The sequence below is a fragment of the Apium graveolens genome, chromosome 3, assembly GCF_009905375.1.
Source record: "Apium graveolens cultivar Ventura chromosome 3, ASM990537v1, whole genome shotgun sequence".
Taxonomy (NCBI): domain Eukaryota; kingdom Viridiplantae; phylum Streptophyta; class Magnoliopsida; order Apiales; family Apiaceae; genus Apium; species Apium graveolens.
In genome coordinates, this window is record NC_133649.1 from 225,739,306 (window position 1) to 225,811,394 (window position 72,089).

Below are 72,089 nucleotides of genomic sequence, written 5' to 3' on the forward strand. Positions count from 1 at the left end.
GTTATCTTCTTTTCAGTTACTGGAAAATCTTGAAAAAATTGTTGGATAGTGGATTTTTGTGAGAAATGGACAAGGCCATGATGATGCTTGTAAAGAGGCCAGCCTCTGGTGCTGTTGATAAGCCTAGGGTCGATGAGAAATCTTCACCACAATCGGTTTCTATCAAGTTGTTAGATGAGTTTGGGAATAGAGTTGAAGGGGGTTTTGAAAGAATTGTTGGAAATCGCCCTCGAAAGAGGTCGAGGGTTGATACTTCTCAGCCCACCAATACCGTTTGTAAGAAGATTTAAGAAGATATCGCAGGGAGTGGTGTAAACAGGACACTAACTATTGTCGGGAATTAAGGTATAATGCTCCCTATTTTCGACATCGAGGTCAGTAAAGAAGTGGTTCATGTTGAGATTCTCCCTTCGGAGCAATGGACCGGGGGTTCCATCGTTCCTCTCCGAGCCTTTCGTGTCTTTAACCTTCCTCAAGACTTAAGCGTTTATGCGAAGAGGACACGAAGTGAGCTTGTGGATCGGTTTTTGGGGCGCGCTGGACGGGTATTTATTTATTTACATTTTTATTGTTTTATTTTCTTTGAAAACTTATTGGCTAAAATTATCCTTTTTGTTAGTGTTAGTATTTATCTGATGTTATGTATATTCTGGAAGAGTACAAAGCTGATGAAGATAAGAGTCCTCCGTCGAAGCTTGAGGAGGAGTATGATTTTTTGAGGCGTGAAATGAAAAGAATCACCAGTTTACTAGGTGAGGTGAAGGGTCGGGTTGTTGAGCATACTAAGGCCAACTCCAGTTTCCGAGCAAAGGTATGTTATGTATTTGTGCTCTTATTTCTTTTCCTTATATTGTTATATTTCAATGGGTTTAATTGTAATTCCAGAATATTATCTGTATGCTTATATGTATAATTCCCTTTTTGTGTTTTTTGTTTGTTTCGATCTAGATAAGTTAACTTGAGGTTGCTAATGCTAATCTTGGAAAAGACGCGGAGAATTTTGGAGCTAAGTTGAAAAGTTTGGAGACTTCGCTAGGCGATGAGAGGAAATGGAGAGAAGTTTCGGATGCAGAATTGGCCACTCTTCTTGTGAAATATGAAGCACTGGAGAAAGAGAATGCTGCTTTGAAGTTGGAAATAGAGAAGGGAGTTGAGGATATTGCTGGAGCACTTCGAGATGGGTATACTCGTTGTTATAAGAGAATGGATTCTGCAGTCTCGACGTATAGGAGCATTGTTTCGAGAATTATCTTCGAGACTATGCTGCTGCCAATAAGGAAAAGAAGAAAATCCCTGACGGCCCCATCGACTCTTGAAGGCGAGGAATGCCTCGTTAGTCGATGTATTTTGAATTATGAATTTTATAAGCTTTATTGTGGTTTTTCCTTAAAGACTATGAATTATGTCTTTTATGGCTTTTGTTCGGACATCGTTTGGTATTCCCGATGGGATGTTGCTTATCGTTTATCGAATATTTCCTTGCTTATTTAGTAAAATTGTTCTTATTTTATTTTATCTTTCTTGACGTCTTTTCTCACTATTTTTTGTTTATACTTGGTTCTCTTCCCCCTTTTAAAGTAAGAACGAATCTGTTGTTAGGACTTAACATCCGTAATTTTTCTGGTTTCTGTTGTATAAAACATCCATAAGTTGGAATCCTTATTGTTCTGAGACATATTATTGTTGTGGCTAATGTTGTAACAAATATTGTAACAAATGTTGTAACACATATTGTAACAAATATCGTAAGTTGGAATCCGCAAATGTTGTAAATATTGTAATAAATGTTGATTTCTCATAACGGAACGTTATTTAAAGGGAAATGTATTGTGAAGTTATTCCACGTAGAATTTCCTGTTAATTATGTTTATTTTGCTTGAATAATTTTGCGTACATACACACTATAAAACGCTTTTAATTCAAAATGATGGAGAATGAAGTTTTATTAATAACATAATGGAATCTTAACGGGAGTCTCATATCAACCCCTTTTCGTTAAGGCAAATTTTATAGGCGGAGAAGTAATATTTATTCATCCAATTCAAACTAAAAAATCACTGATAAAATTTCTTCAAGTGGATACCATTCCAAGTATTTTTGACCGGTGTACCGTCAAGCTGAGACAACCGGTAGGTTCCCGGTTCCACGATCCCCATTACTTGATAAGGGCCTTCCCACGGGCTTTAAATTTTCCGGTGATAGCGGGTTGTGATGCTGCCGACTCTCGAAGCAGTACTCCGATCAAAAATTGTCTAACCTTTACTTTCTTGTTGAAATAAGCTGTTGTTCGTTCTTGATGTTGGAGAACTTTCGCCGCTGCCTCGTCTCTTACCTCCTCCATGAGGACATTGTGAAATTGAAGACCTTTTTGTGAAGTATCGGCATCAAAGTACTCGACCCTTGGGGATTTAAGGAAGACCTCGACAGGTGAAACAACCTCCAAGCCAAAGGCCATCTTGAAAGCAGAAACTCCCATCGCGGACCTGGGGGTTGTCCTATAAGACCAAAGTATATTTGGAAGTTCATCGACCCATGGTCTTGGCAACTCATCAACTCTTTTCTTCAGCCCTTGTAAGATTGTGCGGTTAGACACTTCAACTTGTCCATTAGCTTGAGGGTAAGCTATCGAAGACTTAATGTGTTTAATCTTGAGTTTTGACAGAGTGTGTGTGAACTTTTCTCCCACAAATTGGATTCCATTGTCAGTTACTATAATTCTTGGTACACCAATCCTAAACACAATGTACTCTATTAGAAACTCAGTCATTTCTTTCTCGCGAATTTTTACCAGGGGTCGAGCTTTGATCCACTTTGTCGCATAGTCGACGGCAACGATAATATATTGTGCTTGATTTTTAGACTTCTAAAAGGGCCCTACAATATCTATACCCCATTGGAAAAAGGGACACGGGTTGATGACCAAAATCATTTCAACCGAGGGTCGGTGAGACACTGTACCATGTACTTGACATTACTTACATTTTTGAACAAATTTTTCACAATCGCTTTGCATTATTAGCCCAAATAGGCCTTGTCTAATTATTTTCAGTGCTAAGTTCTTGCCTCCTAGGTGGTCCCCAAAAATACCTGTATGAACTTCAACGATCGAGATGTGGGGTTCTTCAGGTCCTAGGCATCGAAGGAGAGGTTCCATGAGGCCTCGTCGATAGAGTTTGTTATCCAATACACAGTAGTTTCTTGCCTTGTATGATATGGCTCTTGCCGCATTCTTTTCTTGTGGTAACTTGTCTTGCAAGATGTACTCCAAAATGGGTTGACGCCAATCAAGGGTTATGGAAACCTCATTAACTTTTGACACCTCGATAGACAGGGTATTCCTTTCTTCGACATAAATTGCTTTAAATGTCGTGATCACGGACGATGCTAATTTTGACAGAGCGTCGGCCCACTGATTCTCTTCTTAGCAAACATTCTTAATTGTCCAAAAATGAATCTTCTCTAGTAAAGATATAGAGAGATCTAAGTATGCCACCATTCGAAAGTCATGAGCTTTAAATTTGCCTTACAGCTGTTTGACGATGAGTTGAGAGTCGCCAAATATTTCTAGGATCTTCACTCGCTCAATTGCTAGTCGTATTCCTGCTAGCAGGGCCTCGTACTCAGCTATATTGTTTGTCATCGGGAATGAAAATTGAGAGCTTGTTGTATCTTAAAGCCTTCCGGGCAGATTAAAATAACACCTGCGCCCCCCACTGAGGTTGTGGAAGATCCATCAACAAAAAGGGTCCAGGTTTTTTGAGGAAATGGGTGTCTTTCATCTTTTGATATGTCGAACATATCAAATGGGTGTCTTTCATCTTTTGATATGTCGAACGATCCATCTTTTGAATTCTATAACAATGTCTGACAGGGCTTGTGCTTTCATCGCATTCCGAGAAAGATATTCAATATGGAATTGACTAAGCTCAATTTTCTATGTTGCAAGATGTCCCGTCATGTCGGGCATGTGCAAGATACGCTTCAACGGTTGACTGGTCATGACCTTAATGGGTCGTTCTTTAAAATAATGGCGTAGTTTCTACTTGTTATAACAAGAGCATATACCAGTTTTTCCCCTTGAGGATAACGGGTTTTAGCATCTTTCAAGGTATGACTAACATAATAAACTAGGAATTCACGTCCCTCTAGATCTTTGACTAAGACAACAACAACCGGCCCTTCAGAAGCTGATATATATACTTTTAACGATTCACGAGGAAATGCTCTAGCTAGGATGGGGGTACTTGTCAAAAATATTTTCAGAGCTTTAAAGCTATCTTTGCACGTATCATCCCACACGAGTTTTTTATTTTTTGAAGCTTCTTTGATGACCTTGAACAATGGATTATATTTTTTGGGGGCTTGTGGGATAAATCTGCGAAAAGCTGCGATATAATCAGTTAGATGTTGAACGTTCTTAACCGTCGAAGGATCTTTCATTTCAGTTATAACTTTTATTTGGAATGGGTCAGCTTCGTTGCCCCGCTGTGAGAAAAGGAAGCCCAAAAATTTACCCGACGTCAGACCAAATGAGCATTTTGATGGATTTAATCGCATGTTATGGTGACGAACGTTCTCAAATATTTTTCGTAAATCGAGGATGTGGCTACCAGAGAGTTGTGGTTTTGCGATCATGTCATCAACATACTGAAGGGTTTCTAGCACATAAACATAACGAAAAACGTAAATTTAAATCTTTAAAATCGAAACCCTCCGCAGGATCCACGCAAAAAACAATATTTAATTTGTAGTTCAGTATGTTTACCTTAAGAAGCTTCACGTTAATGGAAAGATGGAGGTTTTCAATGATCACCACGTAGCCCGTCGCTGGAACGATCTACGCCTTGAAGGTATCCACACGAATGATCGCCCGGAGGATGGGTGTGTACTAACACATTCTTGAGGCCGCCTTCTTGCTCTCTCTATCTCTCTTCAAGCTGCTAGGGTTTATATTTTATCAAATAAAACGTGTAACCCTAATTCTATTAGAAAAAGATATTATATAGCCAAGAGCTATTGGGCCTCCAACCCTAAACTGAATTTTAGAGTTATTATTATTAAATTTGAAATTCTAATTATTGTATTATTAAGTCTCACTTAATTATCGAATAACTTAATTTAGGATTTAATATTAAATTCGAATTTCCTATTTATTTATTTAATTAAGTCACACTTAATTAATAATAAATAATTCAAATTACTTACATTTAATTTAAATCCGAATTTAAATTAAATAATCCTCCAATCATTCTTTGTGCGACCCTTTAGGTTATTAATACGTTGGCAACAATTTTAAATCTAGTTTAAAATCATAAACAATGAGCGACATCTAGTAATACATCATTGTTACCCAAGTAATAATAATTAAATCGATGATCAATTAAACCTTTCATGAATAATGTACAATGTAATATAATCCCTTTAGCCTTATATTATAGATCAAACTCGATTCATGTATTGTGTCATCCTCTGTTAACGTTCAATCCTTCTTTCCTTGATCAATGAGTAAACTATTAAACAAATCATTATTTGAGTACGACCATGCATTTTATAGTCTTACTCAATCAAGAGGCCAATAATATCACTCTTTTAACAAAGGAGGGCTAAATCCCATCTAGATCATTCATATTTCTCATACGATTCATAATGTACCCAATGTCTACTTTTATTATTACCCGGTCAAGGATAACTTTTAATAGTATCAAAGTATATTAATTCTTGTATAGAAATATAATAATTTCAGGTCAAAGGACCAATACATCATTATCACTGTGAGATTAACTTATGACACTATAAACATGTAGTATCTCACAACGGGTCAATCCAGCACCATGTATTTAATACATGTGCCTATGTTTTGACTTTAGTATCACCATACCTATGATCAATGAAATGTGATCATCAGCCAACAAACACACTAATCTCAATGTATTTATTATCGTCCCTTAACAATAATACTTGACTAGGGACCTTTAGGAATATCAATACTATTCTCATAATCTCATTTCTAAGTCACATACTTAGAGATATAGATTTACATATCATATTTCAAGGACATTTATTAATCTAACATCTTATCGCAGAAAATAAAGATATAATAAATTACTAAAGAATAATCCATATAATCATAAATAATAATCCAAATATTTCATAATATAAACATAATAGTGTAGTCTCTAGGGCACAATCACTAACAATCTCCCACTTGCACTGGAGCCAATCACCCATGTATTTAATACACATGGAACTAGTACCTTCGTGCTTTTACTGCGACAAAGCCTTAGTCAGTAGGTCTGCAACATTATCATCAGTATGCACTTTACATATATGTATATCTCCTCTATTATTAATCTCTTGAAGGAGGTGATATCTCCTAAGTATATGCTTTTCCCGGGAATGGGACCTTGGTTCTTTAGCCTGCGCGATGGCTCCATTATTATTACAGTAAAGATAAACTAGATATGTGATCGATGGAACCACACCAAGTCCCGTTATGAATTTCCGTATCTAAACAGCCTCTTTTGCTGCTTCACTGGCAGCAATATACTCAGCTTCCATTGTAGAATCAGCTACTGTCTCTTGCTTTAAACTCTTACAGCACCTCCATTAAGGCAAAACACAAAACCTGACTGAGATACTGAATCATCTCTGTCTGTCTGAAAGCTGGCCACAGTGTAACCCTTTATAACAACCGTCTCATCTCCTCCATACACCAAGAATGAATCTTTAGTCCTTTTCAAGTACTTAAGAATATTCTTGACAGCTGTCCAATGACCCTCACCAGGATTAGACTGGTATCTGCTCATCATGCTCAAGGCATACGAAACATCAGGACGAGTACATATCATCGCATACATTATAGATCCAATTGCCGAAGCATATAGAACTTTGCTCATACGACCCTTATCATCTAATGATTTAGGGCAGTTGTCTTTTGAGATCAATATCCCATGAGACATTGGGACATATCCTCTTTTTGCCTCTTGCATCCCGAAATGATGCAATACTTTGTCAATGTATGTACTCTAACTTAGGCCGATTAATTTCCTTCATCTGTCTCTATAGATCTTGATCCCTAATATATAGGTAGCATCACCCAAGTCCTTTATCGAGAAACTATTTCCTAACCAAGTCTTAACAGCCTATAGAGAAGGTATGTCATTCCCTATTAGTAATATGTCATCTACATATAGTACTAGGAATGCCACATGGCTCCCACTAACCTTCTTGTAAACACATGGTTCATCTTCATTTTGAATAAAGCCAAATTCTTTGACTGTTTCATCAAAACGACCATTCCATCTCCTTGAGGCTTGCTTCAATCCATAAATAGATCGAAGCAACTTACAGACCATCTTAGCAAACTTGAGATCGACAAAACCCTCAGGTTGTATCATGTATACATCCTCTTCAAGGCTCCCATTTAAGAAAGAGGTTTTGACATCCATTTTCCAAATCTCATAGTCGTAGTAAGCAGCTATTGCTAGCAAAATCCTGATGGACTTGACCATAACAACTGGTGAAAAGGTCTCATCATAGTCTATACCATGAACTTGTTTGAAACCTTTTGCCACTAGTTGCGCTTTATAGGTCTGTACTTTACCATCCATGTCAGTTTTCTTCTTGAAAACCCACTTGCATCTTATAGGTTTTACCGCTTCAGGTGGATCAACTAAAGTCCATACTTTATTTTGATATATGGATTCCATTTCGGATTTCATGGCCTCTAGCCATCTCCCGGAGTCTGGATCGTTTATAGCATCTTGGCAGGTAAGACGCTCATCATTATCTATGAGCATTACATCATCATCTTGAGTCAAGAGAAATCCATAATATCTCTCTGGCTCATGACGAGCCCTACTAGATCTACGAACAACCTGTGTTTTCGGAGCAGGAACATCTTGATTTACTTCCTGCCCATTTTCCAACTCTGGTTCAATATTATTTTGTACAACTCGATCTTCATCGAGATCTATAGTCCTCCCTCTAATTTTCTTTGAAAGTAACTCTCTTTCAAGAAATACAGCGGTTCGAGCAACAAACACTTTGTTCTCGGTAGGATTATAGAAACTATACCCTTTAGTGTATTAATATTAAATTCGAATTTCCTATTTATTTAATTAATTAAGTCACACTTAATTAATAACAAATAATTCGAATTACTTACATTTAATTTAAATCCGAATTTAAATTAAATAATCCTCTAAACATTCTTTGTGCGACCCTTTAGGTTATTATTACGTTGGCAACAATTTTAAATCTAATTTAAAATCATAAACAGTGAGCGGCATCTAGTAATACATCGTTGTTACCCAAGTAATAATAATTAAGTCGGTGATTAATTAAACCTTTCGTGAATAATGTACAATGCAATATAATCCCTTTATCATTATATTATAGATCAAACTCGAGGCATGCATTGTGTCATCCTCTGTTAACGTTCAATCCTTCTTTCCTTGATCAATGAGTAAACTATTAAACAAATCAGTATTTGAGCACGACCATGCATTTTATAGTCTTACTCAATCAAGAGGCCAATAATATCACTCCTTTAATAAAGAAGGGCTAAATCCCATCTAGATCATTCATATTTCTCATACGATTCATGATGTACCCAATGTCTACTTTTATTATTACCCGGTCAAGGATAACTTTTAATAGTATCAAAGTATATTAATTCTCGTATAGAAATATAATAATTTCAGGTCAAAAGACCAATACATCATTATCACTGTGAGATTAACTTATGACACTATAAACATGTAGTATCTCACAACGGGTCAATCCAGCACCATGTATTTAATACATGTGCCTGTGTTTTGACTTTAGTATCACCATACCTATGATCAATGAAATGTGAACATCAGCTAACAAACACACTAATCTCAATGTATTTATTATCATCCCTTAACAATAATACTTGACTAGGGACCTTTAGGAATATCAATATTATTCTCATAATCTCATTTCTAAGTCACGTACTTAGAGATATAGATTTACATATCATATTCCAAGGACATTTATTAATCTAATATCTTATCACAGAAAATAAAGATATAATAAATTACTAAAGAATAATCCATATAATCATAATTAATAATCCAAATATTTCATAATATAAACATAATAGTGTTGTCTCTAGGGCACAAACACTAACACATACACCTCGATGTTCCGACCCAGTTGATTTTTAAAGTTGTATTCCATCATACACTAAAATATTGCACCGACATTTATGAGGCCAAAAGGCATATGTCGATAGGCAAAATCCCCTCAGTGCATGATGAATGCTGTTTGCTTCTAATCTTGATCATCCATCTTGATTTGGTTATATCCTGAGAATGCATTCATGAACAAAAGCAACTCATGGCCTGCCGTTGCGTCGATTAACTGGTCTATGTTCAGTAGAGGGTAATAGTCCTTAGGACATGCTCAGTTAAGGTCAGAGTAGTCAATACACATCCTCCACTTGCCACTTCTCTTCCTTACTAGAAGGACATTCATAATCCATGTGGAGAATTTTATAGGTTCGATGAACCTTGCCCCTAGGAGTCGATCAAGTTCTTCATTGATAGCTTGGCATTTCTCTTCAGAGAAGATACGTTTCTTTTACGAATTGGGTTTTTCAGACGGTCGACATGCAATGAATGCCTTGCAACATCGGGAGGGATTCCCGACATATCAGATGGTGACCACGCAAATATGCCAGAAAATTCACAAATTAGCATCGTTAGCTCGATCTGTAGGTGGGGGCTTAAATATTTTCCAATCTTTGTTATTTTTTCTGGGGAACCCTCAACAACTTTAATTGGATTGTTTCACCGATAGGTGAGAATGCGGGATCCCTTGGGACATCGAGAATAGTTTTGGGATCCATTTCAACAAATTGATTCACCGACTGATCTTCATTTTCATGTTTCTTATGAACAACTGTCGTGAAATAACATTGTCGTGACACTGCCTGGTCTCTACACATCTCTACTACTCCAAACTCAGTGGGCAATTTCATTTTCAAATGAGGAATTGATGTAATGGCTTGTAGTGCCGCGATCGTCATTCGCCCGAGTATAGCATTATGGATCGAAGTTGCACTCACAACGTGGAACTTAACAATTTTCCATACTTGGCAAGGAATGGTGCCAAAAAGAAATGGTAAATCAATTGTACCAACCACTTTGACTTAATTTCCCGTGAAGCCATACAGGGGAGAATGAGTGTTGTCTAGCTTTCTATCTCTTATGTCCATTCGAGCTAAAGCATGGTGATATAAGACATCGACAGAACTGCCATTGTCGACAAGGATTTTTTTACTGTGTTTGTGCCTATTTTGGCAGTGATGACTAATGCATCTTGGTGGCCTCGAATAATTCCTGAAGTATAATCTTCATCGGAGAAAGATATAACGAGAGATGGGGATGTCTTGTATCTTTTAGGACATTCGGGGTTGATATTGAATACTTCTCGGGCGTACGATTTCCTAAAGTTGTTCGACATACCTCCGACTGCATATCCTCCAAATATTACATCGACTACCTTGTCATCTTGACATTGATGAACATGATCTTGTCCTTAGATGTAATAGAAATAATGACCTTTCCTTATCTTGGCTTCGATTAAATTGCTTAGTTGATAATATTATTTTTTGGTATGTCCGGTATCCTCATGATAATCACAATAACGAGAGCTTGGAGGACGACCAGGTTTCATCGGCCTTGGAGGTCGAAAATCAGGTTATGTCTTCAAGATGGCCAGAATTGTGGCCTTATCCACACTGAGTTTAGCGAACTCCTTTTCTTTTCGATCGCGATTTTGCCATTTTTGATCAGAGAATGTTCGACGTTGACGGTCACGGTCTCGTGGGGAGTACCTTTCTTCTCTTCGAGGTTCTCTCCTTTCCGGAGAGCGTCGAGGGTATTTGGAGTTATATCCTCGTGTTTTCGGGGTACGGAGACTATAAGTCCTTGTCCTGTCATGTCTTTGACTAGAACATCTTGGAGATCATATGCTGCCCACCGCATCTTAAAGTGTCAAACAATGCTCGACTATTTGAAAAGCTGTATGGAGATGTTGAGGATGTTTTTCGATAAGTTCCTCCAACAATATAGCATGGCGACTTCCATCAATGCCTTCTTCTAGATAATTCACTGCCAAAGGCTCTTCCAAGTCCGTTATTTCGAAAATAGCTTGACAAAAATGACCCAAATAACTTCGTAAAGATTCATTGGGGAGTTGTCGCATTGTGATCAAAGATGCTGTAATCTTTCCTCCTTTATAATTGCTTAAAAATCTTGTTTGGAATTTAGTTTTCAAAGTAGTCCAAGAGTCGATATATCTAGACAGGAGATTATTATACCAGCGTAGAGCTGTGCCTTGCAAGCATGTAGAGAAGAATTGATATCGGGAGACCTCCGAGTGTCCATAGAATGCCATTCGACCGTCAAAAGTGTTCAGAAACCCTGATGGGTCGGAAGATCCATCAAATTAGTCGAGAGCTGGGGTTTTTAACGTCCTGTCAATCTTTGTTTTCTCAATACTCCGAGAAAGAGGGCTTTCCGCCGGGGTATCAAACCTCGGCCGAATACAGACTAAATATCGCAATTAAGCCATATCCTCTTGCATTTTTAGAAATTCTTCTTATGAAATGGTTTTTATCGATTCTGATCTTTGTGAGGTGCCCCCTGATGAGGTCGTCTTTGGACGGCAGGGCCTTGAATATATAGATTCTGTAGAAACTTCATCTTTATCATTGTAATAGTCCTCGTCCTCCGACACCTCTAAATCCTTTTGATCCTTATTATTCCCTCTATTGATCGATGCTTGTTGTAATTCTTGTTGCAGATGGTGAATCTCCCTAATTTTCTTCAGTTTCGCCTCCAATTATTGAGTATCATCTTCCAACATCTTGAGCTCTTCATCCGAACCTTCTATACCTTTTACTTCTTGTTCTCGCAGGAGTTTTCTCTGCTGCAGCTTCTGTAAATGTAATCTAGCATCATTCGGGAGGACTTGCTTACCTTTTCCTGTGAGAATACGAGTACGAGTATTTCTGAGTATTTTCCTCCTGCGTTTGACTGGTTGTTTCAGTGCATGAGAACCTTCAGGTGGGGGGTCTTCCTCCACCGGGAATAACCTTCAGGCTTGATGATATTTTACCAAAACACCTTGGTAGATTTAATTAAGTGTAATTGTAGCTTTTAACGAATAATCTTACTCTTTCATCCGCTGGAAGAGTAGCTTATATTTAAATAAGTTTTTGTAGCACATTCTTGTGTACTGTAATGTCTTAGAGAATTAGAAGTTGTAGGATATTCTAAGTAATGTTGGATACTAGAATGATATGCAAAATAGGTTGGCTAATTGTAAATATTTGATGCCTTGTAATTTTGCATAAATGAAATTGAGTCAACTGCTACGGAAATACTTTCAACGGATGTTTCTACAAGGCTTCGACAGATGACCCAAGTCCCAATCAACGGATGATCTAATAGAGTCTCGACGGATAATCAACAGAGTCTCAATGAATAATAAATTCAAATAGGAGTTGATAGTGACTTGATAGTCACATGGGTTGATTGTATGCAAAAGGAATGTGGCAGCCTATTAACAGATTTTGAGAACAAAGTAGCATGTTCATTTCCATGCTTACTTGAAGAAATACAAAGATGTTGGATAGAGAAGTGAAGAACCATGTGATTAGACTTAAACATTTTTGTTTTATTAGTTTGTCTTTTTCACATGTAACTTGGTGATATATAAACCAAGAGTAGCAAGTAGAAAAATACTGAGAAATAGATAAGGCATAATCTGTTAAGAATTTCTTAGTTCTTACTTTGTAAATTTACTTGTAAGCAGTTGTGTGCATTCTTGCATCACAGAGTTCTCAATCAATATATATCTCTGGTGGAAAGATCAATCCACCAGAAAGTTTTTAAATCTTTGTGTTTAATTACTTTGTGTTTTGAATACATTCATATTTCATTCCGCACACTTGCATATTCAAACATTGATATACTTTAATAAAGTAGTTTCTTTAATTTTGAAAAGTAACTTAGATTTACATTCAACCCCCCTTCTGTAATTCTATTGTTAGATTGTTTGGGAATAACAATTGATATCAGAGCAAGTTCTTGACACACTAAGAGTTCAAAGATCGAAAAAATTAACAATATGAGCAGGACGAATGTTGGAGTGAAGATCCCCTTTCTAGATAAAGACAAGTATCACTACTGGAAGGTGAAAATGCATCTGCATCTTCTCTCTCAAGATGAAAGATATGTTGATTGCATTGAGAAAGGCCCTCATATTCCTCGAAGAGCTGCTACAGATACTGAAGGAGCTGTAGCCAATGAGAAAAGTATTCCAAAGCCTCAATCAGAATGGACAGATGAAGACATTGAGCAAGTGCACAAAGAAAAAAAGGCTATGAACATTATGTTCAATGGTCTTGATGGAGATATGTTTGACAATGTCATCAACTGCAAATTTGGTAAAGATATTTGGGATACAATTCAAATCATATGTGATGGAACTGAACAAGTGAGGGAAAACAAGATACAACTTCTAATCCAGCAGTATGAGCACTTTCATTGTGAATGCAGTGAATCTTTGAGTGACATCTTTAGTAGATTTCAAAAACTACTAAATACACTGAAACTGCATGGAAAAGTCTTTCAGACAAAAGATTCAAACCTGAAATTCCTTAGATCTCTACTAAAAGAATAGAAGCCTATGACTTTCTCTCTCAAAAATTCTCAAGATAACTAGGAATTTACTTTGGAGAGACTGTATGGCATTCTAAAAACTTATGAGCTTGAGTTAGAACAAGATGAGCAGATAGAGAAAGGAAGGAAGAAGTGAGGATATATAACTTTGGTAGCTGAATAAGAGAGAGTAAAAGAGATGAAGTTTGAAGCTGTGGAATCTGCACCAAACTCCAGGGTTTGTGAAGGCAAAGGAAAAGGGCTAGTGGTTGAGCATGAAGATCATCTCATTCAAGATGAAATAGAGGACATAGATGAACATCTAGCTTTCCTATCAAGAAGGTTTGCCAAGCTCAAATCTAAAAAGAATTTTGGAGCATCCGAAGCAAATAGAAACATGGTGGATAAATCCAAATTCAAATGTTTCAAATGTGGCTTGAGTGGTCATTTTTCAAGTGAATGCAGAAATCCTGATTCTGAGAAAAAGAAGTTTGAGCTTGTAGATTAAAAAGAGAAGTACTTTGAACTGCTCAAACAAAAGGAAATGGCTTTCCTGACTCAAGAAAATAACTGGGCAGCTGATGGGGTAGATGAAGATGAAGAAACAAGCTATGTCAATCTAGATTTAATGGCCAAATCAGATGAAACAGAGGTCAGTTCTTTAAGCAATCAGGTAATCACTACTAATCTAGCACACCTTTCTAAAGATGAGTGTAATGATGCTATACATGACATGTCAATAGAATTATATCACTTACGTGTTACACTTAAATCACTCACTAAAGAAAACACAAAAATTAAAGAAAACAATATGTTTTTAAGTGAAAGAAATACTGTGCTAGAAACTCAATTTGTTGAGTTTGAGAAACTAAAGATAGAGTGTAGAATTGATAAGGAGGAAATGACTGAATCTTTGAAGAAAGAAGATATTTTTAGAAAGCAACTTGAACGAGATCAAGAGGTAATCAAGGAATCCTGCTTTGGCGGAAGGATTTTCAATGGATGTGGATTCAACGGATAATGAAGATTATCCTTCGAAAGACAAGGAACCACATCCATCGAATGAAAGAAAACCAATTAGCAAAGCCAAGCTATCTAAACTCAATGAGAAATATGGATCAGTCTCCAAGAACTTTGTTACAGGAGATTCAAGTCAATTCAAGGAGAATAAAAGAGTTAATATGGGGCATCTGTCAATGAAGCAACTGCATGACAGATTGGAGAAAATTGAGGTTATGGCAGAGTTCAAAAAGAAAAATAACACGAATGAGAAAGTAGGAATTAACAAACATAACAACTACACATCTAATAAATATTCTCCTAGAAAAATCTGTATTAAGTGTGGTAGTGTCAATCATTTGTCTGTTAATTGCAAATCTGTTGTGCCTGCACCCATGTCTGCACCTCCTTCAATTCCCAGCATGCCCATAATGCCTATGAATGTTATTCCTGCACAAAATATGAATGCACAATTTTCTAATATGCCATTTGCACAAAATCCTTACTATGCTGCATTCAGTATGCCTCAAATGCCATTTAGCATCACATACTAGAATAACATGCTTGTACATAATATGCCCTTTTCATGTTAACCAACCTGTGCATGATAATTCTACAATTATGAATGGTTTTCAAAGCCCTACTCTAATGACCAAGGTTGAATCTCAATCACGTAAGTCAAATGAGGACAAGCCTAAAAAACCTAAAAAGAAGGCTAACAAGGCAAGACCCAAGGAAACTTGGATACCAAAATCAACTTGAGTTGATTTTGATGTGTGCAGAGAAACAGAAGGAATCTTTGGTATCTGTATAGTGGTTGCTTAAGGCACATGACTGGAGATTCCACCCTACTCACTGATTTTAAGAAGAGAGCTAGCCCAAGTATTACTTTTGGAGATGACATCAAAGGGTATACTGTGGGATATGGCTTGATTTCTAAAGACAATGTCATCATTGAAGAAGTTACTCTAGTGGATGGACTCAAACACAATCTTTTGAGTGTCAGCCAGCTATGTGATAAGGGCAACTCAGTAACATTCAATTCAGAAACCTGTGTTGTTACAAACAAAAATAACAATAAAGTGGTTCTCACTGGAGTGAGAAAAGGAATTGTGTATCTAGCTGACTTCAACTCATTAAGTGCAAATTTTATTACTTGTCTTTTCAGCAAAGCAAGTCAAGATGAAAGTTGGTTGTCGCACAAGAAATTGTCCCATCTGAACTTCAAGACTATGAATAAATTAGTAGGAAAGATCTTGTAAAAGGCATTCCTCAAGTTGAGTTTTCAAAGGATGGACTGTGTGATGCCTGTCCAGAAAGGAAAACAAATCAAGGCATTATTCAAAAAGAAGCTTGAATCTATAATTGAAGAACCACTGCAACTATTGCACATGGACTTGTTTGGACCAGTAAATATGTTATCAATCTCAAAGAAAATATATTGCCTAGTGATTGTGGATGATCTCTCAAAGTTCACATGGACATATTTCCTAAAATCTAAAGATGAAGCTAGTGAAATCATTATCAATCATATAAGGCAAGTCAACAATCATCCTGATCTCAAAGTAAGAAAAATCAGGAGTGACAATGGAACTGAGTCTAGAATTTTGTAATGAGGTTGCTTTGTGAAGAATAGATCTCTTATTGAAGTGTAAGGACAATGCTAGAAGAATCAAAGTTACCAACTTATTTTGGGCAGAAGCTGTAAATACTGCATGCTACACTCAGAATATTTCTTTGGTCAATTAAGCAAAATGCATGACTCCCTATCAATTGGTCAAGAACAAGAAGCCAACACTAAACTTTCTTCATGAATTTGGCTGCAAATGCTATATTCTAAGGAATCAAACTGAGCAGCATGGAAAGTTCGATGCCAAAATAGATGAAGGTATTTTTGTCGGGTATGCAGTTGGAAAAGCATATAGAGTCTACAATATCAGAACCAACATTATTATGGAATCTATATATATTGTGTTTGATGATAAGAAGATTGACGGACTGCAAGAGGAAGATTTCCATGAAAGCCTCAAATTTGACAATATTGAGATGAACTGTGATGATAGTGATGATGAGAGTGATCAAGAAATAATATCTAAGGAAAATACAGAAAGGTCAGCAACAAATGAAGCACATAATTCTAAATTCGTCGAAAGACAAACTGCATCATCCGTCTAAAGGAAAAATTCAACATCCGTTGAGCCATCAATACGAGTTGAAAGTCAATATATATCACACACGGAAATGACCCCAACTTCAAGTCAAAGATCTACAAACTCAAGGGGAGTTTCTTCTAATCAAAACTCAGTCACACATCAATACAACTTTGAGGTCTCTTCATCTAGAGTAATCTACCACAACAAAGAAAATGGAGTAGAGATCACCCATTTGAACTAATTATCGGTGATGCATCTTCAAGAGTGCAAATAAGGAAAGCAACTCAAGAAGAATGTCTATATAGCAGATTCCTGCCTCAGGAAGAGCCAAAGAAGGTAGAAGAAGTTTTGTTGGATGCTGATTAGGTTTAACTATGCAGAAAGAGCTAAACCAATTTGAGAGAAATAAAGTATGGAAGCTAGTACCTAAACCTAAAGGCAAGAATCCTATTAACACCAAATGTGTATTCATAAACAAGATGGATGAAAATGACATATTAGTCAGGAACAAAGCTACATTGGTTGCTAAGGGCTATTTTCAATAAAAAGGAATAGATTTTAATGAGACCTTTGCTCCTGTTGCAAGACTTGAAGCCATCAGAATTTTTCTAGCCTATGCATCCAATGCCAATTTCAAGGTCTATCAAATGGATGTTAAGAGTGCATTTCTGAATGGAGATTTGGAGGAGGAAGTCTATGTTAGTTAGCCATCTGGTTTTAAAGACCCTAACTTTCCAGATTATGTCTACTATCTTTTGAAAGCACTTTATGGATTGAAGCAAGCACCTAGAGCCTGGTATGACAGTTTATCAAAGTTTCTTTTAGAAAATCATTTCACAAGAGGTACTGTTGACAAAACTCTTTTCTTTAGAAATATTAATGGCTCTAGTATACTTGTTCAGATTTACGTATATGATATTATATTTGGCTCTACAGATGAGAAACTTTGCAAAACATTTGCCAAATTGATGCAAAGTAAGTATAAAATGAGCATGATGGGAGAACTAACTTACTTTCTTGGTTTACAAGTTAAGCAAGTTAGTGATGGAATATTCATCAGTCAAACCAAACATATTTATGATCTTTTAAAGAAGTTTGACTTGATGGATTACACATCTGCAAAAACTCCCATGACCACTGCCACTAAACTTGAATTGAACAAAACTGAAAAGTCTGTGGACATTTCAAGTTATAGAGGCATGGTTGGTTCACTTTTATATTTAATATCCAGTAGGCCAGATATAATGTTTGCTACTTGTCTTTGTCTAGATTTCAAGCTGATCCTAGAGAATCTCACTTAGTAGCTATTAAGAAAATTTTTAGATATCTCAAAGGAACACCAAAACGCATTTGGTATCCTATAGATTTTGGTTTTGATCTAATTGGTTATTCAGATGCAGATTATGCAGATTGTAAAATAGACAGCAAAAGTACAACAGGAACCTGTCAATTTCTAGGAAACAAGCTAGTGTCCTAGTTTCGTAAGAAACAAAATTCAGTTTCTACTTCTAAAGCTGAGGCTGAATACATTGCTGCTGGTAGTTGTAGTGCATAGATTCTATGGATGAAAAATCATTTATTATATTATGTTCTACATGTGAACAAGATTCCAATTTTCTGTGACAACACAAGTGCCATTTCCATAACTGAAAATCTTGTGCAACATTCAAGGAAAAAGCACATTGACATCAAGTACCACTTCATTCGAGAACATGTCATGAATGGTATTGTGGAACTTCATTTTGTTCCAAGTGAGCAGCAACTTGCAGACATCTTTACCAAGCCACTTGATGAGTCAACTTTCACTAGGTTGGTAAGTGAGTTAGGTATGCTTAATTATTCCTAAGTTCCTTTGATGTCTCAGCAACTTGTAATGCAGCTATAATCAAAATTGATTTTTCCTAAAAAGGTGAAATTTTGGATAAGTCAAAATTTACATCTCAACGGATGTTCATTATCCGTTGAAAGTGAACATCCATTGAATTTCATTATCTGTTGAAAATCAAATATTTTTCTAGGTACTTTATATCTCAACGGATGTCTGTTTAATCTATATCTGTTAAATTTCTTTAATCATATCCATTAATTTTATACCTTATCCGTCGAATTTACTTATAGTATGTAAGTATATGTTGATGGATAATCTCTAGAATTTCTACAGTTTATTTCATTTTTAAACGGCTATTTTGGGCAATTTTAATTGGGTACTTTATTATACTTTTCAATTTTTACTTGTTTATTTCTGAGAAAGTATAAAAGCCCCCTTTCATTTTTCATTTTACTTTTATCTTTCTCAAAACAATTTTACTCTCTTCGTCTCCAAAACAAAAAAAACTTTTCTCTTTAACTGCTTTCAATTACAATAATAGCACCAGTAGTCAAAATCATGTCTCAATCTAGATTCCTTTATGAGAAGAAGAACTTCGTGGCACCGGTGAACAAAGATATTGCTGCTTCTAGGGACTATGACAAGATGATTGACTTTATTCGAAGTTGCAAACTAAGCCATGCAATGCTTGAATCTCCAATTATTTACTGTAAAGTTGTGGAGGAGATTTGGAATATTGTTGTGTACAACTCTAAAGATAAGACCACTTTCTTCTCTCTGAAAGGTAATGATTATTGCATTAATTATGATGAAATACAAGCATGCTTTCATTTTCCTGAAAACAACACAAATGTTCCACACACAGACACATATGTGAGCATGTTAGGACGAAAATACGCGCTAATATTTTACGTAAGTATACGCGATCGCAAGTAATATAGAATCAATTCTAGTTCGTTCCCACAAAGACCGGTTTAGGTTAATTTCAATCAATGCACTTATGCAACAATGGTATGGTTATTATTCAATGCTAAGATGATCACAAATTGAGATTGTTATACCACTGATTAACTACAGATTATACTAAAGAACAATAACTAAGAGATTGAAAGGAGTGATTAAATATATGACACAAACATGGGATTCTAACTTCATTACTACTTCATTCAATAGCCTTTTTGTTCTTAACCTTAGCATGTAATGGTGATGACACTAATCAGATAACACGAAACTAGTAAACACCAACTTTTGTTGTACGAATACCCTACTATCAGACATCCACAAAAGAGATAGAAGCTGAATATACACCAATTATATTAAGACCCTATGTGTCTATAGAATTTGACAACATAATGGTTTAATGGACAAGTTATCTATCATGATTACATAGGGCAAGTAAGATGGTTAAAATTACCTACGAATCATGCATATCAAATACATGAACCTATGCTAGCATGGTAAGTTCTAAACCTCTAAATTTACTGTCACTTCAATAGAGATTAACACACTATCTTGTAAGTTCGCGACTCTCATAAGATGAATAAGCACAACCAATACTAGGTTATCATACAATCACCACACACTAATGTATTAAAACAAGATTAACTAAAGAAATCCATAAGTAAATCTGTTGGAACCCCACGATAACGAATAGCCCATAATCGGACTCATCATCAACGTGGGTTCCGATGATAGCATGGTATAATAAACGTAGTCTTTATACTGTATAAATAATAAACCAATTACGTAACAAGAGTATAGGTTCAACAAACAAGAAACGAGCATCCAAGATTACAACTTAAAACAAAGAATCACAAGAATAAACTAGGTCTTCTTCGTCTTCGTTAAATTATGCTATAGGTCTTCTCGTCGATCTCTCCTTAAGCTCTGTTATGTCTTCTTTTTGAAAAACGATCTTAAGTTGTCATTATATAGCAGCCCATGCAGATTAGGAGCCCGAAAATCATAATTGTAAGAGAATCAGGATTCTTTCATCCTGACCTGGCACGGCTGCGCGCTTCACCAGCGCGGGCGCGCTGACCTTCTGTACTTCTGGTGCAGCCGGGCGCTAGCCCAGCGCGGGCGCGCCGTCCTTCTGGAAAAACTTCTGATTTTGCTTCTCTTAAATTGTTGGTTCTTGACGGTCTTTGCACAAGCGATATTCATGACATCTTCTTAACACCATTTTAGCATCAAAGCAATGCTAAATCACCTATATCCCTGATATACGACTAAAATGTAAAAACACTACAAAACACATCAAAAACATAAATAACTTGAGTACAAAACACCAATTCAAACCTTTGTAGGACGTTCTAAGCGGACATAAATGTCACTTAACACACCCCCAAACTTGAACCGATGCTTGTCCTCAAGCATAAACAGACACAAAAAACAAGAAATAAAAATGCATGAATGCAAACTATATGAATACAACGATCCCCTCAAATTAACTAAACCAACTGATGAGCAATATCTCAACATATGCAATTATTCGCGTAAATATCAATCAAATCTCACAAATCAACTTACAAGCTAGAAACATGCGTGTGTGCAAGTGCTTACAGATACACAATCGCAACTAGATCAATAATCATGACTCACTACTCATCAAGGCAATCACCAGGTTATAAATAAAATAAAAGCTAAACTCAAAATGACTTACAACAATTCAATTCTTATATCAGAGTTATTAAATAGATTCATGCTTTTATTCACAACACATAAACAATACAAATATGCTTATTTGACCATGCAATGAGTGAGGTCCACAAAAGACTTATACAATAATACCCATGTAGCAAGTGTTAGGTTAGTGGATCCCAGACTATAAAAGCCTTAGGTCACTTGGCACAAAGTCCCCTAAGAACTTAATAACTCAAGTATTAAAGAGCCCACTCGTGATCAATTATGCATAACGCATTTTTTCTTATTTTTTTTTCTTTTTTTTGTATTTTTCTTTTCATGATTTCTGAACAAGTACGTTTCGCTCCATCTCGTTCCACCTTAGACTACTCATATAAAATAAGCCGGCTACTAGCCAATTGACACCTAGCCACAAAAACTAGCAATGAAATTTAATTTTTTTTTCCAATTTTTAAATATCCATGTTATTTTATCATTAAGAGAATATCCTAACTTCTAAATATAGATAAGTGATTAAACCACGATAAACAAACAAACCATGATCATGATCTATCACGCAGGCAACCTATAAGATTTAGTGAAATTTAATTGCTTCTAGCATACAAATCAACTCGATAAGACTTAACATCACTATATATGACATAACCACACTAGCATCAATATCATAAACCAGTTGGAAAAGTAAACTAAGGGATCATGTTATAATGCACATGAATGAAACTATATGCAACATACTATCATGCAAAATAATATTAAAAAAAACTATTACATGGAAAATATACAACTATATGAACTGAACTATCATGAATATGTAACTATATGAGACACACAAACATATATTCCTTAACTACCACCCCCAAACTTAAATTATTCATTATCCTCAGTGAAGGTAATAGTAAGAAATCAGGCATACCTACTCAAAATCAGGATCATCACCCTCAACGGGTGGAGTGTCAGGAGTGTCTGGAGGCGGGTACACAGAATCCTCACCGAATACTGGCCACTAGATATCAACTCATGTAGCTCTGAATGTAGTCCCCAACGCCTGGGCGAGGTCCTGTTCAAACCGACTATGGATGTCATGCATCATATCCATCCTCCTCATCAAGCGCCTATACTGTGCTGAACTCAAACTAGCAGTGCCCTGTGCTTTCTCCAGCTGCTGTTGTGACCGCGAAGTACTGGCTTCACCCAACTGAGCTCTCCATGCGGCTGTGCTCTCCTGAGTCGTACAATCCGCATATGTCTGATCAGCTAGACGGCCACCCGGTAAGTGATCATAAGAATAACCGAGCCCTTTTGGATCAGGCTTACCTCCTCCCCACTCCTGCATAACTGCTATCATCGTACTGTCGATCGGGGCACTAGGTAGCTGCAATTGCTCATATGCTGGCCAATGAACTCCAACCGCCACACACAACTTCGTCACAATGGACGCATAGGGAATAACCCGTATAGTATTGGCTCGCAGAAACCTCAAGATACCCTGATGAATCACCATCCTGAGATCCACATAGTCGCCCTGAAGAATCCCCCACAACAACCGTGCACGCTCCACAGTAATATCATGCACGTGAGAAGATGACATAATGTTGGCACAAATAAAAGAATTCCATGAACGTGCAAACCTGTTCATGCGCGTGGCAGGGAAAGTGGCATACTCGTTCGTACCCTTCTTGAACTTCCAGTGAGTCTAAGGCACACACAGTGTAGCAATGATCAAATCCAAATTAAAATCATCCTCCGTCTTCTCATTTCAGTTTTCCTGATCTGGCCTCCTCTCGGGCTGCTCAATCACCCCCCAAATCACCTCATCATTATACTCTACAATCAACCCCCTCACCACAGAAAATCAGTTCTTTCCGCCTTTGCATTCGCGTAAAACTCGCGAACCACACTCATAGGAACCGCAGCTGGTGCCTTATAAAAAGCAATCCACCCCATCTTCACAATCATCTCCAACAACTTACCATCCCTTCCCGATGGCAGAAAATCTCACTCCTGGCTATGGGCTTCGAAAGCAGCCTTGCATACTCCGCCTCAGCCTCTGGAGTTGAAAACTTAGGCCTCATACCACCCATACTCGAAGAATCAGTGGTGCTGCTGCTAACTCGGTTTTGTTGTCTTTTAGGTGCCATTGAAAGTGAATAAGTTTGAGAGAATAGAAATGTAGATGGGGTTTTGGCGCACTTTTTAGCGACCGAAAAGTATCAGCGACTGAATGCTGTCACTGACGAAAAATATTAAAAAATTAATTTTTTATTATAAATAATATTAATGTATTATTTTTAAATTTAGTTAATATCAACTTTTAAAAATAGAAAATTTTGAATGAAAATATGACAAACTTTTTTATAGCAAATCAAATAGCAACTGCAACGAATGTTTTAGAAAAACTAACTATCAAAAATCAATACAATTATGTAAAGGAAAATATAAGGCGTTTAGGTGCCGCCTTTCAAATCGTCTCATTCTATTTTTCTAATTTTCTTAACTTTTTTAATTAATAAATATTACCATGATAACATTCCCTTAAACTTATTTCTATTTAAATTAACTTATAATCTTGATATATATTCTCCCAAATTTCATTTTAGTATAATTTCTCCCATTCTCTTAAAATCAACTGACTATATTGTATTTTCCTAAAATTTATTAAATGTTAGATTTTTTCAATAATATATTATTTTTTCCTAAATATTAATACAATTTCTCAATATTTTTTAAAATCATTATATCAATATATTATACTAATATAAAGGAGAACACAATTGTGGTATGGTGGCGCCTCTCGTATCGTTTTGATATATTTTTGTAATTTTCTCAAAATTTGACATTATTAAAAAGAAAAAAATATATTATATATTGATTAATAAATAATATAATATTTGTTACATTAGATCTGTGAATAATGAAAAAGCATCTCATTAGAGTAAAAAATAAAGAAAAAGAGTGTTATTTTAGAATATGGGTGTGAACCGCAGCGTAGTAAACTACGATAGTTATTTATATTATAGCGATTTATAATATTTTTTTTTATTTTTATAATATTAAGAAATTTCTTTATTCTTAGATATTTTTATTTTGAAATATAAAATATTATTTTTTTAATAATATTTGAATCATAGAATATTACAATATCTGAGACTTACAAACAATAAAATATATAAAGAAAATAAAAAAAATGAAACAAATAAAATAAATAACATAAATTTTGTTTTTAATTTATTAAATAAGAATTATACACGCAAAGGTGAACCGTCTGTACCCATAACCCCAGTACAGCGCCTATACCCAATTCTGCAAAGAGAGCTGCTATACAAACCCTTCCGATCATCTTGTTCCGACCCTCTTTCCAGGTAATCTATTGTTAATTTTGTAATCTATTTGTTAATTCTTTAATCGATATGTACATGTCTATTACTTAACCTCTGTATGTAGTTTGTGGATAAATTGTATCTATTTCTCCTATATTGTATTGCAACAGATTACTGGTAGTTATACATATTTGATAATCATTCTGTAAATCTTCTTTCTGTTTGTGTGAAGGATGCCTTTGAACTCATCCCACCCTTATGATTGTTTGGGTCTGCCAATTGTATCTCTTTCTCCTATGTTCTATTGCAAGAAATTACTGGTTATACATATTTGAGAAATCATTCTCTAAATCTTGTGTTTTAACATATTGGTAATCATGTATAAACATAATATATTAGAGTCACCTAATAGTTAGCTACCAGGTACAAAACTTAATAAATGACTTATGATTATAATTATAATTAATGAAAATTCAACATAATTCTGATTCTAAGCATAGTAATCTTCCGTTACATAACTCCTAAAATACTTAATAAATAAAACTTACAAAGATGTATAAAGATATATAGATAGATTTTGGGATGACAATTGGTATTCATCCTCGAGCCATAGCTCGTGTTTAGGAAATAAGGATAAGTCGTAGAATATAATATATTTTTTTTGATTTAGTTATTTACTTTCGTAGGTGCTAGGAGTTACTCGGACTTAGCTATATTAGTAATTTGCATTGTATATTGGTAACTAAATTGTGACACCTATGTTGTTCAGATTAATCTCTAAAAATAATTGATGATCCCAGATGTCAGATTAATTATAATAAATGTCCGTCAATTACCTGGACACATAGAATACATACTCTGTTTTAGGGCCTAGTCCCCTAGGGGGTGTTCTAAGGGGTGTTCCGGGGTGGTGGTAATACTTTTCCTGGGTGTTTTATATAATTATTCATTGCTTATAAACACACTTATTGAATGTATATATTTGAACATAGTAGCCCGTGTTTTAAATTGTTTAAAGGAAATAACCATGAACTTTCCTTGGAAGAGCTCGATGGAGAATTTGGTTGAACCTTGTAATAACTGGAGTCCTTTCGTACAATATGAAAGTCTTGATCTGGCCTTACTGAGAGCACCCTCGGTAAACCTATATAATACATAAAAGCTAAATAGTCTTTATTGATAAATTTTGATATAAAAAGAAGTGACTTTAACATCCTTAAAAAAACACGAACAAGCGTTAAAAAATTCAAGTTAGATGATAAGAGTTGCTTGGAAAACAAATAAAAATAAAAGCTTCTGTACTTGTAAACATATCAATTCAGTGCCACATCTACTTTAACTAAGAATACACAAGATAAAGAGTGCAAAAGGGAATAAATTAAACATACATGCATGGGCCACTTGTTCATCAACATGGCAGCAGGAGCCGAAATGGGTTTCACAAGAAGCATCATATAAACACATTTCAGCATCTTTTTGACTACATAAAAAACAATATAAAAGTTGAAAAAAAAGAATCCTAAATTGGGATTGTTGATGGGATAATCTTAGAAGAATGGCAATTATAAGTGGTAAACAAAAAATAGGCCATAAAATTGAAAAAGAAAAAATGGTAGTAGATAGAAGATACACACTTGCCGAAAATAGAAAGTATAGTTTCGACATAATAATCAATAATTTGGGGTCTAGAATTAATAAATTTGGGAGGGTTATCCATGACAACTATCCAGCGGCGCTGATGGATGTTGGTGTATGTATTGTAATAAAGTGATGTTGAAACAAGATTAACTCTGTATTTACTGCTGGTGTTATAAGAAAGTGTTTGGTTTTTAAGCAAAAAGGAAGAGTAGATATTTTTGATGAATTTAGGTGAGGTTTTACAAATGCTTATGAATGTGATGATGCTAGTTGGTGGGGATGACACACTTGTTGTTATTACCAATACTATTGCATCCATATCAATTGAAACATTCTTTTCTTATCAGCTACATCCATATCAAGGATCAACTTCTTCAAAGCCCAATACATTTTATGCTCGAGCTCCACAGGCAAATGACATCCCTTATCATAAACCAACTGAAATGACGACATGCCAAACAGAGTCTTGTAATCTATTCTATATGCCCAAACAGCTTCATCCAGCTTCAAAGACCAATCCTTCCTTGATGGGCATACAACTTTCTTTAGAATACACTAGATCTCTCTCTTCGATATTTAAGCTTGACCATTAGTCTGAGGATGGTAGGCTGTAGCAATGCGATGATTCACATTATATCTCTACATCATAGTAGTGAACTTGCGATTGCAGAAATGTGATCCCTCGTCACTGATTATGACTCTTGGAGTCCTAAACCTTGTGAATATCTGCTTATGAAGAAAATTAAGCACTACCTTGGCATCATTTGTCGGCAAGGCCTTGACTTCAACCTATTTTGAGACATAGTCAACCGTCAAAAAGATATACTGATTATTGTAAGATGAGACAAAAGTCAATTCCCCAAACATCGAAGACTTCAACCTCGAGAAGCACATTAAGAGGCATCTCATCCCTCTTGGACATATTACCAACCCGTTGACAGTGATCACACTTTAAAACAAATTGATGTGCATCCTTAAATAAAGTCGGCCAAAATAATCCCGCTTGAAGGATACGAGTTGCAGTCTTTTCTCCATCATAGTGGCCTCCATAAACAGTCGAATGACAGTCTCGCAAGATTCCCCCCGTTTTGCTATACGGAATACATCTCCTGATGATTTGGTCAGCTCCTTACCTAAATAACAATGGCTCATCCCACATGTACCACTTCACCTCATGAAGAAACTTCTTCCTTTGAGCAGAAGACAAGTCTGGAGGCATAATATTGCTCATAAGGTAGTTCACAATATCTGCGAACCACGGTTCTTCCTCTTGTACCCTAAATAACTGCTCATCGGGAAAAGACTCATTTATCAATGTCTTATCTAGTGAAGTTACACTTGGATCTTCTAAATAAGAGAGATGATCAGTGACTTGATTCTCGGTACCTTTCTGTCCTTGATCTCTAACTCAAATTCCTGAAGTAAAAGAACCCATTGAATTAGTCTAGGCTTCGAGTCCTTCATCGAAACAAGATAGTGAATCATGGTATGATCAGTGAAAACTATCACCTTCGTCCCAAGCAAATAAGATCGAAACTTCTCAAAACCATAGACAATAGCCAATAGCTCTTTCTCATTAGTAGTGTAGTTCAGATAAGCACCATTAAGGGTCTTACTAGCATAGTTGACCACATGAAATATGTTGTTCTTTCTCTGCCCAAGAACTCCTCCAACTGCATAGTCACTTGCATCACACATCATTTCAAAAGATTCATCCCAATTAGGTGCAGTTATGACCGGTGCCGCGATTAAATTATTCTTTAATATCTCAAAAGCAGCAAGGCACTCATCATTAAACTTAAAAGGGACATCTTTCTCTAGAAGATTTCACAAAGGTTTAGAGATTTTGGAGAAGTCCTTGATGAACCGCCTATAGAAATCCGCATGACCAAGAAAGCTGCGGATTCCCTTAACAGAAACTGGTGGAGGAAGGTTTTCAATCACCCCCACCTTGGCTTTGTCCACCTCAAGACCTTTACTAGATACCTTGTGCCCAAGAGTAATACCATGTCGCACCATAAAGTGGCATTTTTCCCAATTGAGAACCAGATTGGTCTCAACATACCTTTTAAGAACTGCGCCAAGATTTTGCAAGCACTCGTTAAAAGAATCACAAAACATAGAGAAATTGTCCATAAACACCTCCACATTCTAACCAATCATATCAGAGAAAATGGCCATCATACATCTCTGAAATGTGGCAGATGCACCACACAAACCAAAGGAAACTCTTCTGAAGGCAAAAGTACCAAACATACAAGTGAAAGTAGTCTTTTCCCGATCTTCTGGAGCAATACAAATCTGATTATAACCCGAATATCCATCCAGAAGACAATAGTACTCATGCCAAGCCAATCTGTCAAGCATCTGATCAATAAACAGAAGAGGGAAGTGATCCTTCCTTGTGGCCTTGTTCAGCTTTCTCTAATCCATGCAAACTCTCCAACCCGTGACTGTTCGAGTAGGAATGAGCTCATTCTTTTCATTAGCAACAACGATGATGCCTCCTTTCTTCGGTACACACTGAAATGGACTCACCCAAGAACTGTCAGAAATAGGATAGATGATCCCTGCATCTAGCCATTTGAGGATTTCTTTCTTCACAACTTCTTTCATGATCGGATTAAGCCTTCTCCGTTGCTCAATAGTAGGCTTGCTACCTTCCTCTAGCAGAATTTTATGCATGCAATAAGAAGGACGGATTCCCTTGATATTTGCTATAGTCCATCCAATTGCTGATTTGAGCTCTCTCAGAATTCTCAAGAGCTTTTCCTCATCTCTACCTGAAAGGTCAGATGCAATAATAACAGGCAAAGTAGATGCATTACCTAAAAAAGCATACCTTAAGTGTTCAGGCAATGGTAAAAGCTCGAGCATAGGAGCTTCCTCAAAAAAAGGCTTAAGTCGCCCCTCAGCATTTTTCAGTTCTGACATTACAAGAGATTCAAAAGGCATATCCAGCCTTCTCTTCCAAGGAGAAGCATTCAAATATTGTAACTGTTCACCACCTTCATCATCTTCACTATCTGAATTCCCCAACAAGGTCTTCTCTAAGGCATCAGACCTCGGCATTTGATCAAGTTCTGAAGTAACTACATAATCGACCATCTCCACTTTTAAGCACTCCTCATTATCAGTAGAAAATTTCATGGCATTGAAAACATTGAACGTCACATCCTGATCCAACACTCGCATAGTGAGCTCACCCTTCTGCACATCTATCAAGGTTCGGCCAGTGGCGAAGAAAGGTCTTCCCAAGATTATGAGAATCTTCTTATCCTCCTCGAAATCAAGAATTACAAAATCAGCAGGAAAGATGAGTTTGTCCATCTCGACCAAGACATCATCGACAAAGCCTCATGGATATGTAATAAAATGATCGGCCAACTGCAAGGTCATATAAGTAGGCTTTGGATCAGATAAGTCCAACTTCTTGAAGATTGACAAGGGCATTAGATTGATGCTAGCTCTCAAGTCACATAAGCATTTGTAAAATGACACTTTTCCAATGGTACAAGGAATAGTGAAGCTTCCAGGATCTTTAAGCTTTGGAGGCAACTTCTGTTGCAGCACATCACTGCACTCCTTCGTGAGAACAACGGTCTCTAAGTCATCAAGCTTTACTTTTCGAGAGAGAATACCTTTCATAAACTTCACATAACTAGGCATCTGTTCAAGAGCTTCAGCGAAAGGTATATTGATATGAAGTTTCTTGAACACCTCCAGAAACTTCTCAAACTGCCTATCCAGTTTTTCTTCTGCAACCTCTTAGGAAAAGGAGGTGGAGGATAGATCTGTTTCTCCCCTTTATTACCCTCAGGAGGAGTGTGTTCCACAGTATTCTTCATTGGTTCCACTTCTGCTTCCTTCTGCACTTCTTCCTCAGCCACAGTTTCATCTACTGAAACTTGAGATTTTTCGGGATTTGCAACCTTCACAGACCTCAATATGATTGCCTTAACCTGCTCTTTAGCTTCCTTCTTGCCTGGAACTTCTGTGTCACTAGGGAGTGTACCAGGTTGTCGATTTAGCAAAGTATTGGAAATTTGCCCAATTTGATTCTCTAAGGTCTTGATAGACACCGCTTGGCTCTTGCACATGAGCCTTAACTCCTCCAATTCAGATTTTTCATTAGATTGTTGCAGCTGAAGTTGTTGTCTAGGTGCATATTGCGGTTGCTGAAAACCTGTGGGTTGTATTGCTCTGCAGCATACTGCTGATAAGGCTGTAGTACCGCATTCTGAGTATTGCTCCCGCTGAAGTTAGGATGATTGCGGTTGTTGGGATGATAGGTGGCTAGAATTGATTGCCGCGACCTCTGAAAGTTGTTCACGAACTGAGCTGATTCACTAGAAATAGCACACTGCTCTATCTCATGCGCACCAGCACAAAGCTCACAAACACTAGTGATTTGATTCACACCATAATTAGCCAAAGAATCCACCTTCATCGTTAAATCTTAAGCTGAGCAACTATAGAAGTAGCTGCATCCACCTCCAGAATTCCTGCTACCTTGTCCTGAGTTAGTCTCTGAGAAGGATTCTGGAATTCTTTAGCAGCCATCAGTTCAATTAATTCATAAGCTTCATCATAGCTCTTAGCCCACAAGGCTCCACCTGATGCTATATCAAGCATGGGTCTAGAAGTTACACCCAAACCATTATAGAAGCAGTTAATGATCATCCAGTCAGGCATCACATAGTGAAGACAGTTCCTAAGAATCTCCTCATATCACTCCCAAGCCTTACACAATGACTCTCTAGACTGCTGCACAAATTGAGTAAGAGCGTTCCTGATTGCAGCTATCTTCGCCATAGGAAAGAACTTAGTAAGAAAATTTTTGAGCGAGTTCTTCCCATTTGGTGATAGAGCCTGGTGGTAGAGAATGTAACCAGCTCTTAGCTTTATCCCTCAGAGAAAACGGGAAAAACCTGAGCTTAATAGCATCTTCAGTAACATTATTGAACTTGAAAGTATCGCAGATCTCGATGAAATATCTGATGTGCATATTGGGGTCTTCTTTCGAAGAACCATCAAACTGAAAAGAATTCTATATCATCTGAATCGTGCTAGCTTTTATTTCAAAAGTGTTAGTGTGGCGCCCTCCAAACCCGGGTCAGAAGTTTTGGGTCCACAACACAATATATAAACCTGTATAAGAGATATTATTTATAATGACCCTGCTTCACAAAACCACGGATCGCAACAGGTTAAAGTATGAAAACAAGCCACAACCTTAAATTTTATTACAACATACCAAATTCCCCTTTAATTTAACTTACAACTGATAATAAAAGTATGCTTACAATTTGACTATCTCTCTACCGCATGAAGCTTCTGCTAGCTCGATCCAACTCAACTGGAACCTTAACCCACACTTTGGACTGAGGAACTTCACTATCATCCATATCCTTTTCAACTGTAACATATATAAAAAGATTCGCAAAAGTGAGCTAACTAGCTCAGCAAGTCATGATAACGATAACTGAAGTTAAACAATGATCAAATGAGATGATTCAAAGGAATCAAGTTTCTTTTTAACTAATCATTAGAATTGGATATTCATTTTAAGTTTTAAAAACCAAGGTTAGGCTGCTGATCAGTCACGCACTAACCCCGAGCAAGCACACAACACTGCTCTAATTACTGGATCCAAGGCACACATTGGCCTAACTTGACCATTAGTATGGTCTGACCACGAATCTGGTCCACATATATAAAAACTATCCAATCCTAAAGCAGTTCAATATGATAAACAATATAATTCGATAAAATAAGATCATAATCAATGATGGTTAAACACTTGAATAGAAACGTAAGGAAACTTATGGATATCTCAAGGGTATATCAGGGTATGTATAAGAAACAGTTTTCAGTTTGTACAAGGGTCATGTATTAGACCAGTAATGATTTTTCAGGATATGGTTCTTTGATGTTATAAAGAGTGATTGGAGTATAAAAGTTTCTGTGTTTTCAAACCATTCTCTTCCAGTGTTTGGTGTTTGATAGTTATACATTTGGGGAGTAGTATCATATTTGTGTGATTTGGTGTCTGGTAAATCAATAAAAAAAGGTTCGTAAAGAATAAGGCTTATGGCTCAAAGATCAAATGAGGTGGCTCAGGTTTAAGGCTGAAGGATTCAAAGTATTTACAATATAAAACAGAGCTATTTTGAATACTTAACAAAATTTCATGAGAGAATTTAGAAACATTTGCATTATATCTTGAAAAAGGTTTAGAAGTACTTGCCTTACAGGGCTTTACAACTATTACTGATCAACTCTGAGCCGACTCTGCCGCTCAGGCTTTAACGTTCAACCACTAGACCACATTAGATTCGACTTCGACACTCAGGTTTTTCTGTTGAAACTCTACTGAGCTCGTTGACTGACTACTAGGTCATCTTTAGTCCAACGTCCACTTTCGATTTCCCGACTAAAACCTACAGGGGCGAAATATTCTATGTTAGACACTCAGTTATGCTTGACATATCCTTTCTGACCACCTACCCATACGATAGCATCTTCCGACTCGTAATCATTCATATTATCATTCACGTTCTCGAAATCGGTTCAGTGTTCGTTTTCAGAAAATATGTATACTAGTCATCGTATAAAATTAGGGTTATTGATTTTGGCAAAGTGTTTCACTACAACATACAATCAGGTTTTGTATAAAATATACGTATATGTATTTACTTATACTCGCTCGACATCCCGTTAATCCTCGGATACGCTTCCGTATTTCCATAGTTCGATTCCCCGAAAATCGGACAGCATCCCCTTTGTTTATCGGACTACCCGTCGAAACATCATAGACGTCAATAACACAAATCACAATCCAATTTTCAAAATTCCATAACCATTCCCATACGAAACTAATTACACGATTCATTTTATTTATTTTATAAAATTAGGACTCAGAATAAATTCATCACCGTCCACCGTCGGCTCGCCGGGGCTCATCACCGACGGCGGTAAAATTCGTCGGTACCCGACAAATTTCGGGTTTCCACACGGAATTTCACCGATTAAATATAATTTTCCATACAAAATTGATTTATTTCATGAATTGTAATCAATAATTTTGCAAAAATAAGAACTAATTCAGAAATAATCGAGATAACACAATAGACACAATTACAACACAACACAGCACTGCCACACACACGCGTGTTAACACGCGCAACCACTGCACAGGGCCATCCCACCGGATAATCGATGGTAACCCGCAAGAACAGGAAAAATAATAGCAAGGGAACCAACACAGTACCACAAGCGATTACACGCGCATAGGAGGGAGGAGAGTCGGTGACAAGGTCACCGGAAATGGAGTGAAGATGGCGGCATAATTACCGGGGAAGAAGAGGATTTCGGCGAGAAGAGCAGGGAAGAAAAGAACCGAGGGCAGCTATATATCTATATGTATACATCTGATATTGAGAGAAAAAAGAAAGTGTAGAGAGGGGAGAGACAAATTGAGAATGAGGCTTTCTGTCGATGAAGGAACAGGGGAGGGGTAGGGTGATGTTTTGTTTATTTATTATTATTATTTTTTTTAAATCAGTAACACAAAATCAGCCATAATTCGCTACCACGTTTTTGCTGAATAACTAATATCCTGACACGTGTTCTCCCTAATCTGATAGCCTCATTTTATCCTGATTTTTGGCAATTTAATGAACAATCACGCGAATAAAAATAACCCGTAAAATTACCAAATTAATTTTAAAATATCATAAATAATTCAAAGTTATTAAAAATAAATTTCCATGATTTTTAAATCATTTTTGAGAAGCAACTCGTACCCGTATTTCATAATTAAGGAACCGAGCTGCACTTACAAGAAATTCAGAAAATTACGAAAATAATCTTAAAATATTACAAATATCCCGAAGTTTACAAAAACATAAATTTCGTAATTTTAAAATAATTTCTATAATGCAGTTTATACCCGCTTTTAGCAATTAAACGAAACAACGCGCGGGTAAAAGTGATCCCAAAAATTTCCAAAATAATTTTAAAATTCCCAGAATATTCTCGACTTCAATAAATATAAGTTTCGTAATTTTTGAAGAATTCTAGAATTTAATATGGAATTTACACTTAAATATGATCAGAAAATCATACAGGGTTAAATAATTAATAAAATATTTAATTCTAAACTTTGTAAAATCCCAAAAATAATTTTTGCAATTATAAAACCATAAAAACAATTTTAAAGACATTCCAGATATTTATGCAATTAAATTGCACCGAATCCATTTTTGAAATTGAAAGTAATTCAATACAACTCTATAATTAATTCCGCGGACAACTTGGTACCTCATAAATCATACATAGATAATAATCACACAACACATAGCGGTCACAACCAATACACATATTTTATTTATTTAATAATTTCCATAATCACATATTTAAATAATTCAAAAATACACGAGTCGTTATATCCTTCCCCCCTTAAAAAGATTATGTCCTCAGAATCTGGTCTAACTAAACAAGTGAGGATATTTGTCAAGTATATCCAACTCTAGTTCCCAAGTAGACTCTTCTACTCGAGGGTTTCAAACGTACTTACTATGGATATACTCTCATTTCCAAGAACTCGCCTTTAACGATCAAGAATTTGGATCGATCACTATATGCATAACACACTTGGACAAGAGCCCATTGGCTCCTAATAAGTCACTTAATTCAAATTAAATACTTATCGCTTTAACATTAACAAGTCAAACACATTATATGTACACACTGTTGTAACGGTAACATCAACTCATGAACAACTTTACCTATATTTATCAATACCCCGAATGGTTTACTAATTTTAGGACTTAACCTGTCCCTTCTACTCAGACTTATTCAGTCTCTTACAAGATGAAACTTGTACTAACACTACTGGTCCTATTTCTATACTCTTACTCTCTCTCGATACAAATCCACCTTTTTTTTCTTTGTCTACTCCGAGCTGCTTCAATCAATATCATTATGCCCTTGATGTGATAAATTAACGTAGGATTTGACAACTTTCTTTCTCCCACTTTATCTCAATAAAAATGGGGATCTACAATTGCGTTCACATGAAGCTTAATAAAGTGGCATTCCAAAGCTGACATCGATGATAAATGATCATTCCAGTGTTTCCTTAAAACTTAACTTCTCCACATATCTTACATTTCCTGAATCACTTTCGTACTTTGACTCTCCGTTTAAGGATGGTAGGCGGTGCAAGTTTTTAACTTGATTTCCAAACATTTAAACATATCTTAATCTTTTCTATCAGTTAAGGCTAAAAAGTAATCCGATAGATTCCCGTATTATCACCTTTAAGTATTTGAACTTCAGATTTCACTCTTTCCAATTCGTTTATTAACTCCTCGGTGGTCTTAATTACATCCAATCCTTTTTGTCGGCATAATGCATCTATTACCATACAGCTTTGCTTAGGTAGTTGTTAATGGATCAATTCAGAATCTTTTGTTAATCTTAGTCAAAATTTCATTCTTGAAGACTCAACGTATAGTTCCCTGAATAGCTGAAGATGTTATCAATAAATACAATTCACTTATCTGAGTACTCCTTATACAACATGTTCCTTAATTCCTTATAGACAATTGATACACTTGTTATTTCACATAATATTACCGGAGCTTGCAATACTCATAACTTATTTTAATCGTAATCTCTGTTATGTCCTCAGATCGGATCTTAAGTTAATTCTCAATACATAACACACTTCTTGAATCAGCTCTCATATGTAATCAATTCTTTATAGGGTCTCACTTCTTCTTATTCATTGTTTTGTTAAACTCCCGATAATCAGTACATACTCTTATCATTTCATTCCTTTTCTACATGAACATCACTGGTACCCTTCACGATTCATTTCTTGTAAAACCACTCCCTGGGTCTGCCTTATCCACTAGGCCTCCAATATTTTGCCTTATTTCCTTTGACATATCCAACACTTCCTAATCCATCTTAAAATTTCCTTCTTATACCTGGTTATCACTATTTTTCTTTAAATTTCCGTATATCTTGGCATTTTTTCAATAAATTAAATACTTTATATTGTGAATTCCCTATGGGATCTCATTTCTTAGTCCTTCTACTTGTAGCATCCAAGTGCTGGAAGAAAACCTGGGGGTATCGTGCTCGTTCCCCTAGGCGCATAAATTTCCTTCTATTAACTGCTAACATCATAATCCATTATCTTCTCTTGACATCTCCTTATCTTTTCTTAAAAATTCTGACTGAAAGGTCATGCTACCCATCTTTACTTCCTTTAGATTATATATCTGACTTCCAACTCCAACATCTAAAATTCCATAGATAATTCTTCCGGTACAATTTCTATGTTTGTTTTCTCCTTTTTGCTTATCGCCTGCCTCTACATTTGCCTTTTCCTTGTAAATATATACTTCAAACTCTTATGGTTCGTATAAATTTTACACCTTTCTCCAAACATATCATGTTTCCCAATATTTCAAAACAAATATTATTACTATTAGTCCCAATTATGAGTAAGATACTTCTACTCATAAGGTTTCGGTTGTCTGGGTGCATATACAATAACTTTATTGTACTGCATCAACATATTTCCTTCTTCCTTATGGGAAGCATCACTATAAACTACCAAATCTCCTTGATACTTTTAAATTGATAAAACAGGTGTTGTAACCATTCTTTCATTTAACTATGTAAAACTTTCTTCACCCTTCTCACTTTATATAAATTTCTTACTCTTCCTGATTAGCTTCGTCCAAGATATTGCAACTTTCAAAAAAAAATCTTGCACAAATTTTTAATAATAACCGGTCTATGGTAAAACTTCTTACTTTTGTTGGGGCTTTTGGTCTTTCTTTATTCATAGTAACTTTAATTTCTACTGGATCTCCTTTGGTCTCCTCCTTACTGATTACTTATGCTTTCTACCATCAAAACTTTCACCTTGCTAACTTCACATACTTCTTTCTTCTCTGACTCCTCAGTTGTCATTAAATGCTTCGCATGGTCCTTTGCTGACTTTAAGTAACACAAATACAACTCATCCAGATATTCCTTAAAGATTTCTTGATAGTAAAATTGTTGAGCTTTCTTTAGTCGACGCATAATCTCATACTTCCATCTTCTTATTAACAATTAGTACCGGTGCACCTTATGGGATACACTGGGTCTAATCGCTTCTTCTTCTAACCTCTCTTGCATCTGCTTTACTAACTTCCTCATTTTAACTGGTGCCATTTGTGTAAGGCCTTGGTCACTGGCTTCGTCTCAGGTGCTACATCAATCGCGAGCTTCATTTCTCTATCGGGAGGAAATGTTGATAACTCATCTGGAAACATATCTTGAAACTCCTTAATTGCTATAAAATTTTCTAATTTTGTTTACTTCTAACTTTTATTTATCACATAATCACCATAATGCTCACATCTTGATCACCGAAATCATCATTACCAATTTTTTTTACCTTCCCTTGTCTTCTGAACCTCATCACATTCTCATTTGGCATCTTCAGAACTATCTTTTATCACGACGGTCTATCTGAGTATCACGCTTTAATAGTTAATCCATTCCTTAGAATAATGTCAAATCCTCTTATCTTAAATGATATCAATTATTCACAACTTATTTCCAGAAATCTCAATTTCATCATTGGTACTTACTTAATTAACAATTACACGTTCTTGGCTTGCTAGTCCTTTAGTCACAATCTTATCAATTCAACAGGGTAATTCATCTTATCAAAAAAACCCTGAGAGATAAACGATCATATCGCTCCCACATCTTTCAATAATTTAACGCATAGGGTATCCACAATAATCATTCACGTCATCAAATCCGTATTCTAAATAGCATAATTCACAGGAAAATTGTAAATGCTCGTTCTCGGAGACGTATTTCTTGTTGGAGTAGATTCCCTTGACTCTTAGTGCATCCCTGGCCTAGGACAAGTGATTTGCAGTCCTCGTCATATGCCCTTGTTTCCTTTTCATGCATGAGAGGTAGATGGAACTTTACCCGCTTGGTTCATAATCCGTTGACTTTTGTTTGAAAAACTCTTACAAAGGACGATAGTATAATGAGACAACTAGAAGGCTTCACAATTCAACAAAAATTAGAGTTGAAAAGAAAGAAGAAACAATGATTTGAATATGAATGAGACAGCCACATTGGTACTTAAGATGGCCAGTCTTTCGTACCATATGGCATACAGCACATGATTAGGTGGCGTCCCACCCGACTCTTCGTCATCCCGACAAAATGTCTTACCATAACACTGTTTGTCCCAATCAGAAAGCAAAACTTGAGGGAAACAATTAAATTTGAAGAGAATGCAATATCTTCTTTTTTGATATTATCATAAGGAGTTTATTAAGAAAATAAGTTGATACATTTTTTTTGAGGAATTAAAAAGGAATATACGTGGTAAGATTGAAGATAAGAACGATACTGTTGGTCACCATCCACATTTCATTTGTATTCATCTTTCGAGCTTGTTCGATCATATCCCAATTGTGTCATATATCAACTTTAGAAAGTACACTGAAATGCCTTCGCAAATTAAGCACTATAGTAGATTCTTACTTGCTAAGTCTTGCGTCTTTAGCATCGCACCTACACATATAATACTTTAACAATTCGATCATAATGATGTTCTTAACAGATAACCTCGAGTGTCCTCCTCTTTAATTTAGAATGTCCATGAATTATTCAACATAGCGATCCTTTTGTTAATAATCTTCTTCTTTTGGAAGGGTCTGAAAATCTTCCCAACCTCCTTCGATCACGCCCAGGCTCTTTTTAAATCAATGAATTCTTTAAACTCTAATGGTCTCTGCAACTGGATAAATAATTACTCCGTACGCGGATTCTGTTATTAACCTTGTCAAACAACATTTACACCTTACCGTTAGGAATAATCAACTTCTTCATAATCGCGGATCACTTTATTCTCTGAATTAACAATACTGGGTCTAAAATAAGTATCCTTCCAGGTAATCCGGGTCTTTCAACAAACAAGAAACTCAAGTAGTAACTTGACAACCAATGTTTAAAACTTATTTTATTCAAAAAGGCTTTTAGAAATTTTGTAAGGAAAATCTTTTTCGAAAACCTGTTAAAAATTTTGAAAATCACAAATCTGGTTGTCCTTACTATATGAATTGGTTGTTGTCCTTCAGACCTATAAAAAGGTACCAAATTAAAGAAACGATCACATAAAGGTCCATTCACTTCAATCTACCTTCTCTCCTTTATTAGGTCCATTTGCCTTCCTTAATCGACGATCACTTCAATTTATCGTTGCATGTTATCGTATTCGTAGCTTCACATCAAAACTTTCATACTGGTAATGCTCCCGTCATCAACTTTGCAGTCGTTAAGTAGAACAAGTTATCCAATACTCAACAAGTCCACCGACGACACATCACATTGTTACTACAAATATATCACATCGTCATAACACCATTATCTAACTCCTAGGAAAGCTCCAGATCCATAATCTCCTCTAACTCTCTTCTCAATACCTATCCAATCCATTCCACAAGCTAGTCCTGGGTGGCCTTAATCATTAATGGCTTCTTTTAATCTGGTAACAGCTATCCTCCGGAACACTTGAATCTTCTTTCTAAACTTCTTCTCACCTTTATTTACATCTCAAGTACCCACCATTTACGGTAGCTTTCAAATCCATCCTCGTAGGTACTGTTGCGTCATAGGACAAGTTTTAAACCGAGGGTATAAAACAAGATGTAGGGTAAACTAAAGAGATACACTCACACCCGAATGTCCAGTAAAACAAAAATAAACAGATGGAGGTTCTTAAATAGGTAGTCTCGTATCAAGAGGTGGTAGAATAACGTTGAATAGCTTGAAGATGTGCGAGTGTCATAACAGAAGGTAGTATCATTAATACTGATGGAGGAACAAGGTGCAAATCAGATCCGAGAGAAGATGACGATCCTTGAACGGAAAGCTCCAAACGATCAAACGATACAGGGAAATCAGGATCTGCCATTGCCGTTGTCTGGAAAACACGTCGCAAGTTAAGAATCCTGAATCGCAACATGAACCGTGCCAGAGACCTATTATACAATCGCACTCAACCTTACAACGTCTTATCTTTCTATTTCATATTCCTAATCCTAACCCTCTACCCAATCCCGACAATCTAGGCTTGTTTCAGTGACTTATAACCTGTAGCTCTGATACCAACCTGTGGCGCCCTCCAAACTCGGGTCAGAAGTTTAGGGTCCACAACACATACACAATATATAAACCTGTATAAGAGATATTATTTATAATGACCCTGCTTCACAAAACCACGGATCGCAACAGGTTAAAGTATGAAAATAAGCCACAACCTTAACTTTTATTACAACGTACCAAATTCCCCTTTAATTTAACTTACGACTGATAATAAAAGTATTCTTACAATTTGACTATCTCTCTACCGCATGAAGCTTCTGCTAGCTCGATCCAACTCAACTGGAACCTTAGCCCATACTTTGGACTGAGGAACTTCACTATCATCCATATCATTTTCAACTGTAACATATATAAAAAGATTCGCAAAAGTGAGCTAACTAGCTCAGCAAGTCATGATAACGATAACTGAAGTTAAACAATGATCAAATGAGATGATTCAAAGGAATCAAATTTCTTTTTAACTAATCATTAGAATTGGATATTCATTTTAAGTTTTAAAAACCAAGGTTAGGCTGCTGATCAGTCACGCACTAACCCCGAACAAGCACACAATACTGCTCTAATTACTGGATCCAAGGCACACATTGGACTAACTTGACCATTGGTATGGTCTGACCACGAATCTGGTCCACATATATAAAAACTATCCAATCCTAAAGCAGTTCAATTTGATAAACAATATAATTCGATAAAACAAGATTATAATCAATGATGGTTAAACACTTGAATAGAAACGTAAGGAAACTCATGGATATCTCAAGGGTATATCAGGGTATGTATAAGAAACAGTTTTCTGTTTGTACAAGGGTCAGGTATTAGACCAGTAATGATTTTTTAGGATATGGTTCTTTGATGTTATAAAGAGTGATTGGAGTATAAAAGTTTCTGTGTTTTCAAACCATTATCTTCCAGTGTTTGGTATTTGATAGTTATACATTTGGGGAGTAGTATCATATTTGTGTGATTTGGTGTCTGGTAAATCAACAAAAAAATGGTTCATAAAGAATAAGGCTTACGGCTCAAAGATCAAATGAGGTGGCTCAGGTTCAAGGCTGAAGGATTCAAAGTATTTACAATATAAAACAGAGCTATTTTGAATACTTAACAAAATTTCACTAGAGAATTTAGAAACATTTGCATTATATCTTGAAAAAGGTTTAGAAGTACTTACCTTACAGGGCTTTACAACTATTACTGATCAACTCTGAGCCGACTCTGCCGATTAAATATAATTTTCCATACAAAATTGATTTATTTCATGAATTGTAATCAATAATTTCTGCAAAAATAAGAACTAATTCAGAAATAATCGAGATAACACAACAGACACAATTACAACTCAACACAACACTGCCACACACACGCGTGTTAACACGCGCAACCACTGCATAGGGCCATCCCACCGGATAATCGATGGTAACCCGCAAGAACAGGAAAAACAATAGTAAGGGAACCAACACAGTACCACACGCGATTACGCGCACATAGGAGGGAGGAGAGTTGGTGACAAGGTCACCGGAAATGGAGTGAAGTTGGCGGCATAATTACCGGGGAAGAAGAGGATTCCGGCGAGAAGAGCAGGGAAGAAAAGAACCGAGGGCAGCTATATATCTATATGTATACATCTGATATTGAGAGAAAAAAGAAAGTGTAGAGAGGGGAGAGACAAATTGAGAATGAGGTTTTCTGTCGATGAAGGAACAGGGGAGGGGTGGGGTGATGTTTTGTTTATTTATTATTATTATTTTTTAAATCAGTAACACAAAATCAGCCATAATTCGCTGCCACGTTTTTGCTGAATAACTAATATCCTGACACGTGTTCTCCCCTATCTGATAGCCTCATTTTATCCTGATTTTTGGCAATTTAACGAACAATCACGCAAATAAAAATAACCCGTAAAATTACCAAATTAATTTTAAAATATCATAAATAATTCAAAGTTATTAAAAATAAATTTCCATGATTTTTAAATCATTTTTGAGAAGCAACTCGTACCCGTATTTTATAATTAACGAACCGAGCTGCACTTACAAGAAATTCAGAAAATTACGAAAATAATCTTAAAATATTACAAATATCCCGAAATTTACAAAAACATAAATTTCGTAATTTTAAAATAATTTATGAAATGCAGCTTATACCCGCTTTTAGCAATGAAACGAAACAACGCTCGGGTAAAAGTGATCCCAAAAATTTCCAAAATAATTTTAAAATTCCCAGAATATTCTCGACTTAAATAAATATGAGTTTCGTAATTTTTGAAGAATTCTAGAATTTAATATGGAATTTACACTTAAATATGATCAGAAAATCATACAGGGTTAAATAATTAATAAAATATTTATTTCTAAACTTTGTAAAATCCCAAAAATAATTGTTCCAATTATAAAACCATAAAAACAATTTTAAAGACATTCCAGATATTTATGCAATTAAATTGCACTGAATCCATTTTTGAAATTGAAAGTAATTCAATATAACTCTATAATTAATTCCGTGAACAACTTGGTACCTCATAAATCATACATAGATAATAATCACACAACACATAGCGGTCACAACCAATACACATATTTTATTTATTTAATAATTTCCATAATCACATATTTAAATAATTCAAAAATACACGAGTCGTTATAGTTAGCCGCGATGGCTGGTCGGGCAATGCTAGACTAAATATCATTGATCTTCGGCTGAGAATAGTCCATTAAAGCCTTTGTATTTACTTCTGGTTCACCCATTGCAACAAGAGCTTCTTCATCAACTTTTTCCTCAACAAGGATTTCTTCAACTACTTTCTCCTCTGCTTTTTCCAGTGTTCTCTTTCGAAGTTGAGAACGCGTTAGCATAAACGCTCTCTAGAGTACCTGAAAAAGCAACAAACAACAAGTAAGTAAAATATCCGAGTCAATGAACTTTAACGAACACTGATGTCAAGCACATAAACAAAATATTAACACCGAGTCCCCGACAGCGGCGCCAAAAACTTGTTAGGACGAAAACACACGCTAATATTCACGCAAGTATACGCGATCGCAAGTAATATAGAATCAATTCTAGTTCGTTCCCACAGAGACTGGTTTAGGTTAATTTCAATCAATGCACTTATGCAACAATGGTATGGTTATTATTCAATGCTAAGATGATCACAAATTGAGATTGTTATACTACGATTAACTACAGATTATAATAAAGAACAATAACTAAGAGATAAAAAGGAGTGATTAACTATATGACACAAACATGGGATTCTAACTTCATTACTCTTTCATTTAATAGCCTTTTTGTTCTTAACCTTAGCATGTAATGGTGATGACACTAATCTAGATAACACGAAATTAGTAAAAACCAACTTTCGTTGTACGAATACCCTACTATCAGACATCTACAAAAGAGATAGAAGCTGAATATACACAAATTATATTGAGACCCTATATGTCTATAGAATTTACAACATAATGGTTTAATGCACAAGTTATCTATCATGATTACATAGGGCAAGTACGATGGTTAAAATTACCTACGAATCAAGCATATCAAATACATGAACCTACGCTACCATGGCAAGTTCTAAACCTCTAAATTCACTATCACTTTAATAGAGATTAACACACTATCTTGTAAGTTCGTGATGCTCATAAGATGAATAACCACAACCAATACTAGGTTATCATACAATCACCACACACTAAGGTATCAAAATAAGATTAACTAAAGAAATCCATAAGTAAATCCGTTAAAACCCCACGATAACGTATAGCCCATAATCGGACTCATCATCAGCATGGGTTCCGATGAAAGCATGATATAATAAACGTAGTCTTTGTACTGTATAAAAAATAAACCAAGTACGTAACAAGAGTATAGGTTCAACAAATAAGAAACGAGAATCCAAGATTACAACTTAGAACAAAGAATTACAAGAATAAACTAGGTCTTCTTCGCCTTCATTGAATTGTGTTATAGGTCTTCCCGTTGATCTCTTCTTAAGCTCTGTTATGTCTCCTTTTTGAAAAACAATCTTTAGTTGTCATTATATAGCAGCCCATGCAGAGTAGAAGCCCAGAAATCAGAATTGTAAGAGAATCAACATTCTTTCATCCCGAACTGGCATGACTGCGCGCTTCACCATCGCGGGCGCGCTGACCTTCTGTACTTCTGGCGCGGCTGCGTGCTAGCCCAGTGCGGGCGCGCCATCCTTTTGGAAAAAATTCTGATTTTGCTTGTCTTAAATTGTTGGTTCTTGACGGTCTTTGCACAAGCGAACTTTATGACATCTTCCTAACACCATTTTAGCATCAAAGCAATGTTAAATCACCTGGATCCCTGATATATGCCTGAAATGCAAAAACACTACAAAATACATCAAAAACACAAATAACTTGAGTACAAAACACCAATTTAAGCCTTATAGGACGTTCTAAGCTGACATAAATGCCACTTAACAGAGCACCATGCTTGTGTCTATGGGTTATTCTCTCAATCCTGCCAAATTAGGTGAGGTTAGGAGAATGAGTTTTAGAAAAAAATAGAGCTTTCTCTGTGACTCTTTTATAAAAATATTTTTAGGAAAGATTAGTAATTTTGATGCAGTTACTTACTCTATGGTTTATATTCTTTACATACTTTTAAGTGACAAGTACTTCAATTTCAGTAACTCTGTCATGTATGAAATATGGTATAAGTTAGGAGACATTAAAAAAAGGTCAAAGTACATATACTATGCTAGGTTTATTATGATGCTAGCAAATCATGTGTCTAAGGACCTCTTGATTGAGAACCCAATAAATAAGCTTGCTTATTGGGTCCAAGAAAAGAGGGTACTTGCTGATCTTAACAGGAACAATCTCCACAGTGAAGTGCCTCTCAACTATCTGCAAATCATGGAGGCACCTCAGTTAAGTGAGGTAACTATTTCTGTCTCTACTCTCTCTCAACCTCAAGTTTCTTTGCAAACTACTGTGGCTATTGCATCTGTGACAGTTACCAAAAAGATGCCTACCCAAGCCACAAAATCCAAAATTTCAAAAACCAAGTCAAAGAAACCCCACTCTAGTTCCTCTCAAAAGAAACTAGTTGTAAGAACTACCAAAGCACAAGAGGGGAGTGTGAAGGTTAGTAAGGAAGGTGAGGGACATGATGAAAATCAAAGAAACCCTAAGAATAAGGAGAGTGAGGTAAGTGTGACCCAAACCAGCCACCTTGCAGTCTTCTAACAGACTGTAGTGCTTAATAAGGAAATAAGCTCATTGCTGGATGTGACTATTGAAACAAGCTCTCAACCAAGATCACATGCCAAGAGGGGAAGGGACACAGACGAACCTCAAACTTATATTAGAAAGAAGAAATCTAAACCAATAGGGGAGTCACAGGGTGCACACACAGTGCCAACTGCAGTCAAAGTCTTTACACCATCACAAGTTCAGGTTGATGTGGCTCCAATAAATGTGAAGTCACAGTCAAAATCTCTCACAATTGAAACACCTCACACACACAATTCTCCAACAAACTCATTAGATATGGATATGATCAACACATCAATTCCTGATTCTCCATCTTTGATACTCATAGAGGAGTCAAAATCTAAAGCAAGTTAGGATCATCTTATTGATGATTTGTTGGCTCACTTGCCATTTCTTTATGAAGCTACTGAGAAATCTGTGCACAATCTCACATCAATACCATAGATTCTACAGTAGTTTCAACTCCTAACTCTATCATTTCTACTCGCTCGATGGATATTCCTCATCCGTCGACAAGTGATTGTCTCTCGACAGATAAGCTTCACAACAATTATCCCTCGACATTCACAACTGCTATTTTGACGGATGTCTCTCATTCGTTAAAAGTCTCTACACAGCTTGAAATTTTTAAACATGTTACTAGTATAGATGACTTAGTGGTTGTTCAGTCACTCTTAGGATTGAGGGAATTGAATGACTTGAGTGAGAGGTTGAGTTGCTCTCAGGAAAAAGGAGAGGAAAAGAGTAAACCAATGCATGCTATTTCTTCCAGCATGGCAAAAGTGAGTGAGGGGAGTCCCACCTTAGATGGTGAAGGTGAGGGTGTGAGGGTGGAGAACCAAGGGGAATCCTTGATGCAACAAAAGAGAGATACTGAGAGAAAAGCAGATATAGAAGAATGGGAAGATCCCACTGTTAGTGAGTTAAAGGATGTCAATGAAATAGAAAAGAAGCAACTATTTCAGCTATAATATCAAGCTGTTTTTGACTCTATTTCTTTTGATGCTGAGACATTATTCATCATGTTCCAGTATATCAAATTCTAGCTGGACAGAGAAATGAGGATGCTGAGAGGACTCTAAACTTGGTGCACACTACACCTTTTATGTTAAGGGCAAAGGATGCACTCAATTCACTCCCTTCAACAACTGGTAATGATTTTAACTATCCTTTTGGTGCCTCTGGTGGTTATATTGTTGATGACTCTCTTGGAGAGGATGCTGAAGAGGTAGTCAGGAATATAGGGGGAGAAGCAAAAACTCCAGATTGGATGTTTACAAAGAACTGCAACTATTATCACTTCAAATCCACCTTGTTCAAACTTATTCATCAAACTCAAGCTGCCATTCAAGCCACCAACAATGCCAGCACCAAGAGTCTTCTACAAGAACATCTAGAGTCCCTACAGTTGCACAAAATTCAAGCTCTCCAACATAATCAAACTGTAGATGTACTGAAGCATGATATTGTACAAGTCAAGGAGGATATCTATAAGAGATTGGATGCCAAACTGCCTGATTCTACCATGACTAGCTTAAATCAAAATATCAGGAAATATTATGACTTGAATTGGAAAGTTGAGGATTTTGGTTCAAGGCTGACAAAAGTGGAGAACTCAGTTGCTCAAATTCTTTCCAATAAACAAACTCAAACTCATCTGTTACAGCAACTGGTGGCTGCTCAAACTTTAAACCCTGCTCAACTTGATGATAACAAAAAGGGGGAGAAAGATGTAATTGTCCAAGTTAGTAAGGGGGAGAAGGATGTGCATGTTCAAGTCAGTAAAGTAATTATTCCATCCATTACTTTCTTAAAACCACCAGTGTTAGACAGTATTGATTTGATCAATATAGCAGCAGCTGAACTCAAGATGAAAGAACAAACGAAGAAGCTTGATGCAAGAATTGAGAAGGAATTCGTACCAATTGTAAATACAGACAAATCTGTGAAGCACTTCACTCAATTAAGACAAATTCCAATAAGTGAAATGAAGTTGGGGAATATGGAAATGGGTCAAACCTCATCAAGAAGACATCAAAAGACCTCTGCAATTTTGAATCCCAAGAATTACTCATCAAAACATTCAAGCAAAAATCCATTGGACCTAGTCTATGCAACTCCTCAACCTGATGAAAAGAAGCTGCCTGGTCACTCCATTAAAAATCACAAAGATCCAAGAGACTCAGTCTTGAAGAAAAGAATAGCAAAGACCTACAGGCATGATAAACTAATTTGTGTGATGGCTGGACATCCTCAATTTGGAGAAGCCAAGAAAGAAGAAAAATTGAGGCTCAAGTATCATAACAAACAAGCTGCATTAGAAGCTAAGAAACAAGCTGAAAAGCTTGACACCAAGTCAGAAAGTGAGAAGCCTGCTACCCTAACTAAAACTGAGAAGCTAGAGGAACCAAAGCAGAAATTAGGAAAGGGATATAAGAAAGAAAGAGCCAAAAGGAAGCTGGTGTTTGAAGAAGATAAGGAAGAACCAAATCCAATTTAGTCTACTACTACAAATCAACCAACCTTGCCCACAATGAAGCAAGCTGAAATCAAGGTCCATCCTGATGTGAACTTTCATGGTGAGCTAATCATTCCCAAGAATGAACCAATAGACTAGGAAAGCCTACCTATTCCTGAGCTGAACATCTCATTACCAACTACTTCTAAAAGAAGAAAGAATATACCAAGAAAGCCAATCAAGTTTATCCCATTACAATAAAAAACCTTATCTAAACCCAAGCCAACAGTCAACAAAGGAGATCAACTCTTTATTTGTGACATAAAGGAGTTTTCAGACATTAATCTTTAATTGGATGAGCTAGATGAAGTGACAACAATTGATGCTCACAACAGACTCCCAGAAAGATTAGTGTTCAGGTACAAGGGTGGAAAGAGATTTACTTGGCCTCTTCATAGAATTCTCAATGAAGGCTACTCTGTCTTAGTAAAAGTACTCTCTGCAATCAAGAAAAATTTAGGATTCGCCATGGTGGCCAAAAGGAGATACTCAACAAAATTGAACAAATAAGACAAAGCTGGAGAGACCCAAGTGCACTACCAATAGTCTTAACTATTCCTTACACTGGAAATAGAGTGCACTTGAGGCCATATTGGTTGAGGGAGTTCAAGGATAAAAAGAATACCATAAGATTTTGCAGATTAGAAGACCAGCAAAAGATATCAAGCAATGAAACTCTCAAGAAAATACAGGAGATGCTGGATCAATCCAATGAAGATGAATCTGAGTTCTACAGACAACTCCAACACCAGATAGAAGAGAACAATAAAAAACTGGAAAAGAAGACTAGACACTCAAGGAGAAAATATTAATTTGCTCAGACTGGAGGAGCACCTTGAACAAAGCTTGTGAGACTTTTGAACTTTCTTCTATCAACTTTCAATAAAATTGTAGCACTTACCATTTAATCTACTAATTGAATAATCCTTTGTATAAGGTATTTTGTTATCATCAAGTCCTCCTAAATTTATGCCTACAATTCTTGTAGACATAAATTGGGGGAAATTATTAGGAATATATTGTAGGTTTGATGATATTTTACCAAAAACACCTTAGTAGATTTAATTAAGTGTAATTTTAGCTTTCAACGGATAATCTTACTCTGTCATCCGTTAAAAGAGTAGCTTATGTTTAAATAAGTTTTTGTAGCACATTCATGTATACTGTAATGTCTTAGAGAATTAGAAGTTGTAGGATATTCTAAGTCATGTTGGCTAGTAGAATGATATGCAAAATAGCTTGGCTAATTGTAAATATTAGATGCCTTGTAATTTGCATTAATGAAATTGAGTCAACTGCTATGGAAATACTTTCAATGAAGGTTTCTACAAGGCTTCGACGGATGACCCAAGTCCCAATGAACGGATGACCCAACAGAGTCTCGACGTATAATCAACAGAGTCTCGACGGATAACAAATTCAAATAGGAGTTAATAGTGACTTGACAGTCACATGGGTTTATTATATGCAAAAGGAATGTGGCAGCCTATTAGCAGGATTTTGAGAACAACGAAGCATTTGCATTTTCATGCTTACTTGAAGAAATACAAAGATGCTGGATAGAGAAGTGAAGAACCATGTGATTAGACTTAGACATTTTTTTTATTACTTTGTCTTTTTCACATGTAACCTGGTGATATTTAAACTAAGAGTAGCAAGTAGAAAAATATCGATCGAAAGAACTGAGAAATATATAAGGCATAATCTGTTAAGAATTTTGTAGTTCTTACTTTGTGAATTTACTTGTAAACAGTTGTGTGCATTCTTGCATCACAGAGTTCTCAATCAATATGTATCTATGGTGGAAAGATCAATCCACCAGAAAGTTTTTAAATCTTTGTGTTTAATAACTTTGTGTTTTGAATACATTCATATTTCATTCCGCACACTTGCATATTCAAACACTGATATACTTTGATAAAGTAGGTTATTTAATTTCAAAAACAAACCTATAATTACATTTAACCCCTCTTCTGTAATTCTATTGTTAATTTTTTTGGGAATAACAATTGGTATCAGAGCAAGCTCTTGACACAATAAGAGTTTAACGATCAAAACAACTAACAGCATGAGCATGAAGGATATTGGAGTGAAGATCCCCTTTCTGGATAAAGACAACTATCACCACTGGAAGGTGAAAATGCACATGTATCTTCTCTCTCAAGATGAAAGATATGTTAATTACATTGAAAAAGGCCCTCATGTTCCTCGAAGAGCTCCTACAGATACTGAAGGAGCTTTAGGTAATGAATAAAGTATTCCAAAGCCTCAATCAGAATGGACAGATGAAGACATTGAGCAAGTGCACAAAGACAAAAAGGCTATGAACATTGTGTTCAATAGTCTTAATGGAGATATGTTTGACAATATCATCAAATGCAAAACTGCTAAGATATTTGGGATACAATTTAAAGCATATGTGATGGAACTGAACAAGTGAGGGAAAACAAGATGCAACTTCTAATCCAGCAGTATGAGCACTTTCATTGTGAAGACAGTGAATCTTTGAGTGACATCTTTAGTAGATTTCAATATTGAAAAATTCTTTACTATGTGAATATTGAAATCTACTAAAGATGTCATTCAATATTATTTAGTAGATTTCATTCAATATTCATATATATATATATATATCTCATTCAATATTCACATATCTTTACTAAATGCACTGAAGCTGCATGGAAGAGTCTACTAGAAAAAAGATTCAAACCTGAAATTCCTTAGATCTTTACCAAAAGTTTGGTAGCCTATGACTGTCTCTCTCAGAAATTCTCAAGATTACAAGAAATTTACTTTGGAGAGACTGTAGGGTATTCAAAATAATTATGAGCTTGAGTTGGAACTAGATGAGTAGATAAAGAATGGAAGGAAGAAGGGAGGATCCATAGATTTGGTATTTGAACAAGAGAGAGTGAAAAAGATGAAGGTTGAAGCTGTGGAATATTCACCAAACTCTAGGGTTTGTGAAGGCAAAGGAAAAGGGCTAGTGGCTGAGCATAGAGATCATCTCAATCAGGATGAAATGGAGGGCATAGATCTAGCTTTCCTATCAAGAAGGTTTTCCAAGCTCAAATTTAAAAAGAATTTTGGAGCAGCCAAGACAAATAAAAATATGGTGGATAAATCCAAACTCAAATGTTTCAAATGTGGCTTGATTGGTCATTTTTCTTTCAAGACACAAAGTAAGTAAACACAATGGTTTAAAAACTTTCTGGTGGATTGATCTTTCCCCAGAGATATATATATATGAATGAGAACTCTGTGATGCAAGAATGCACATAGCTGCTTACAAGTGTTTATACAAAAGAACAAAGAAATTCCTAACAAATGTAGTTTTTTTTTATTTCTCAGTTCAATTGAGCATTATTCTACTTGATACACTTGGTTTATATATTACCAAGTTACGCACGAAAAAGATAAATAGATACAACAAATATTTAGGTCTATTCACAAGTTCCTTCATCTTTCTGTCCAGTATCTTTGTATTTCTTCAAGTATGCATGGAAATGAAAATGTTCCTTTATTCTCTCAAACCTGTAAATAGGCTACCACATTCCTTTTGTATATAATCAACCCATGTGACTGTCAATTCACTTTTAACTGCTATTTGAATTGGTTATCCGTCGAGACTTCACCATTATTCATTGATACTCCACATGAGTTATCCATTGAGTCTTTAATGGATCATCCGTTGAAAGTGTCTTGAGTCATCTGTCAAAGCTTTGTAGTTTATCCGTTCAAAGTATCTTCTTATCAGTTGATACTGTTTCACTTATGCAAAATTACAAGGCACCTAATGTAATATCTGGGATATTACGTGATTATTATGTGAATTTTGGTGAATTATTTGTTAATTGGTATCTGTGTTTGGATGTTTAAATGTGGTAAAATTTGAGTATTTTAATTTTTATATGTCCAAAATAAAGTATAGATAATTTTGATATTTTCTTATTAATTTATATGTTGTTATATGATTTTATAAAGGATTTATGGATTTAATAAAATATTTTTCCGAGTAATTATAAACTATTTTGTATAATCAAGAATCGTCCGACTTCAATCGTTTTTACGTTTTTACAACTCGGAAATCTCGGGAAAACTCCTTTCTTTCCTAATATGATTATTCTGAGCATTTTCCATGTTTTGACTTTTTCGATCCGGAGTACGGTTTTACCCGTACGGGTCCAGGTGTAAATTTTTTGAAACAATATTCGTTTCAGTAAATCGATAAAACCCGTATTTTCAAGAAACGAGATATTTTGATTAAACTATTATGTTATCTTCTCACAATTCGTGTAACCAAAGCGCTGAGACCAAGACTATATTTACAAAAAGCCTGGTTTTGATAATTATCCCAAAACCGGTACCGAATTTGATCATTTTTATTAATGCTTAATGATTAAGTATTCTATTTTTATATCCGACATGATCCAACGGGGTACCAATATTCCATAAATATATATAGCCCTTACCGTATTTTATTTTATACAGATAATCATTATCAAACAGTAAAAATATATAATTTACAGAGAAAAATCCTAATATTCATAGTGTTCATCAAGATCAAACCTAAAAACAAAGGCGTTAGCGAAATCGAAATCAAGCGTGTGAGCAACCAAAACAAAGCTTGTGAAGAGTACTTTCAGAATCTGTGGCTTGTTCAAATGCAGAATCAATAGGTAATTTCCAATATTTTTAATTAAATTTGAATTAAATTGGGTTTAAATATGAATTTTTGATTTTGATGTTATTTGTATGATTTGATGCTTGCATGTTATAGATAATTTTATTCTGGTCATTTTGGTATATCATATGTTGAATATGGAGTTCAATAACATATAGAAATTTGTGTTTGATTCTCGAATTAGTAAAAGTAGGGTTTATATAGCTATAAATGTTCTTAATGGATTTTTGGGCATTTTTGAGTTAAGGGTTATCAATCGAATTAGTTTATACCAATAGAAAGATCGTTCAACAAACAATTGATTGATATAAGTTTCATGAATAGGGATTCCCGGAAGGACTTCGCCGGAGTTTTAAACTCGACGGCGGCGGAAAGTTCGACCGGATTTTCAGGCCAAATCCCGAAATGTTAGATGAAAATGATGGCAGGGTTGTGTTTCTGGAAGCAAGGGGAACAATCCCTGTTAATTTGATGTTGTTCTGGGCTGTTTACCAGGTGGCCGGAAAGCTTGGGGTCACCGTTAATGACGACCGCCGGCGAATCGACGGGGAAGGTGGTAAAATTACCTCTTTGTCCCTGTAGTTGTAAAAATCTTACAATTCAGTCCCTGTGGTTTTAAAAACTTAAAAAAAATAGTATTTCTATTTCCAAAACTTTCAAAAATTATATTTCCTTCTATTTTAATTTCAATTTTTTTTTAATATTTAAAAATTTCAAAAATCATTATTTTAATTTTAAAAATTATTTTTAATTCAAAAATAAATCTGAATTATTTAATTCATTAATTTTAGTTAATAATTAATTATTTAACTGGTCAATTAATTTAAATACTAATTGATTAATTGATTTAGTTAATTATTAATTAATTATTAATTGATTATTTAATTAGATTTAATTATTTCTTTTGATTTAAAAATTCTGAAAAATAGTTTTGAGCATTAAAATATTATTTAAAATAATGTTCAAGGCTCGATAATTATTATTAAATGATTTTAAATTCAAATTCGGGTATTCGAACCTTGTTAATTGTTTATAAAATGATTCGTTCACCCGTTTTAATTCCGCAAAATATTCAAAAAATTGCATTAAATACCCGAAAAATCATTTTAACCCCGAACTTTCTTTGAAAATTTATTTTTATCGAATATATTACGTGCTATGTGATATATGTGATCTGATTGATGTATAATATGCTTATGCGTTTATTGTTTGATGATTTTTATCATAACTTCCAATCCGTACGTCGGATTTGGGTGAAACGAAGGGTATATAGAAGCTTGTAACGAATATAATGAAGTGAGAATGAGTATTGATAGATACTTATGATGTGTAGCAGAGGAAGCGTGGTATAGAAAAGGAAAACAAGTATCGGTGAGTAAGAGTCGATAGATGAGCGCAAGTGAAGTGAAAGCGGATTGAGATAAGGCAAGTAATTCTTGAACCATCTTAATATGTATTCGAAATAGTTATGTTTTATATTGCAAGTGCTTTGAAGTACTTTACCCTAAACCCTGATTCTACTTATTGATCTTGAGCCGTAAGCTTTATTCCTTGTAAACCATTGATTGTTGAATTCCCAGATACGAATCACCTATATACAATACTACTCCAAAAATACATGTAAACCATATACAGATCACTGAAATGAATTTGCTTAACATACAAACCTTCATACCTCATATATCAGAAGACTAATCTTTGTAATCACTAAACCTTGATTGTTCTATTATCTGATTCTTTTACAGGCTGGAAGCCAATCCTTATACACACCTTGTTATACATTGTGGTGTTTCTGAATCACCCTATGCTTAGAGACAAATAATGTTTATGATTCTGTTTATTGATTTTCATTGCTTATTACGTTGTTATTATAGAATTGGATGGTTTTATAAATATGGACCAGATTTGTGGTCAGACCAGATTTGTGGTCGTATTAGGCCAATATGTGCCTTGGATCCAGTATATAGAGCATAGTTGTGTGCCTTGCTTGGGTTAGTGCGTGACTGATCAACAGCCTAACCTTGGTTTATAAAATAAAAGTGACTATCCAATTCAAATAATTGCTTAACAAGAAATCTGATTCCTTAAATCATTTCATTTGATCATTGTTTAATCTCAGTATTGTCAATGTGACTTGCTGAGCTAGTTAGCTCACTCTTGCGAATCTGTTTATGTTCTTTTCCAGTTAAAAAGGAAACTGTTGGTAGCGAGGATCCTCAGAAAAGTGTGCGACCTAGGATTCCAGGTTGAGATGAAATAATCTAGCTGTAGTCTTTTTTTTGGTTTTAACTTCGAAAGCTTGTAAGAACATTTTATTTTCAGATATAAGTTAAACTAGTTGGGATTTGGTACGTTTGTAATGTTAATAAGGTTGTGGCTTGTGTTTATAATTTAACCTATTGTGATCTATGGTTATGGTAAGTAGGGTCATTGCTTATATTATTTCCATAAGAAGGTTAATATATTGTGTGTGTGTGTTGTGAACCCTAAACTTCTGACCCGGATTTGGAGGGCGTCACAGGTTTGGTATCAGAGCTACAGGTTATAAGTCACTAACAGAAGCCTAGATTGTTGGGAATGGATAGAAGGTTAGGATTAATAGTAAGAAATAGAATGATAGGACGTCGAGAGGATGAGTGCGACTGTATAGTAAGTTTTGATATGGTTCGTGTTGTGATTTGATATTCTTATCTTGCGATGTAATTTTCAGATAGCAGCGATGGAAAATCCAATTATTCCTATACCATCTGATCATTCCGAGCCTTCAGTTCGAGGACAATCATCTGATCCACGCCCTGCTCTTCCATCAGTGTTAGCTATATTACCTCTTATTGTGACAGCTGCACCACTACGAGCTATTCTACCCCCGGTATGAGACCACCTATTCGAGGACCCCCACCTGCTGATTCTGACTCTACCGGATATTCAGTTGCGGGTTCATCTTTACAGTTTACTCCACACCCTGTTCCATATTATCAGTATGAGGCTCTTCTTTTGGAGTGAGAGGTCCTATTGGCACAGATTCAAGAGTTACAGCACATCGTGAGGACCATATATGTTGACAGGAGTGTGAGGGAGCTTCATGATGAGATTCATGTGACCCGGAGGGTACTTGAGGCAAAACTGTATGGAGCTACTTGTGAGTATGCGGCCCCAGGTACTCTTCTGGGGTGGGCCAGAGAGGTGTTAGAGAATCTTGTGAGGCTTGATGGACCAGAGTTCCATGGAGTTAGACGACAGAGTTGTTGTGGCAGTTTTTATATGTATATTATTGTGTAGTGTGTATCAGCAGACTTTTGGTTTGTATATATAGATTAGACTTTCTGACTAGTGTGTAGGCCTGTTTTACCCTTTTTCTTTTGTTGAAGCATTTTCACGCTTGTACTATCAAACTTTGATATATCAATACCTTTCCTTTTCGAGCATTGTCATTTACATTACTGCACCTGTCTTATCTTAGTTTACTTACTACACCAGTTATAAATTCTTGTGATAACATGTACCCTTTCCCCTTGATTGTTTATATTCTGTAAAGAAACATGAAATTTACTTAGTTCAACAATTGAAAATGTTTTCAAAAAGAAATGTTTCTGTTTTACAAAAACTTTTCATAAAAAGGGATTTGATTTAAAGGCTAAATAAGTTGTTTGATTCTTTACAGAAAAATGCCTCCAAGGAGAAATTGTTAAGACAAGAACACGCTCTAATATTCACGCAAGTATACGTGATCGCAAGTAATATAGAATTAATTCTAATTCATTCCCACAAGGACTGGTTTAAGTTAATTTTAATCAATGTACTTATGCAACAATGGTATGGTTATTATCCAATGCTAAGTCGAATAACAAATTGAGGTTGTTTATAACTACAATTAACTAAGAGATTATACTAAAGATGATTAACTCAGAGAATAAAGAGAGTTGAATACTATATGACAAAAACATGGGATTCTAACTTCATTAAATACTTCATTCAATAGACTTTTCATTCTTAACCTTAGCATGCAATGGTGATGCCACTAATAAGATAACACAAAACCGATTAACGCCAACTTTTATTGTACGAATACCATACTACCAAATATCCACAAAAGAGATAGAAGCTGAATAGACACCAATTATATTGAGATCCTATATATCTATAGAATTTGACAACATAACGGTTTAATGCACAAGTTATCTATCATGATTATATAGGGCAAGTAAGATGGTTAAAATTACCTACGAATCATGCATATCAATTACATGAACCTATGCTAGCATGGCAAGTTCTAAACCCCTAAATTCACTTTCGCTTTATTAGAGATTAACACGTTATCTTATAAGTTCACGAAGCTCATAAGACGAATAAGCACAACCAATATAGGATATCAAACAATCACCACACACTAAGGCATCGAAATAAATTAACTAAATAAATCCATAAGTAAATCTGCTAGAACCCCAGGATAACGATTAGCCCATAGTCGGACACATCATCAACATGGGTTCCGATGAAAGCATGGTATAATAAACGTAGTCTTTGTACTGAATAAATAACAAACCAAGTACGTTACACAAGAGTACAGGTTCAACAAATAAGAAAACTAGCATCCAAAGTTACAACTTAAAATAAAGAATTACAAGAATAAACTAGATCTTCTCCGCCTTGGTTAAATTATGCTCTACGGTCTTCTTACGCCTTCTCCTTAAGCTATGGTACGTCTTGTTATGAAAAACGAACATAAGTTATGTTTATATATCAGCCCATGCAGATTAGAAGTCCTTCGGATCAAAATCAGAATAGAAACAGGATTCCTGGAATTCGACCAGCGCGGGCGCGCTGCACTTTTGTAATCCTGGCGCGGCCGCGTCCTACTACAGCGCGGGTGCGCTGTCTCTTAGGAGAAAATCCTAACTTCTGCTTTTCTTGCTAGTTTGGGTTGATCTTTTCACGAGAAATCTCCTGGACACCATCCTAACACCAAATTAGCATCAAATCAATGCAAATTCACCTGAGTTCCTGATATAAGCCTGAAATACAAAAACACTACAAAACACATCAAAAAAACAAATAGCTTGAGAATAAAACATTAATTCAAAGCTTTAAAGAGCGTTATAAAGATGACATAAATGTCACTCAACATACCCCCAAACTTGAATCGATGCTTGTCCTCAAGCATAAACAGACTCAAAGAACAAGAAATAAAAATGCATGAATGCAAACTATATGAATGCAACGATTCCCATAGAATAACTAAACCAATTAATAAGCAACATCTCAATAAATGTGGTTATTCACATAATAATCAATCAAATCCCACAAATCAACTTACAAGCCAGAAACGTGCTTGTGTGCAAATGCTTACAGATATGCTATCGCAACTAGATCAATAATCATGACTCACTACTTACCAAGGCAATCACAAGGTTATAAATAGAATAAAAGATAAACTCAGAATAACTTATAACACTTCAATTCTTATATCGGAGTTTTACATGGATTCATGCTTTTATTCACAATACAAAAACAACACAAATATGCTTATTTAGCCGTGCAATGAGTGAGGTCCACAAAAGACTTATACAATAATACCCATGTAGCGAGCGTTAGGTTAGTGGATCCCAGACTATAAAAAGCCTTAGGTAAATGGACACAAAGTCCCCTAAGAACTTAATAACTCAAGTATTAAAGAGCCCACTCGTGATCAATTATGCATAAACACCTTTTTTATAAATTTCTGAAGGAGTGTGCTTCGCTCCTTCTCGTTCAACCCTAGACTACTCATATAAAATGAGCCGGCTACTAGCCATTTGACACCTAGCCACAACAACTAGCAATGAAATCCAATTATCTCCAATTTTTAAATATCTATGTTAGTTTACCATTAAGAGAATATCCTAAATTCTAAATATAAACAAGTGATTAAACCTTGACAAAAAAACCATGACCATGATCTAGCACTCAAGCAACCTATAAGACTTAGTGAAATACAATTGTCTTTAGCATGCAAATCAACTTAATAAGACTTAACATCACTAAGAACGACATCACTACATTAGCATCAATATCACAAATCAATCGGAAAAACCATTTAAGGGATCATGCTATAATGCAAATGCATGAAACTATATGAACAAACTATCATACAAAAATAAAAAAACTACAAAAATAAGAAAAACTACCACATGGAAATAATGCAACTATATGAACTAAACTAGCATGAATATGCAAACTATATGAGACTCACACAAAAACATATAATCCTTAACTACTACCCCCAAACTTAAAATATTTACTGTCCTCAGTAAAGGTAATAACAAGGATTCATGAATACCTACTCAGAATCAGGGTCATCACCCTCAAGGGGTGGAGTGTCAGGAGTGTCTGGAGGCGGATATACAGAATCCTCATCGAATACTGGCCACTGGATGTCAACTCCTGTGGCTCTGAATGTAGTCCTCAATGCCTGGGTAAGGTCCTGTGCAAAGCGACTATGGGTGTCATGCATCGCATCCATCCTCCTCAACAAGCGCCTATACTGCACTAAACTCATCCCAGCACTGCCCTGTGCTTCCTCCTGCTACTGCTGATGTGATCCCCAAGGACCGGCCTCTCCTAACTCAGCTCTCCAAGCTGCTCTGCTCGCCTGCGTCGTGCCACCAGCATATGCCTGAGGAGCTGGCCTTCCACCTGGCAGATGGTCATAAGAGTATCCAAGCCCCTTAGGATCGGGCTTCCCACCATACCACTGCGTCATATTTAACAGCGTCAAACTATCAATCTAGGCACTCGGAAGCTACAGCTGCTCATATGCGGGCTAATGAACGCCAACCGCCACACACAATTTCGTCACAATGGACGCATAGGGTATAGAACCCGTATTACTCCCTCGAAAAAACCTCAAAATACCCTGATGGATAACCATCCCAAGATCTACATAGTCTCCCTAAAAAATCCCCCACAACAGACATGCACATTCCACAGTAACATCATGCACGTGAGAAGATGGCATGATGTTAGCACAAATAAAAGAATTCCATGCACGTGCAAACCTGTTCATGCATGAGGCAGGAAATGTGGAATACTCATTTGTGCCCTTCTTTAACTTCCAATGAGTCTCAGGCACACACATGGTGGCAACAATCAAATCCAAGTTAAACTCCTCCGGCGTCTTCTCATTCCAACTCTCCTGTTTTGGCTTCCTCTCGAGCTGCTCAATCACCTTACGAATAGCCTCAGCACTATACTCCACATGACGTCTTTTATCTTAGGTCCTAACTGTTAGTGTTTGTGCCCTAAAGACAACACTATTATGTTTATATTATGAAACATTTGGATTATTAATTCTGATTATATGGATTATTCTTTAGTAATTTATTATATCTTTATTTTCTGCGATAAGATGTTAGATAAATAAATGTCCTTGGAATATGATATGTAATTTTATATCTCTAAGTACGTGACTTAGAAATGAGATTATGAGAGTAGTATCAACATTCCTAAAGATCCCTAGTCGAGTATTATTATTAAGGGACAATAATAATGCATTAAGACTAGTATGAATGTTGACTGATGATCATATCTCATTGATCATAGGTATAGTGATACTAAAGTTAAAACACAGGCACATGTATTATATACATGGTGCTGGAAGACCCAATGTGAGATTCTACATGTCTGTTGTGTCATAAGTAATTCTCACAGTGATAATGATGTATTGGTCCTTAGACTTGAAATCATTATATTTCTATATGAGAATTAATAAACTTTGGTTGCATTAAAAGTTACCTTTGACCGGGTGATGATAAAAGTGTATATTGGGTATATTATGAATCATATGAGAAATATGAATGATCTAGAAAGGATTTAACCCTCCTATTTTAGGAGTGATATTATTGGCATCTTGTTTGAGTTAGACTATGAAATGCATGGCTAGGCTCAAATGTTGATTTGATGTTATAGTCTACTCATCGATCAAGGAAACCTGGATTAAATTATGAAGAGGATGACACAGAACATACCTCGAGTTTAATCTATAATATATGGTTAAAAGGATTATAGTACATTGTACATTATACACAAAAGGTTTAATCGATCACCGATTTAATTATTATTACTTGGGTAACAATGATTTATTACTAGATGCCGCTCATTGTTCATGATTTTAAATTTGATTTAAAATTGTTGCCAACATAATAATAACCTAAAGGGTCGCATAAAGAATGATTGGAGGATTATTAAATTTAAATTCAGATTTAAATTAAATTTAAGTAATTCAAATTATTTATTATTAATTAAGTGTGACTTAATTAATTAAATAAATATGAAATTTGAATTTAATGTTAAATCAGAAATTAAGTTATCGGATGATTAAGTGAGACTTAATAATACAATAATTAGAATTTCGAATTTAATAATAATAATAATAACTCTAAAATTAAGTTTAGGGTTGGAGGCCCAATAGCTCTTGCCTATATAATATCTTTTTCTAATAGAATTAGGGTTACACGTTTTATTTGATAAAACATAAACCCTAGAACTTGAAGAGAGATAGAGAGAGTAAGAAGGCGGCCTCAAGAACGTGCTAGTACACATCCTCCGGGAAATCATTTGTGTGGATACCTTCAAGGCGTAGATCGTTCCAGCGACGGGCTACGTGGTGATCATTCAAGACCTCTATCTTTTCATTAACGTAAAGCTTCTTAAGGTAAACATACTGAACTACGAATTAAATATTATTTTTCGCATGGATCCTGCGGAGGGTTTCGATTTTTAAGAATTAAATTTACATTTTCGTTGCGTTTATGTGTTAAAAACCCTTCAATGGCATCAAAGCTACTTGCGAAAAGTTTTTAATTTGTTTATGTGTTTAACCATTTTCGATATCTGAGCATGTACATGATTCGCCATGATTTGATGTTGATTTAATATGCTTGTATATGTATAATTTTGAATATATGATATTCATGTGAGTTGTATAACCATAAGATGATTATGTAATCTGTATATATACTGATATATACATGATTTATGTTTGTTCTAATTATGAGAATCATATTAGATACGGATTCTGAATTGGTTGCCGCAGATTTGCTGAAATCTGGGTCTGGTGTCCGATTTACGCAAACGAATACCTTATTCGATAGGTAAACGGGCGCCTGAACAAAACTGATAGCTAAAGCTATCAACGACTTGTCTGTAAGGCGTTTTACGTCGTTTACTTCCTGTAAATAGTGATTCTTGTTTTTCTGATATTTGTCATATTTTTTTTATGATTAGATCATGGATAATATGATATGTTAAGATCAGATTATGTGTTTTAACATGCTTTTATGTGTTGTATGAGCATGGTGGATGGTTATGGCCTTTCGACCTTAGTGTAATGGTTTTGGTTTTGGTTTTAAAAACGACTTGCATGTCGTCAATCTTTGTAATCATAAATCTCGAATGTAACTCGAGTTTTAAATACGACTTACATGTCGTCAATCTTTCATTAGATTAGTTTAATTTCAATCATGTAATGTAATTGAAGATTCAAGAAGGCTATCCAATGGAGGTGATTCAAAGAAGAAGACGAGGCATACAAGAAGTCTAAAAAAAGAAGAAGACTTATGTAATAAGTAGTTGTATTTATTTCCATCACCATATTAGATTGACCTTGATCTTTATCATGAGCTTGATAAAGATCACATAGGATGGGGCCATAATCAAACACATTTACTTTATTGCACTTTACATATTGATGTATGAATGTATGTATAGAATAGTTAATGATGCATGCTTTAATTAGATTAATCATGCATGAATGTATGTATTAGATACGTCACCCATGCCATGCCTAAACAAGATAAAATCTGTAACGACTCAAGATTTTAAAATTTACAAACGATTATGAGATTCTCGTGTTTATGAAACACGGAATGAAATACGAATCTTCTTTATTTCTGACATGGGGTGATTTTATCAACAACGGGTTCATAGAACTTGTAAGGCTGTGGGTTTTAAGCGAGACCGATGTGACTCCTCCACTACCTGGAAATCAAACCATTGACGAGTATTGATTTGAAGTATTTTATTCAAGGAAAAATTGGGAATCTCTTTATGATGGGATCATGATCGTTATAATACTAACAAAACCCTAATATTTATATTAAGTTATTTAGATGCCTTCTAATATGTCCAACGCATTAACCCCTAGATCGATAAGGAGTGGATTCGCCAGAGCGAAGTACTCCCATCTATTGTGGGACGGCGTATTGAAGTATATGATACTTTTTAGACCTTTGGGTTTTAACTTAACTAAGTTACCATAATAGGATTGTGAACTTAGAGGCATAGAGTTTGGTGAGATTTATTGGATAAATAAGAATAAATGGTGTTCCACTAAACTATCCAAGAGTTATATATTTTATATAATTGACAAATGTTGTCTGCCTTATTGAATCATGTTTAGGAGTAAAGCCAAAGCTGAACTAAAATGTTGTGGAAATTTGGATCTTGGATCACTAGTAAGTATATAAAAGATACTCTTTCCAAATTAATAGTTAGGGCTATTAATTTGATAAAATAGCGGGAGATATATATTTTGAATATATATGAATAATTACTTGAACATAATTTAATAATCATCTGTAAACTAATTTATCTTATGTATTTTAAACATTGTAGATATCAAATTGCAATCAATTCAAACAACTTCTCTGTGCGATCAGTCCTTGAGAAGGACAAGCTGACAGGAACAAACTTCCTTGACTGGCAGAGGAACTTGAGGATTGTCCTCAAACAAGAGCGCAAGCTCTATGTCATAGATATCCCTCGCCCTGCACCTCTCACTGAAGGAGCATCCCGTGCTCAACATAATGTTTATCAGAAATATATTGATGATGACACGGATGTTCAATGTCTCATGTTAGCGACCATGAGTGCTGAACTTCAGAAACAATATGAGAATATGGATTCTTATGATATGATTGAGCACCTTAAACGTATGTTTGAAGGACAGGCTCGTCAGGAGAGGTTTGATACTTTTAAATTGTTGCATGCATGTAAGCAGGGAGAACGTGATCCAGTTGGACCGCATATTCTAAGGATGATTGGGTATATTGAGTACCTTGCCAAGTTGGATGCCCCGATTGTTGTGGAGCACCAGATTGACCTAATTTTGCAATCTTTAAACAACAGTTATTTTTAATTTGTGATGAATTACAATATGAAAGAGATAGATAAGAACCCCACCGAACTGTTGGCTATGTTGAAAACTGCTGAGACCAACGTTCAGAAGACATCTCCTGCTCCCATGTTGATGGTGAATAAGGGGAAGGCCAAAGAAAAGGGTAAATGGAAAGGCAAGAGGAAGATGGGATCCAAATCGAATGCCAATCCGAAACCTGATCCGACCAAGGCTTTGAAGCCTAAAGGTGGTGTTCCAAAGGTTGGTGATTGTCACTATTGCAAGAAACCAGGTCATTGGAAGAGGAACTGTCATGCTTATTTGGAGGATCTGAAGAAGAAGAAGGCTGTTGTTACTGCTTCTGATTCAGGTATTTATGTTATTGAAGTCGATTTATCTACTTCTACATCTTGGGTATTAGATACTAGATGTGGTTATCACATTTGTATAAATGTACAGGAACTGCAGGAAAGTAGGACATTGGCGAAGGGAGAAGTCGACCTACGAGTTGGCAATGGAGCAAAGGTTGCTGCTTTAGCTGTAGGGACTTATCGTTTATCGTTGCCCACTGGGCTTATTTTAGAACTAGATAACTGTTTTTACGTGCCTGCAATTTGCAGAAACATTATTTCGGTTTCTTGTTTGGACAATAAAGGTTTTTTATTTTTGATTCAGAACAATAGTTGTTCCTTTTCATTCAATAATGTTACCTACGGGATTGGACGTTTGTTTAATGGTTTATATGTTCTTGATATAGATACTCCTGTCTATAACATAAATAATGATAATAAATGTATTAAGATGAAAGACTCAAATCAAACATACCTTTGGCATTATCGTTTATATCACATAAATGAGAAACGCATTTCCAAATTACATAAAGATGGTTACTTGGATAAGTTTGATTTTGAATCATACGAAGAATGCAAATCTTGTCTCATTGGCAAAATGGCTAAAGCTCCTTTTACCGGACAAGGTGAAAGGGCCACCGAACGATTAGGACTTATACATAGTGATGTATATGGTCCAATGCATACGGTGGCAAGAGGTGGCTTTTACTACTTTATTACTTTTACTAATGATTTTAGTAGATATGGATATGTGTATCTTTTAAAGAACAAATCCGATTCTTTTGAAAATTTTAAAGAATACAAGGCTGAAGTAGAAAAGCAAACAGGGGAAAGTATAAAAGTTTTACGATCAGATCGTGGAGGGAATACTTAAGCCTCGAGTTTAAAGGTTTCTTGAAGGAGTGTGGTATTGTATCACAACTTACTCCTCCTGGAAAGCCTCAATGGAATGGAGTTTCTGAGAGGAGAAATCGTACCTTGTTGGACATGGTATGATCGATGATGAGTCTAGCAGATCTTCCAATAAGATCCTGGGCTTATGCTCTAGAAATGGCTGCATATACACTAAACCGAGTTCCAACTAAATCGGTTCAAAAGACTCCATATGAGATATGGACTGAGAAACGTCACAACATGTCTTTCATGAAAGTATGGGGATGCGAAGCATTTGTGAAACGCTTGGTGTCTGACAAGCTGGGACCAAAATCGGATAAATGTTATTTTGTGGGATATCCTGAAGAAACTAAAGGGTATAGTTTTTATAATCCTACCGAGAACAAAGTATTTATTGCTCGAACCGCTGTATTTCTTGATAGAGAGTTACTTTCAAAAAAAATTAGTGGGAGGACTATAGATCTCGATGAAGATCGAGTTTTACAAAATAATATTAAACCAGAGTTAGAAAATGGGCAGGAAGTATATCAAGATGTTCATGCTCCGGAAACACAGGTTGTTCGTAGATCTTGTAGGGCTCGTCATGAGCCAGAGATATATTATGGATTTCTCTTGACTCAAGATGATGATGTAATGCTCATAGATAATGATGAGCCTCTTACCTACCAAGATGCTATGAATAGTCCAGACTCCGAGAGATGGCTAGAGGTCATAAAATCCGAAATGGAATCCATGTATCAAAATAAATTATGGACTTTAGTTGATCCACCTGAAGGGGTAAAACCTATAGGGTGCTAGTGAGTTTTCAAGAAGAAAACTGACATGGATGGTAAAGTACAGACCTATAAAGCGCGACTGGTGGCAAAAGGTTTCAAACAAGTTCATGGTATATATTATGATGAGACCTTTTCACCGGTTGTTATGGTCAAGTCCATCAGGATTTTGCTAGCAATAGCTGCTTACTACGACTATGAGATTTGGCAAATGGATGTCAAAACCGCTTTCTTAAATGGGAGCCTTGAAGAGGATGTATACATGATACAACCTGAGGGTTTTGTCGATCCCAAGTTTGCTAAGATGGTCTGTAAGTTGCTTCGATCTATTTATGGATTGAAGCAAGTGTCAAGGAGATGGAATCGTTATTTTGATGAAACAGTCAAAGAATTTGGCTTTATTCAAAATGAAGATGAACCATGTGTTTATAAGAAGGTTAGTGGGAGCCACGTGGCATTCCTAGTACTATATGTAGATGACATATTACTAATATGGAATGACATACCTTCTCTACAGGCTGTTAAGACTTGGTTGGGAAATAGTTTCTCGATGAAGGACTTAGGTGATGCTACCTATATATTAGGGATCAAGATCTATAGAGATAGATCAAGGAAATTAATCGGCCTAAGTCAGAGTACATACATTGACAAAGTATTGCATCATTTCGGGATGCAAGAAGCAAAAAGAGGATATGTCCCAATGTCTCATGGGATATTGATCTCAAAAGACAACTACCCTAAATCATTAGATGATAAGGGCCATATGAGCAAAGTTCCATATGCTTCGGCAATTGGATCTATAATGTATGCGATGATATGTACTCGACTTGATGTTTCGTATGCCTTGAGCATGACGAGCAGATACCAGTCTAATCCTGGCGAGGTTTACTGGACATCAGTCAAGAATATTCTTAAGTACTTGAAAAGGACTAAAGATTCATTCTTCGTGTATGGAGGAGATGATACGCTGGTTGTTGATAAGTGGCATTTTATACCACTTTGAACATCTTGAAATGGCTTAAATTGGTTCCTTGAAATCAAGTATTTTGTGTATTTGATGCGTTTTTCTAGTGTTTATGCATTTCAGGGTATTAGTTGCATTTCAGAGGAGTAATTATCAAGAATAAGCCTTGGCATGTGTTCACCATTGTGAGAGGAAAGAAAGGGGCAGATTACGGCGAAGAAACGGAGCAAACTCAGGATTTCCTCGATGAAGGACTTAGGTGATGCTACCTATATATTAGGGATCAAGATCTATAGAGATAGATCAAGGAAATTAATCGGCCTAAGTCAGAGTACATACATTGACAAAGTATTGCATCATTTCAGGATGCAAGAAGCAAAAAGAGGATATGTCCCAATGTCTCATGGGATATTGATCTCAAAAGACAACTGCCCTAAATCATTAGATGATAAGGGCCGTATGAGCAAAGTTCCATATGCTTCGGCAATTGGATCTATAATGTATGCGATGATATGTACTCGACTTGATGTTTCGTATGCCTTGAGCATGACGAGCAGATACCAGTCTAATCCTGGCGAGGTTTACTGGACATCAGTCAAGAATATTCTTAAGTACTTGAAAAGGACTAAAGATTCATTCTTCGTGTATGGAGGAGATGATAAGCTGGTTGTTGATAAGTGGCATTTTATACCACTTCGAACATCTTGAAATGGCTTAAATTGGTGCCTTGAAATCAAGTATTTTGTGTATTTGATGCGTTTTTCTAGTGTTTATGCATTTCAGGGTATTAGTTGCATTTCGGAGGAGTAATCATCAAGAATAAGCTTTGGCATGTGTTCACCATTGTGAGAGGAAAGAAAGGGGCAGATTACGGCGAAGAAACGGAGCAAACTCAGGATTTCCTCGATGAAGGACTTAGGTGATGCTACCTATATATTAGGGATCAAGATCTATAGAGATAGATCAAGGAAATTAATCGGCCTAAGTCAGAGTACATACATTGACAAAGTATTGCATCATTTCAGGATGCAAGAAGCAAAAAGAGGATATATCCCAATGTCTCATGGGATATTGATCTCAAAAGACAACTGCCCTAAATCATTAGATGATAAGGGCCGTATGAGCAAAGTTCCATATGCTTCGGCAATTGGATCTATAATGTATGCGATGATATGTACTCGACTTGATGTTTCGTATGCCTTGAGCATGACGAGCAGATACCAGTCTAATCCTGGCGAGGTTTACTGGACATCAGTCAAGAATATTCTTAAGTACTTGAAAAGGACTAAAGATTCATTCTTCGTGTATGGAGGAGATGATAAGCTGGTTGTTGATAAGTGGCATTTTATACCACTTCGAACATCTTGAAATGGCTTAAATTGGTGCCTTGAAATCAAGTATTTTGTGTATTTGATGCGTTTTTCTAGTGTTTATGCATTTCAGGGTATTAGTTGCATTTCGGAGGAGTAATCATCAAGAATAAGCCTTGGCATGTGTTCACCATTGTGAGAGGAAAGAAAGGGGCAGATTACGGTGAAGAAATGGAGCAAACTCAGGATTTTTCCAGTAGGGTCCTGAGCGCCCGCTCAGCTATGCTGAGCGGCCGTGTAGGGTCGGGAAAAAAGATAAATTATTTTAGGACTTCTACTTATGTTTGGCTTCCACTTCTATGTAATCTGAGTTTTATGGGACTATTATATAAGTAGATTTAGAGACGTTTCACGAGGAGGATCGTGGTATTAAGAAAGGAGCGAAGGAGATTAGGAAGAAGACCGTTTTAGCACACATCAACGAAGAGGAAGCATATTTTCTTGTGATTCTTATTTCGTTGTAACGTTGGATGCTAGTTTTCTTACTTTGAACTTAATTACTCTTCTGACGTACTCTGATTTAATATAATTAGTTTAGTTATTATTTTCTTGTGTTTGTTTATCATGATTTCATATGAACCCATGATGACGATAAGTGCTATTATGGGCTAATCGTGATCATGGGGTCGCAACGGATTTACTATGGAATTCTTTAGTTAATTGTTTAATACTTTAGTGTGTGATGATTGTATAATATCTAGTATTGGTTGTGCGTATTCGTCTTATGTGCGTCGCGGACATATAAGATAGGGTGTTAATCTCTTGTGAAGCGACGATGGATCTTGAGATTTAGAACTTGCCATGCTAGCATAGGTTCATGTATGATGTGCATGATTAGTGGATAACTCTAACAGTTTTATTCGCCCTGTGTAATCAAAAGGAATAACTTGTGCTTAAAATCGTTGTGTTGTTAATTTCTGTAGACATATAGGAACTCAACATAATTGATGCCTATTCAACTTCTATCTTAATTGTGGATGCTTGGTAGAATGGTATGAGTACAATGAAAGTTGGTTTTTATCAGTTTCGTGTTATTCGATTAATATCATCACTGTCACATGCTAAGGTAATAACAATAACTATTGAAGGAAGTAATAATGAAGTTGTGATCTCATGAGTGTTTTAATATTGTTAATTGAAGTGTTATTTAAGTGATAAACTAAGTAATTAATTGTAGTTAATATTTAGTCAACAATTCTAAGTGTTAGTGTTTTAACATTGAGAAGTAATCATACGTTGGTGCGTGAGTTTAATTAAACAATAATTAGTCTGAGTCTCTGTGGAAACGAACTAGAAAGTATTCTATATTACTTGCGAACGCGTATACTTGCGTGTATTTTAGCGCGTATTTCCGCCCTAACAAGTTTTTGGCGCCGCTGCCGGGGACTTGACGTATTTGTTTAGTTTATGTACTTACCATCATTGGTCATTAAGACTCAGTGATTAGGACGTAGTTGTTACTTATTATTTCTGGTTGTGTTTCAGGTACTTAAGCGAGCGTTTATGCAAACTCGTTCTCGTACTCGCAAGAGGACTTTAGATACAGCTGAGGAGACAGACGAAGTTCTTGATATTCCGGAGAAGATAGATTTTGAAGATTCGGATTCAGGAACTGAGCAGAAAGAACCAGTAATCATGGGTGATTGTATTGTTCAGGCTGATCCAGCTCTTATGGACTTTTCTCGGCCTAAAATTGATGACATTCAGTCAAGCATTCTTCATCCGGCTATTCAAGCTAACACCTTTGAAATCAAGCCGGGCACTATTCAGATGGTGCAGAATTCTGTTTCTTTTGGAGGAGCTGTGACTGAAGACCCCAACATGCACATAAGGAATTTTGTCAAGATCTGCAGCACTTTCAAGTATAATGGCGTGACTGATGAGGCTATCAAGCTGAGGCTTTTCCCATTCTCACTGAGGGACAAAGCTAAGGACTGGTTACATTCTGAACCAGCTGGGTCCATCACTACTTGGCAAGATCTTGCGCAAAAGTTTATGGTGAAGTTTTATCCGATGGCAAAGACTGCTGCTATGAGGAGTGCTCTTACTCAGTTTGCGCAGCAACCTACAGAAGCTATGTGCGAAGCTTGGGAACGCTACAAGGAAATGTTAAGAAAGTGTCCATATCATGGAATGCCCGATTGGATGGTGATCACTGGTTTCTATAATGGTTTGGGGGCCCAATCTCGGCCCATGCTCGATGCAGTAGCTGGAGGCGCCTTATGGGCCAAAAGCTATACTGAGGCTTATAATCTTATCGAGACTATGGCTGCAAATGAGCATCAAAACCCAACTCAGAGGATGATGCCTGGGAAGGTAGCAGGTATTCTGGAAGTCGATGCAGCCACCGCTATTACAGCGCAGCTCCAGGCGCTGTCGATGAAGGTTGATTCTCTAGCTACATATGGAGTTAATCAAATAGCTATGGTTTTTGAGCTTTGTGCAGGTTCTCATGCTACAGATCAGTGTTCTCTTGTCAATGAATCTGTTCAGTATGTGAATAATTATCAGCGACAACAGCAGCCTGTGCCAGCTACTTATCATCCTAACAACAGAAATCATCCAAATTTCAGGTGGGGTAATAATTAGAATGCTATTCAGCCACCATATCAGCAAGGTATGAGTAAATATTTTAATCCACCTGGATTCCAACAACCACAACAGTATGCTCAAAGGCAATCATATCCTCAACAGGGAAGTGCAGCTGCACCTACTAGTGCTGATTTTGATGAACTTAAGTTGTTATGCAAGAGTCAGGCGGTTGCTATCAAGACCTTGGAAAATCAAATCGGTCAAATAGCCAATGCAGTGCTAAATCATCAACCTGGCACACTTCCCAGTGACACGGAAGTACCAGGCAGAAAGGAAGCTAAAGAGCAAGTCAAGGCTATTACCTTAAGGTCTGGGAAAGTTGCTGATGCTGAAAAGGCAAAAGAAGGAGAAGCTGAAGTTAGAGATGAAGAAGCTAAGCAAAAGGAGAAAGCGGCGGAACCAAGGAAGACTACTGTTGAACACACTCTGCCGGAGGGTAATATATGGGAGAAACAGCTCTATCCTCCACCACCTTTCCCTAAGAGATTGCAACAACAAAAGCTGGATAAACAGTTCGGTAAGTTTCTGGAGGTGTTCAAGAAACTTCACATCAATATACCTTTCGCTGAGGCTCTGGAGCAAATGCCTAGTTATGCGAAGTTTATGAAGAGTATTCTTTCAAGGAAGGTGAAACTGGATGATGTGGCGCCCTCCAAACCCGGGTCAGAAGTTTGGGGTCCACACACACACCTTAATTATAACCTGCTTATAACAATAATAAAGATAATAATAATATATGCAATGACCCTACTTACCAATCACCACGGACCGCAACAGGTTAAAGTATGCACACAAGCCAAACACACTAATATATTACAAACCGTTCAAATCCCAACTATTTCAAATTCAAACTGAGTATTAAACATTATTACAAACTTTTACAAACTTAAATTATTCCAAAAGAAGCCTACTAGCTCAGCTTTCTCAACCTGAACCCCTAGCTCTCGCGCTGGACTGGGGATCCTCTTTACCAACTGGTTCCTTTTTAACTGGAAAGAATATAAACAACATCGCACAAATGAGCTAACTAGCTCAGCAAGTCACAATGACAAAA

The 72,089-nt window shown here is 36.0% G+C and overlaps 2 non-coding genes across 2 annotated transcripts; one reads left to right on the top strand and one right to left on the bottom strand.

Annotated features, from left to right (window-relative positions):
* The first annotated feature begins 30,974 nt into the window (after window positions 1–30,974).
* On the top strand, window positions 30,975–31,081 carry LOC141715864 (small nucleolar RNA R71). Its single transcript, XR_012572611.1, has one exon. It is a non-coding gene; the product is annotated as a small nucleolar RNA R71 (small nucleolar RNA).
* A 39,390-nt stretch (window positions 31,082–70,471) lies between these two features.
* On the bottom strand, window positions 70,472–70,578 carry LOC141716090 (small nucleolar RNA R71). The gene has a single exon (XR_012572819.1). It is a non-coding gene; the product is annotated as a small nucleolar RNA R71 (small nucleolar RNA).
* Between the last annotated feature and the right edge of the window lie 1,511 nt (window positions 70,579–72,089).